This window comes from Ambystoma mexicanum, chromosome 5q, assembly GCF_040938575.1.
Source record: "Ambystoma mexicanum isolate Mex_15411 chromosome 5q, UKY_AmexF1_1, whole genome shotgun sequence".
NCBI classification, from domain to species: domain Eukaryota; kingdom Metazoa; phylum Chordata; class Amphibia; order Caudata; family Ambystomatidae; genus Ambystoma; species Ambystoma mexicanum.
Window position 1 is genome coordinate 1,320,134,667 of NC_090933.1, and position 72,089 is coordinate 1,320,206,755.

A 72,089-nucleotide genomic window follows, 5' to 3' on the forward strand; every position below is an offset into this window, starting at 1 on the left:
CTTGGGGGCTGTACTGCTGCAGGCAGGCGCACAAGGGAACATGTGTCCAATTGCATACGCGAGCAAGGCGCTATCTGAGACAGAGAAAAGATACTCTCAAATTGAGAGAGAAGCGCTAGCAATTTTATGGGGCTGCCGACACTTTCGCCTCTAGATCCTTGGGAAGCCTGTGGTCGTGGTCACAGACCACAAACTCCTGATCCCCATCATGGCCGGGGCGCCCTCGAAACCTCCCCCACACATTGAACGCTGGATGCTGTCACTCATAGAATATGGGGTGAAACTTCAGTACAGGCCAGGGACAAACAACCCCGCTGACTACCTGTCCCGCCATCCTAACAGCAGACAGGAGCAAGGCCAGGGAGAGGTCGTGGCATGGCAGGAATTAATTTACAATGTCGTGGAGGTGGCCATGCCAGTTGCACTGTCGAGAGAAAGTGGCAATAGAGCGTCAGACGAAGACGAAATATTCAAGGTCATCCAGTCAGCCATCAGGAGCAGGGAGTGGAAGGAGATCCTGAACAACAATGCAAGGCGAGAGGTGAGAGCGCAACGGGATTTGCAAGCGCTGTGGAAGGTGAGGCACGAACTGTCGATTTCAGAGGAAGGCCTGCTCCTGCGCGGCCGACAGATAGTGATCACATGTGCACTCGTGCCTAAGGTGCTTGAAATTGCGCATACAGGCCACCTGGGGTCCACCAAAACCAAAGCAAGGCTGAGGCCGTAAGTGTGGTTTCCAGACCTAGAAGAGAGAGTGGATGAACATGTGCAGAGAAGCCTGCCATGTCAGGCCGCAAGTTCAGCAGAAAGGGCACCCCCCATAAATTCCATGGACCGGAGCAAACACCCGTGGGGGAAAGTACACACAGATTTTGGCTCAACAGGCAGAGGAATGTACTTCTTGGCTGTCATAGACCAGTGGTCAAGATATCCCGAAGTAAAGCTGGTAGAATCCACTGCGTGTGACAACACAATCTTAGCCCTAGAGAAAATGTTTGCGACCCACAGGTTTCCGACCGTCCTATGCTCAGACAATGGGCCACCATTTATGGGGAGTCAGTTTGCAAAGTATATGGAGGCGAGGGCAATACAACACAGAAAGGTGACACCATTATGGCCCAGGGTGAATGGAGAATTGGAGAGATTCATGAGGACTTTAAACAAGACATTTCGGATCTCTGCAAATGGAGGGGGGAACTAAGGAGAAACTTGAGTTCTTGCGGGAGTACAGAACAACCCCCCATGAGTCCACTGGGGTTTCCCCAGCGGAGGCCCTGTTCAGGCGATGCCCAAGAGGTCTCCTCCCTGAACTTGAGGGGAGAGCACCAGGAGTGATCGATGACACAAGGGTCAGACAAGAAAGAATGGCCAGGAATGAGGAGAGCGAGAGGAGACACCTACAGGAGAAGGAAGTGTTGGTGGGCGATACCGTGCTGGTGAAGAACTGCCATCCTGAGGAGACACTGTCGTTCACAAACGAGCCGCAACCCTGGAGAGTGACACACGTGAGAGGTTCAATGGTAACTGCTGCCAATGGGAGAGGGACGGTAACCAGGAACAAGTCGTTCTTCAAACAGGTGGACTCTCGTCAGGAGGAAAGGCCGCCGGAAGAGGCACCTGAGCCGGGAGCAAGGGAAGAGTCGCCAGAGGCAGAGAGAGCAGAGGAACCTGGACCCAGTGAGGACCACCGCCGCTGCCGACCTTGGGGAGTAGCAGTCGGTAGCCGGCCAGACATGGTCGACAACCTCCAGCTCCATTCAAAGACTACATCATGGACTCAGGGGACTGAGCCGGCCCCAGCTAGAGTTAGGCGACTCACGTTGCGTCTGTATTGTTTGGTTTCTGTTTAAAGAAAAGGAGGGATGTTACGGAGTAATGAGCATGTGCGCATGCGCGAGCCTCGTTTGGGCTCACGCATGCGCATTTATAATAAATGCGTCCGGAACGACAGTTGCTGCCGGGACCTTGCAAACCCCAGACGTGTCTCTGAGTCTCCTTATCGGTAGGCGTGTGTGTGATTGCGAGACAGCCCAAGGTGCTCCTACTGGTTAACAAGCATGTGCCATGTTGCTGATCATTAAGTATGAGCAGTTTGTTGCCTTTCCTGCCTATACTTTAGGGATTCTCTCTCAGTCCCAGCATGTGCCATGGAAGATCATTGAGCATGCGCAGTGTGTTCCTTTTCATGCGCATACTTTGGTGCTTCTCTCTCAGCGCTCAGCACGTGGTTTTGCTGTCTCAGAGCCCGGCATGTTGACACCTCTGCGTAAGACTTTGATTCTTGAGAATGCGCAGTTTGATCCACGAGTCACGTGTGCCCAGCTCATCGTGCTTTTACTGCGTTTGCTTTGGGGATTGTATTTCAGCACTGCGCATGCTCCGGGAATCAGTATCTGAGCAGTGCGCATGTTTGTTCTTCGGCTTTGCCGATGCAGATCTTTATCTCGGCCAATCAGCAGTCGCTATCCGAGGTGGTCCCGAGCGGGGGATGGGCTTCATTTCGTCTTCATGGGACATCAAATACTACGTTTTCAATGTGAAATACATCCAGCAGTGGAAGTGGGCTGGAACCAAAGAGTACGACGTTCCTTTTTTTTTTTAAAAGAGTAATTTCTTTTCAAATTCATCCCTACTGGCGACTCGAACTTGGGCCTTCCCGATATCAAGCCAGTGTAGCCTTGCACTGCTTTATAATCTCTCACGTGTTTGAAAGGGATAATTTATTTCAATAGACTGCGATGTAAAGCCCGGTTTGACAGGGATCTGGGTCTGCCTATGAATGCTTGTAGGATCCTGTTTGCAGGCAATGGGGGAGTGAGGGGTGTGCATGCATGTGGCTAGGCATGTTGTTTAAGAGGTGTGACCAGTGAAGGGGAGGCTGCATGAAGGTGCATGCTGAATGGGATAATGACACACTAATGGTGGTCATTTAAATCCATTTTCTTCAGTTTTACTAGAACTGTTGTAAAACAGAATGTTGCAGGATGCAGTGGAGGACAGGAAGGACCCATGAGTATTGGAGTATAGGTGGTTCCACTTCATAATGAGATGCAATGTACCGCAGTGCTGGCAGGGGGTTCCAGTTCATAATGAGATGCAATGTACCGCAGTGCGGGCAGGGGGTTCCAGATCATAATGATGAGATGAAATGTACCCCAGTGCGGGCAGGGGGTTCCAGTTCATAATGATGAGATGAAATGTACCCCAGTGCGGGCAGGGGTTCCAGTAATGTACCCCAATGCGGGCAGGGGGTTCCAGTTCATAATGATGAAATGTACCGCAGTGCGAGCAGGTGGTTCCAGTTCATAATGATGAGATGAAATGTACCCCAGTGTGGGCAGGGGGTTCCAGTTCATAATGATTAAATGAAATGTACCGCAGTGCGGGCAAGGGGTTCCAGTAATGTACCCCAGTGCGGGCGGGGGGTTCCAGTTCATAATGAGATGTAATGTACCGCAGTGTGGGCAGGTGGTTCCAGTTCATAATGATGAGATCAAATGTACCGCAGTGCGGGGTAGGGGTGGGAGTATGGTTTGAGTCGGGGGCGGTGCAGGCGACGTGTGTACGATTCTATCCACTATGGATCACGTGTGGTTTCAGTGGGTTTCAATTGTAATTTACTTTCATGGCGTTGACGGTTACAGTTAAAAATGGTTAGAAAAATAAATAAATAAAAAAACGCGGGGGATGGGCTGCAACTATGGTTTATGTACATATCGTTGGGGTCTTTCAATCATGGTCTTATAAAATAAGCCATAGCAAAGTGTGATGTGCACTCTGGATCTCGGAGTGCTTCAGATCGCACGGGCACGTGCGGTAGAAAGTAGTTTAAAGAGTTTGAAGTTTATAACGATGCTGGCATTAGACCAAAAAGGAAGCACCATTGTTATAGAGGGAACTTACAAATGGACAAAATATTAGTAGAGTATCATTCTGAACAATTCATCAATTTCACAACGTTCACAGGAGTCACCTACTAAAAGCCATAACTACCTAGAGGACCACCGAGGGGACAGAGCCAATTCACCATGGGCCTTGCACGTTCAAACCTCAGCGCTGCTTACAATGATACCAATGCGTACTGCCCATTTTGTAGCCAACTCCCTGTTAAACCCTTTCCCTCAGTTCTTGTGCATATCCTGGACCTCGAGCGGTTTGTAGCCCCCCTATGCCACCCCCCGCGCTACGATGGACTATAGCCAGGTGCCCTCATTGCATGCCTGTAATGGCCTTTAGCATTGTTTGCGCAACCAGGACGCCATTTGCACAGATAACACCGTATTAAATTTACTGAGTTGCAGGTGCAAGCCTAGAGGGCAGGTTTCTGGTGCTTTAGTTGGGAAGTGTGGGAGAGGACGTGAATATGTCGCCTGAAGAGGCAGCAATTGGCAGCATTTTAACATTGGTGCCAGATGGGAGGTTAACACACTCACATAACAAACAAGCAAATAAATAAATAAAAAAAACTGCTAGACCATTACAGATGCAGGGGGTGCAACGTTGTAATGGGACGACGGTATGTTTTACATTTTGTATAGGTTGAGCCCTGGGGCAGCGCGTGGGGTGGGGGGCACAAGGCTGGAATTAGAATATTGGTGCTTTGAACAGGGGCAACGGCGGGCGGTGCGTTGAGGGGGCTCCAGTTTCAACTAAAACACAGCATGTTTACATTCAGGAAAGGAAAAGTACTGCGGGCCGCGTGTTGGGTGGAATGATGGCTCGTGGTTTGGACCCGCCGGGCAGTGCAGGCAATAGGTTTAATGCATTGCCTGGTTAGAATGGTAGCAAACACGGTGGGGGAGGTGGCAGGTGGGCTCACGGGAGGCGCGCGCCACTTTATTATCACATCTCATAAAAGTGCATCAACTATACTCTGGTCAAATGTCACACAGATCAAGGAATAAAATTAACCAACAATAGATAGAGGCGGAGAGCATTTGGTTAGAACAACTGGCAGAATATGGTACGCCTACAGATGCCCATGAGAGCGTACAAGAGTCAAATGCCATCAGTTAGGTTCTTGCATGCTTAGCTTTGGCTAAACAGAACATTTCGGGTTTGGGCGCAAGGGCAAACACCCCCGCTCTGGAAGGGGAACGATACGGAGCGTCACAGGTGCTATCTCCGGCCCAGGCTTTAGAAGCGGTATGGGCAATAGCGCGGAGCAAGCTATGGGGAAGGTAGAGTGCGCAGGCCGGATCTCCCTCTCCCTGTTGCGGGGGGAGGGGTGCTCTGGCGGGCATGTAAAGGAGGGGCAAAGGGGGGGACGCTAGGAGGGGCAGATTCCGCGCAAGGAAAGGAGTGGGTTTAAGGTAAGAGCGTACACGGGAGGGGGAGGATGGAAGAATTTGACAGGATCCCCAGCAAGAAGAAAGGATAAGATAAAGGTAAAATATGAAATTAAAATAATAGTCAGTAAGCCATTGCTTAAATAAATTAAAGAAATAATATAAATGCTTACAATTGAGGGCTCTCGTGGAGGGATCACAACGGCCAAGAAAGGCCCAACACGCCCCCCACCACCCCTGGCGGACGGGGGGGCCTCCTACAAAATAACCACACGGTCAAGGGAAGACCTTTTTTCCAATACGCCGCTGTCAGGACAGTTGGCCCTCCTGCAATGGAGTACAAACGAATGGATCGGTAACCGGCAAGGAACGCCGTCACGCAAGGGTGACGGTCAGGGGCGGCGATCCCCAGCACAAATCATCACGCCACCGGTGGAATCCGGAGGGCATGCTTGCTAGTTGGAAATGGAACGAATGAGGGTAGAAGAACATTGTGCTGGGTCTATAGCGGGGGTCTTGGGCAGCACAGGCGCACAAGTGCCTGAGGGGGAATTCACTGCTGCCGGTTGCCCGCAGTGAGTCATGGCAGAGCCACCAGTCGCGTCAATAGGTGTCTGTTGGACACGCCCAGCGGATGTTACATGGTCTTCCCGTTAGAAAGTACTGGCGGATACCACAAGGGGAACTGCACATCCATCAGCTTAGAATGAACGGCACCCAGGAGTATTAGACTCAGGGGAGGCCCCTATAAAAGGGGAGGGATAGGGGGCTTGGAAGACTTTCCAACTCCAAACACCGATCGGAAAAGAAAAAGGAGAGTAACAACAAATGCAAGGGGAGGGGAAGGAATGAAAGAATTTTAGTTCAAACAGGGTCGGAAGGAGGATGAAAAAGTTGGGAGGGGGACTGGGAACGATGGGTCAGCTGGGGGGGGTAGGAGAACTGGGGCAGTTACAAGGGACCGTTTAGGGAGAACTCTGGGTAATGCCTGGGGGGGGGGGGACTTGGCAGCTTGGGGGTACTGGCCTAAGAGGAGCAGGAGGGGAGAGCAGGCGAGGACATTTCAAGCGTGGATATGGGGAATAGGATGGGGAAGGAATGACTCTGGGCTCTGGGGGGTATGTAGCAATGCTAGGGGGGGTCTTGGGAACAGGAGGGCATTTAGGGGAAGGAGGGGCCTGCGGGGGGGGCAAAAGCGGTCAGAAAGAGAGCCCTCCAAGGAAATGGGGAAGAGAGGGAAGCTTGGAAAAGGGAAGCATGAGGAGGAGAAAGGGGAAGTATTGGAAGGATCCTAAGAAAGAAGAACATGAAACAAGGGAAAAGGAAAATGCACTTAAATAGAAAAATGGGAAAGAAATGAAAAATAAAAATAAAAGAAAAATGGCCAAAGGGTAGCGAGGGATGGATAAGGAGAGACGGGGCCCGTAAGGACCGGAAGGGGCAGGGGGGGTTAGGCTGCTATTCCTCAGCGCAGAATTCTGAGGGTAGCAGCGAAACGGAACACCTGGCAGTTAACTCCTAACTTCATGTATGTTAATAAAGTTTGCTGCAGCAATTTTACTTCCCCTCAGACAACTGGTCATGCCTCTCATTTGGGGGCTGCAAGGGGGGGGTTCACAGGGAGGAGGGTAGCGGGTAGGTAATGGGGGACATAAAAGGGGGGTGTGTGTGAACTGCTGGTGTAGCCGTGCCCCCACTGAGGGTGTCAGCGCTAAGAAAAACCAAAGCCGTACGCCCTAAGCACAGGCAGCAGTGTCAATTGCACAGAAAAGGTGTACAGATTATGCATAAGCAACGCACATTTCCAACTCAAAAACAGAGAAAAACAAATGCGCAGCATGTTCAAACAAATACAGGAAGCGCAGGATTTCATGTAGAAGTGTTAGAACTAGGCTCGGCTTTGTGTGTAATGAGAATGATGAATCAGTGAACAGCGCGACTAAAAGAGAAAACCAGAAACTTTACCTTTCCGTTTTCAGGGTTCCATGTGATATTTTCGCGGCAAAAATATTGCGATGCAAAAATATCGCCGCATTTTTGCCGCAAAAATAACACATGGTCCCTGCGGGGGACACCCCCGCAGGCGATATTTTCGCCACCAAAAATATCGCCTATGGCCGTTCCCGACGACCATATGTACGGCGATATTTTTGGTGGCGAAAATATTACCTGATACCGTTTTCAGTAGGAACGTCACAAAAAAAGGGCTGAGTTTAAGTCCTCGAGCGTGATTGCCCAGACGAACTAGCACTCAAAAAAGAAAAACCTACAGTGTTTATCAGGGCATGGACAAAAAAGGAAATGATCACAAAGCCTGTGCACCCCGTACACCCAAACAGCACAACAGCACACTTAGGTGCACTGTGGCTGTGCGTGCAGAGAGTTGAAGTAGGGTTTCTGTGAGTGGGTGGGCAGAGCAGCAGACAGCACGGAAATTAAAGAAGCAGTGAAGTTAGGGGTTGGAAAAACAACAAAGTTCACGTAAGAGTGAACAAAGTAAGAACAAAGATTCACCTCAGAGCAACAAAGTCCATATGCTGCTGTTTATAGTCCACATTACGGCAGCCTGGGAGTCTTCCTTTTAGGCATGCAGCGTGGAGCCAGGTCCAAAGCAGGCAAGAGAGAGCTAATCCAGCAGCATGTCCAGCACAACAGCACACTTAGGGTGCGCATGCAAGGGTGCGCATGCAGAGTTGAAGTAGGGTTTCTGGGAGTGGGTGGGCAGAGCAGCAGGCGGCATTGAGTGCAACAAAGTCCATATGCTGCTGTTTATAGTCCACGTTACGGCAGCCTGGGAGTCTTCCTCTTAGGCATGCAGCGTGGAGCCAGGTCCAAAGCAGGCAAGAGAGAGCTAATCCAGGAGCTTGTCCAGCACAACAGCACACTTAGGTACACAAGCATTTAACAATGGGTGAACATGCCCGGGCTTTGTCTAGCAGAAAAGTCAACAATAGAATAGAGAGCCACATGTTGGAAACCATTTAGTGTGCAGACCATTCCTGCACGGATCTGAAATATGTTGGAGCAGCAGAACTATGTTTTGTGGTCTGTGGATATGTTTGTAGTCTGGGAAAAGTGGTGGGTGAGTTGAATGGGTGATTATGGGAGAGCGGTGTTGTGTGTTTATGGGTATAAGAAGATAAGTGAGGTGTGAGTGTTGAAGGGAAAACATAGATCTGGAGGTAAGCATTGATAGGTTGAGCTGCGGGGTGCAATAGGGTGAGTGTGATGGATGAGCATGTGGTTGAAGGATGAGCTGGTCATTAGCGTGCGTGCACTGCAATGTGAAGATCCTAAATACAAGACATGATGCACAAACAGCTGCATTTTACAATATCTGCGCATTTGGAGCAATAGAAGCGGTACAAGCAATTATCATAAGGAGAAGAGGCTCTGGGATTAACTATCATGAGGCTTCTGGGATTAACTAGCAAGAGGCTTCTGGCATTAAGTAGCAAGAGGCTTCTGGCATTAACTAGCAAGAGGCTTCTGGCATTAAGTAGCAAGAGGCTTCTGGCATTAACTAGCAAGAGGCTTCTGGCATTAAGTAGCGAGAGGCTCTGGCATTAAGTAGCGAGAGGCTTCTGGCATTAAGTAGCGAGAGGATCTGGGATTAACTAGCAAGTAAAGGTAACACAGCAGTAAAGAGCTGGAGGCTGTAACATGACGTGAGAGACCCAGCAGGGGCAACATGGGATGCACAGGAGCAATAGTGCATGATGCATGCACGCCCTGCAACATGAAGGAACTGAGCTGAATAGCTGACACATGAATACCTTGTAAAGTCGGCCTGCAGATGCAGGTATAGGGACTATAATTACATCAAGATGACAAGAGGGAGATAGTGCCCTCCCTCGCCCATGTTATCCGTTTCTCTGCGCATGCGCTAGTGACTAATGTCTCAACGCTCTGCATGTTTAACATCTGTGCGCAGGAAATAGATCATTTAATATGTTCTGAAATGTCCGCATGCGTGTCTCATGATGCTTTTCCTGCGCATACTTTGGTGATTCTCTCTCATCGCTCAGCATGTGTTATTGCTGTCTCAGCGCTCGGCATGTTTACACCTCAGCAGAAGATTCGTACCCTTGAGCATGCGCAGTGTGTTCCATGGTCTACATATGCTCAGGTCATCATGCGTTTACTATGCATGCGTTGGGGATCAGTGTCTCATCAATGCGCATGCTCTGGGGATCAGTATCCCAGCTCTGCGCATGTCTGTTCTTCGGGTTTGCAGATCATTAGTCCGTGCAATTTTCTCCGAGGTCCCGAGCGGTGCACAGGGTCCATTTTGTTTTTCTGGCAACTCAAATACTACGCTTTCAAATGTGAAATACATCCAGCGTTGAAAGTGGGCAGGAACTAAAGAGTACGACGTTCCCTTACATTGTGGGCTAACCCGTCATCCTTCCCTTATGGTAGTGGGTAGTTCCCCTTAGAGAAACGGACCTTAGCAATGGCCCGCCTGCTCTTCTTCACGTGACCCTTACGTCATCGTTGTGCTTTTCCAGGACCAATGAAGGAAGCGCTTCCGGGGCAGAGGTTGGATCCACTTAGGGACGTGGTGCCGAATTCATGTTGCAGGCTGCGGGGGCGGCGCGCGCGTTCGCACGTCATCATACAGGCGCAGGGAGAGGAGCCGCGTGCAGGCAGCAGGGGCGGCGCGCGCGTTTGCACGTCATCAGGTGCGGGGAGGGGAGCCGCGCGGAGCAGGCGGCGGATGCTGACATTGATGCATTGCCGGGGGCGGAACTAGCTACTGAGACTCTCAGTACAGGGAGCGGCTCCTGCGGCGGTGCAGATCTGGAGGAAGGAGGTGGGGGAGCAGGCGCGACGCGTTAGGGGCGGGGGGCTACGGGAGTGGCGGCCGTTCTTGCACAGGCGCCATGTGTTGTTGCTGGCGGGGGCTGTATGTCCGTTGCTGGGGCCGATATGAGTGGGCAGGGGTATACTCCTGAGGGGGTAGGGGTGCAAGGTGGGGTAAGGCCTGCTCCTGGGAGGGCGGAAGCAAGCGGGCCCTGGGGTCTGCAGGGGTTCCTACTGGTGGGGGTGCAAGATGGCCTAAGGCCTGCTCCTGGGAGGGTGATGCAAGGGGACCCTGGGCACTGCAGGGGTTGCTGCGCCTAGGAGGGGTGATACATTGGGAGGCCAGGGTACCCTGGGGTCAGCAGGGGTTCCTGCTGGTGGGGGTGCAAGATGGCCTAAGGTCTGCTCCTGGGAGGGTGATGCAAGGGGACCCTGGGCTCTGCAGGGGTTGCTGTGCCTAGAAGGGGTGATACATTGGGAGGCCAGGGTACCCTGGGGTCTGCAGGGGTTCCTGCTGGTGGGGGTGCAAGATGGCCTAAGGCCAGCACCTGGGAGGGTGATGCATTGGGAGGCCAGGGTACCCTGGGCTCTGCAGGGGTTACTGCTCCTGGGAGGGGGATGCATTGGGAGGCCAGGGTACCCTGGGGTTTGCAGGGGTTCCTGCTGGTGGGGGTGCAAGATGGCCTAAGGCCTGCTCCTGGGAGGGTGATGCAAGGGGACCCTGGGCTCTGCAGGGGTTGCTGCGCCTAGGAGGGGTGATACATTGGGAGGCCATGGTACCCTGGGGTCTGCAGGGGTTCCTGCTGGTGGGGGTGCAAGATGGCCTAAGGCCTGCACCTGGGAGGGTGATGCATTGGGAGGCCAGGGTACCCTGGGATCTGCAGGGGTTACTGCTCCTGGGAGGGGGATGCATTGGGAGGCCAGGGTACCCTGGGATTTGCAGGGGTTCCTGCTGGTGGGGGTGCAAGATGGCCTAAGGCCTGCTCCTGGGAGGGTGATGCAAGGGGACCCTGGGCTCTGCAGGGGTTGCTGCGCCTAGGAGAGGTGATACATTGGGAGGCCAGGGTACCCTGGGCTCTGCAGGGGTTCCTGGCGGTGCAAGATGGTGTAAGGCCTGCGCCTGGGAGGGTGATGCATTGGCTAGTAAGGGTACCCTTGGGTCGGCAGGGGTTCCTGGTGGTGGGGGTGCAAGATGGCCTAAGGCCTGCATCTGGGAGGGTGATGCATTGGGAGGCCAGGGTACCCTGGGCTCTGCAGGGGTTGCTACGCCTGGGAGGGGTGATGCATTGGAAGGCCAGGGAACCCTGGACTCTGCAGGGGTTCCTGGGGTGGGGGTGCAAGATGGTCTAAGGCCTTCTCCTGGGAGAGCGGAGGCAAGGGTACCCTGGGCTCTGCAGGGGTTCCTGGGGGTGGGGATGCAAGATGGCCTAAGGCCTGCTCCTGGGAGGGTGATGCAAGGGGACCCTGGGCACTGCAGGGGTTGCTGCGCCTAGGAGGGGTGATACATTGGGAGGCCAGGGTACCCTGGGGTCAGCAGGGGTTCCTGCTGGTGGGGGTGCAAGATGGCCTAAGGTCTGCTTCTGGGAGGGTGATGCAAGGGGACCCTGGGCTCTGCAGGGGTTGCTGTGCCTAGAAGGGGTGATACATTGGGAGGCCAGGGTACCCTGGGGTCTGCAGGGGTTCCTGCTGGTGGGGGTGCAAGATGGCCTAAGGCCAGCACCTGGGAGGGTGATGCATTGGGAGGCCAGGGTACCCTGGGCTCTGCAGGGGTTTCTGCTCCTGGGAGGGGGATGCATTGGGAGGCCAGGGTACCCTGGGGTTTGCAGGGGTTCCTGCTGGTGGGGGTGCAAGATGGCCTAAGGCCTGCTCCTGGGAGGGTGATGCAAGGGGACCCTGGGCTCTGCAGGGGTTGCTGCGCCTAGGAGGGGTGATACATTGGGAGGCCATGGTACCCTGGGGTCTGCAGGGGTTCCTGCTGGTGGGGGTGCAAGATGGCCTAAGGCCTGCACCTGGGAGGGTGATGCATTGGGAGGCCAGGGTACCCTGGGATCTGCAGGGGTTACTGCTCCTGGGAGGGGGATGCATTGGGAGGCCAGGGTACCCTGGGATTTGCAGGGGTTCCTGCTGGTGGGGGTGCAAGATGGCCTAAGGCCTGCTCCTGGGAGGGTGATGCAAGGGGACCCTGGGCTCTGCAGGGGTCGCTGCGCCTAGGAGAGGTGATACATTGGGAGGCCAGGGTACCCTGGGCTCTGCAGGGGTTCCTGGCGGTGCAAGATGGTGTAAGGCCTGCGCCTGGGAGGGTGATGCATTGGGTAGTAAGGGTACCCTTGGGTCGGCAGGGGTTCCTGGTGGTGGGGGTGCAAGATGGCCTAAGGCCTGCATCTGGGAGGGTGATGCATTGGGAGGCCAGGGTACCCTGGGCTCTGCAGGGGTTGCTACGCCTGGGAGGGGTGATGCATTGGAAGGCCAGGGAACCCTGGACTCTGCAGGGGTTCCTGGGGTGGGGGTGCAAGATGGTCTAAGGCCTTCTCCTGGGAGAGCGGAGGCAAGGGTACCCTGGGCTCTGCAGGGGTTCCTGGTGGTGGGGGTGCAAGATGGCGTAAGGCCTGCGTCTGGAAGGGTGATGCATTGGGAGGCCAGGGTACCCTGGGATCTGCATGGGTTGCTACGCCTGGGAGGGGTGATGCATTGGGAGGCCAGGGGTAAGCTGGGGTCTGCAGGGGTTCTTGGGGGTGGGGGTGCAAGATGGCTTAAGGCCTGCACCTGGGAGGATGATGCATTTGGAGGCCAGGGTACCCTGGGCTCTGCAGGGGTTGCTGCGCCTGGTAGGGGTGATGCATTGGAAGGCCAGGGAACCCTGGACTCTGCAGGGGTTCCTGGGGTGGGGGTGCAAGATGGTCTAAGGCCTTCTCCTGGGAGAGCGGAGGCAAGGGTACCCTGGGCTCTGCAGGGGTTCCTGGGGGTGCAAGATGGCGTAAGGCCTGCTCCTGGGAGGGTGATGCATTGGGAGGCAAGGGGACCCTGGGGGCGGGGGTGCAAGATGGGGTAAGGCCTGTTCCTGGGAGGGTAATGCAGTGGGAGGCAAGGGTACCCGCGGGTCTGCAGGGGTAATGCAGTGGGAGGCAAGGGTACCCGCGGGTCTGCAGGGGTGATGCATTGGGAGACAAGGGTACCCTGGGGTCTGCAGGGGTGATGCATTGTGAGGCAAGGGTACACTGGGGTCTGCAGGAGCTGCTGTGCCTGGGAGGGTGATGCATTGGGAGGCAAGGGTGCCCAGGGGGCTGCTGTGCCTGGGAGGGGTGACACATTGGGTAGTAAGGGTACCCTGGGGTCTGCAGAGGTGATGCATTGTGAGGCAAGGTTACACTGGGGTCTGCAGGAGCTGCTGTGCCTGGGAGGGTGATGCATTGGGAGGCAAGGGTACCCTGGGGGCTGCTGTGCCTGGGAGGGGTGACACATTGGGTAGTAAGTGTGCCCTTGAGTTTTCAGGGGTTGGTGGTGGTGTATCTGACAAGGGGTCCCTTAGGACTGGAGGGGGGAGCCCAAGTGGGAAGAAACGTGGCAAGGGTGATGGTGGGAAAGGAAAATTTGCTGCAGGTGGTGGTTGCCAGTCTCTAGTGAGGGTTTGGTGGGAGCTGGTGTTGATGGTGGGAGGAGAAAGGGGGGGTTGCATGAGGATGTCAGGGGGGTGCTGCTTTGTAGTAGACCCCCATCCACCCCTGTGGATCGGAGGGTGGAGGGCAGTGTGTGGGTGGGTGTGAGGCTGCAGTTGAATCCATGGGGACAGAGTTGGCCCTTTTGTGATGTCAAAGTGGGTCTGGAAAGGGATTGGTGCTGTGCAGTCTGTCCAGGTCATCAGTGGGGGGCGTTTGTTGGTTAAGGGTGTGGGTGAGCTGACCAGGAACAAGGCATTGGATTTGGGAAGTCTTGGGAGACATCCTGTTTCTGTGTTGGAACAGGGTGGTACAGTGTGTAAGGGAGTGATTTATGGTGTACCTCCTTTGTGTGCATGACAGGGACATGGAGTTTGTTGCAGGAGTTGGGGGTTTTGGAGGTGTGACGGTTGGGCAGGAAAGGTCCTGATGGGGGTATCATTTCTACGACTGTGGCTATTCGGTTTAGGGGGAGTGAGGTGCCGGAGCATGTGTTTTTGGGGTTTCAGCGGTTTCGGGTGAAGCCTTCTGTCCCCGCCCCACCTTAGGTGCTATAAGTGTCAGGAGTATGGTCCCGTGGTGCGATCTTGTTGGACGGAGAGAAGGTGTGGTAAGTGTGGTGGTCCCCATGATATTAAGGATTGTGTCTCTGTATGTACACCAAAGTGTTGCAATTGTGGTAGGGATCATGTTGCTTATTATAGGGGGTGTGTTGCACAGGTGGAGGCCTGTAAGGTTGTGAGCACTAAGGTGAGTCATAACATCAGCTGTAGCAGTTCAGAAGATGTGGGCGGAGCAGGTGGTTGTGGTGTGTAGTGGTGAAGCGACTGGGGGTGGGGGAGGTTCAGTCTTTGGCGGTTGAGGGGGTGTCACTATCAGAATGGCGGATTTGTTGTGTTTTATTATTGTAACAATTAATGATGGCTGAGTGTCAGTCGATCGGACGGGTTATAAGCGGTGGTGAAGGCAGCGAAGATACGTTTAAGGATGTACATAGGATGATGAGTGGTGGTGTTTTTGTTCTCCCTTGTCGCGCTCTGGAACACTTGTGTATGAGCGCGATACAAATAAAATATCAATATAAAAGTGGACCATAGTTGCAAAATGCAAGTAATTCCTTTTGCGGCAGGCTGTTTGAATAGTACGCAATTGGGTGGGGGGGAGGGGTTGTTGATCAAATGTAATGCAAATTGTGTGCAATTTAAGGAATATTTATTCAGCAACAATGTTAAAAACTACCAGTTGCACAGTGAAGCAACTCATCAAAGTGGCGTGCTTGGACTGAAAAAACTCCCACACTAGCATTTTGCGTTTTTGCAAAGTTCTTGACTCGCTATGTTATAAAACCGGTTTCATTTGTATAGCAGTGATATTGGGTAGGAGTTACTTATCTGTGGGGTGTAGTTTGGGAGTGGCGCGCAGGGGGCGCATAGTAGTGTTTCGCCCTGGGCACCAACTGGACTAGTAAATGTCCTGGGTGGATGGGCTCCTTTTAATCTCCCTGGGACCTCAAATGCTATGTTTTTAAATGTGAAATGTCTTATGGAATCTTTGAGGAATCATTTGCTGTGGGTGAGAGACCAGCGACTATTCACTCCTCTTTTAGTGAGAAAGTGATCATCTGTTTTGGCCAAGTGTTATTTACGTTGTCTCTGCTTGTTCTTCATAAACCTCCAGTTAATCCTGTCTTCTGTGTTTGTGATGGACGGTGCATTCCTGGGCGGGGAGAGAACAGAAACTCCTCATTGGATGTTTCGATTATATATCGTTATAGGATGTCTTGCGTTTGTAGTCTTTAATAACGTAATAATGTCTTCCATTTCTAGATCTAAACACAATATTGCGTTATCCTACTCTGCAAAACGTAAGACGCACAGGCACCAAAAGGTAAATAGCTGCTGTAGTTTTTATCTGCACAGGTTGTCCTATGCTTCTGAGATAGCCGGTCTCCCACCCTGCGTTCCTGTACCCTTCATGTCTCCTTCTCTCCTGTCTTGTCTCCATTCCTGCCTCTTCCTGAAACTGGTGTCCAGATCCAAGTTTAGCATCCAGGTCTGTGGCTCAGTGGACTAGTGCATTCTCTGGTAGGATCTATGGTTGTGTGATCTCATAGTCACTAGTTTGAATTCTGCAGGTCCACCCAGCCCTTCATCCATCCAAGATTGACAGAATGAGCCTCTGAGTTTTGTAACAATTAAAATCTGTTACCTTCTGTCTAGGACACCAAAATACATTAGTGTGTGTGGGGGAGCTGGGTACACTCTACAAATACACATAGTATGTTATGTTAATCCTTTCCTCTGTGCCGTCCTATTAAACTCAATTGGTAATTCGCTATTGGACCTGTATGGTGGATCTCAGCACCTTTCTATAGGGGGTGGAGGAGTGGAATTATAAAAGTGAGTTAAATAAGCACATTGGTAGCTACACCTAGTGTTGGTTGTCCTCTTTGTTGATCACCTGGGGAGCAAAGGGTTGATGGTAAAGCCTTAATCGGGAGGGGCTGAATGAAGCAGACCACCAGATCGGCACTTTGGTGGGTGTTTTTTTTTGTTTCTAGGAATGAATGAGTGAGCGTTCTGGAGGGGAATTGAGGGCATGCGGTAGAGTCAATGGAAAGGATGGTATGGAGTGCAGAAGTATCACAGACACACACACTCCCCATGCCTGCCCACCCACTAGAGCAGTCACAACATGAGGTGATTGAAACGGTCGCCCTCGTGATTGTTGAGGAAGGTGAGTCAAGGACAGTGACATGCCCACTTGCACACGTTCGTGAACGGTTAGCAAGTCGGGTGACCCGAGTATTGCAGGCTCCTCAAATCATCTGCATCCCTTATTTATTCACTTATTGTCGCCAGTTGTGGGATAAAATGACCAACTGGCATTGTTAGGTGTTGGGATCCCCTATTGGCTAGCAGCCCGTGTGCATTCCTGATGACCCACTTTGAAGTACTCTCCCACAAATTAATCTGGGAGGGAAGCTCCAAGATGTGGCTCCATCAACTGGACCTAGGACTTCATCAAGTCCTCGCAGCTCACACCCTGCAGATACTGTTCCAAACCGTAGCACAATTCAGTCATGACACGTGCATAGCTCTGCAGGACGTGCTATGTGAGGGATCTAACATCCTGATATTGCACCATCATAGCAGGAGGGGTGCGGGATGGACCTCATCCGTTAAGGCCTCAATCACTGATGTGACAAAGCCTTTATGTGAAATATAGCATTAAGAGTCGTGGTTTTAGGCCAGAGTAACCTGACGTATGTGTTATATGGTACCACCTGCGGGGGTTTTCAGAAATAATCTCTCTTGCTCATACCCACACTCGCCTCACTGTAAAATCTTGATGTAGTAAATTACATGAAAGTGGGCAGCGTAAACTGTAATAATGAAAAAAAATCAGGGTGGGAGATCAAAACAGCAAGATTTTGTATTAATTTATTTAATCTCAAAAGAATAGCATACTGATAAGTATTTACTTTTTTTCACAAAAAGACAGCGAACAGACAGGTTTTGCACTTTATCCATGGGGGTACTTCTGAGTACCAACCTCTTCAATATTGAGGTTATTTTCCTCATATTAGTGCACATTCTCTAGCGAACAAATGGACATTTCAATACAAACATGAGTAGGTGCTGCCCAGGACTACTAGTGGTCCATGGGGTTTGAAAACATAACACACAACAATATGTACAAACAGAAAAATGAGACAAGGCGTGTCACAGATCGACACTGTAGTGTTTCGGCCAACTGTATCGGTTGATTCAGGATAGGGGTGAAGGGTGACTCTGTCCGTATGGTATCTGTCAGAGTATAATAAAGATGTGAAAAGGCTGTTATGATCTCTGTGATGGGTAATTTATACTTTTTAATACTTGTTAGTGGCTGGTTGGTGCCGAACAAATACACTAGATCGTGTATTCATGTAGAGCTCACCGTCAAGCAAAGGTGCAGCGGTAGAGCTTCTACAAATGGTCCCTCAGTGTTTCATGGTGGAGACTGGTGTAGCGGTGTACTGAATACACTGCTTTAGAGAAACGAGAGTGTAAGAATCACTCTGGAAATCCTGGGCACAATAAGTTGGCCAGGATGTGGCAGCGCCTGTGAGTGGCAAGCAGAATCCCCAGGTCTGAGAGAGAAAGGATTGAAAAATAACATGTACTCCGTCAATTTAAAATAAATGAAACATGTCAAAACAAGGGTGATGCTGAGTGTTGGAGCATGCGTGATGACAGGGAAATACAATGTGCCGGGAGGCATGCCTCAAGTAATAAACTGTGTGTAGTTATCACATAGGAGTGGGTGACCCATCAGGCGGTGGGATTGGGGCACAGTACCGGGTTATTTGTGCGCAGCGGATATGGGCAGTGCATGCGTTCATGTCTGTGCCCGTGATGTAGTGGGGACGTGGACGTTAAAAACAACTTTTCAAGCGTCTGAAACTCACTAGGTGATACCTACGAGATTGAACGTGCATGGCATTTGGAGGACATGCTCAATGGGGTGTATGCAGCAGATGGATCGTGCATAAACCCGTGTCCATACCCGTGGGGTAATAAGGGCGTGAAGAGACCTCTGTGATTAAACTTACTTGTAAGATCCGTGAGCGTCTGACTCTCACTGCATATGCGGCAGTGTGTACTGAGAGTTGCCCTGGAGATAAGTCCCGATGCTGTATGGTATGCCCCGCCCCCAGGCCGACGCCGCCAATAGTGGTGGGCCAATGGGGACAGGGGTGTGCGCGTGACGTGGCGCACAGCTCAAGAGAAAGGGAAAGTGAGTCTGATTGGCTAAAGGTACATGCAGCTTGGCCAATAATCAATGGACTCAAGATGGGGATTGTCCCGACTTAATTATGTTGGAAAAATGTGGTCGCATGGATACGAGCAAGGTGCACAAAAAACGGCGCCTAATGCCTGAAGCATGATGGGAATTGTAGTCTTGCACGAGCGAGCAAGCGTCCATGTCAGGATTTGTGCAAAAAGTCTGTTATTAGAGCCGCTGGGAGGCAGCAGATGAATGCCCACACGTGAGCTCTGTTTCTATGTGAGTCTATGTGTATAACTCTCGGTACTGGAAAAGGTGGCATGATTTGCAAGATACAATAAATGACTGGTAAGAACAGTTCGATGATGTACTGAATGCAACTGCGGAAAATATATCTATTATGTTGCACAACTGAGTTAAAAATGTAACCGCAATGATCATATCCATGTGCATAACATCCAACGGAATTAGACCCAAGCAACATTTGATCCATGAGAAGTAATGACGTAGTCTAAGTCGAATGTGTAAGGCACCAGATGCATTTTACAGAGAGAACTTTTTCAGACATTGTGTTGGATGCTATTGTTTGTGGAATACAATATAGTACTGTTTCATAATTTCATGCAGGTGCAATGGGTGGCTGGTTTTGACAATTCGATTAGGTACTAGATACAAGTTTCATCAAAGAGGTGTGTCTGTACACAACTAAATTAATTGTGTGGTATCAATGATAAAATCCATGTGCAATAAATCCAACAAAATAAGACCCACGCAGCATTTGTTCTGTGAAACGTAATTACGTGGTCTGTCACAGATCTCGAGCACCAGATGCATTTTTACAAACAAACAACAATACGGTCGCATAATTTCATACAGGTATATACATGGCATGGTACTGATTTGTGTACATCAAAGAAAGATGTGTTCCAGGTTTTCAGTAGAATAGACTATGGGTTACAAAGGCGAGATATGTTTGGGCAAGGTCATGCATGACCTATGACTGAAGCTACAAAAGTCTATGCTGCTGTGTACTTGCTAATATAAAATGATGGTGGGGCGTTGGTAAAGGTGAGAAATGCCCGTGTGGTATGGTATCTGGCAAACAATCTCATGTGCCAGGTGTGGTGGGTTAATTCCAAAAGTGCTTCCATTCGACTGTGATATTCAGTCCATTTTTCGCACTGTCTAATCTATGTACCCATTTTTGTTCCAATTTTGTTAGGGATAGATTGATATCTCCACCTCGTTTTTGTGGGGTCAGTTGCTGTACAATTGCCCATGTAAATTGCTCATTGGTGTGTCCTTTCTTGGTGAAGGGTTTCACAAGTGGTTTATCAGCCACTGTATTTTTGATGCATGATCTGTGTTCATTAATCTGTTGTTTGATGGGCCTGATTGTTTTGCCGATGTAGATTAGGTCACATGGACAACTGATGACCTAGATGACGAATTTGCTTTCGCAGTTGGTGTGATTTGTTTAGAGTCCAGTGAAAATCCTTATAGGTGAATGTTTTGCTGGATTTTGTGTATCTACAGGCCACACATCGACCGCAGCTCAAGTGTCCAACCACAGGTGGTTAATCCCATAATGGTTGCATTTCTTTTTCCGGTTTGAAGGTGTGTATCAGTGTGCCTCGTAGGGTTTTGTTCTTTTTGAACGCAAAAAGTTTTTTTTTTTTTTTGCCAGGGTCCCCTCATTTTTGATGAGATACCAATGTTTATTGATGGAGGCTTTGGTGAGATTACTGATGGGATTGAAGGTGGTGACACAGACTGTCCTGTCGATGGGATTCTTATCATTGGGGGTAACACAGATGGTGCGGTCTGTGTTTGCTGTTGTCATTTTAGCCATTCTTATCGATTTTTCTTGGGTACCCTCTCTCTGTGAGACGTATTTGTAGCTGTTTGGCATGGTACTCAAATCTCTCTTTTTTGGTGCAGTTTCTGCGTATGCAAAGGAATTGGCCGTACGAACTTAAGTCCTTCTGGGTGGTAGCTTGTAAAATGCAGGAGGCTGTTCCTGTCTGTAGTTTTCCTGAAAAGTTCGGTCTTGAGGTTGTTTCCAGGACGATATGTGTGTAGGTCCAAGAAATTGATTGTCTGAAAGTCCCATTCCAGGGTACATTTTTATATGTTGGTTCCGTAGATTGAGCCATTGATGGAAGGCTACAAGTTGTTCCTCGCTGCCTTGCCAGATGAAGAGGGCATCATCTATACCATACAGCATCAGGGCTTATCTCCAGGGCAACTCTCAGTACACACTGCCGCATACGCAAAATATATGCTGAAGTAGTATTGAGCCGCCTGGATTAGTGATGATCTTATTGGTCACCATCAGTCAGGTTTCTGCAGTGCCCTAAGCACTGTGGATCAAAGCTTGAGGTTACACTTAATATGTGACAAGTATGCTGTATTAAGGAACATCAATCTGTATTCCATCTTTGTAGTCCTTCGTACAGCTTTTCATACTGTGCCAAGGAGCAGCCTGGGGAAGTTTTACGTAGTTTAGACAGCCCATCGCATTTGCTTGCGGCCTTTCAGATACTTTATTCAGGTAACGTGGCTATGGTGTGCTGGGGCACTGATGGGAGCACACCGCAACCCTCTTGCATTGAGAAGGGAGTCCACCAGGGCTGTGTGCTGGGTCACAAGCTCTTGTGCATTTTCATCAATGGGATTATTGCTTATTTGGTGTCTGCATGTAATGATGCCCCAAAACTGACTGCTGATGACAGTCCTTCTCGCTCTTAAACAGATAGGCGCCAAGAAACCATGTGAGCTATTCAGGGATTTCCGTGGGGGAAATGGCCTAGCCATCAATGCCGCACAAACTAGGAGCATGGTCTTCAGTGTTGGGGGGAAAAGAAGAAACCGAGACCCCTAAGGTTAGTACTGGGAGAGGGTTGCATAGATCGGGTTGACCACTATGATTATCTTGGCTTGAAGGTGGCGTTGTCCTGCTGTTGGGATCTGCACATGGCCACGGCGAGGGGCTCATTGCCTACATACAGTGGGGTCCTCTAGAGCTTCTCGAGCAACTTTGGCAATGTTGCTGTCCTACAAAGCCAAAGCAAGGCAGGCACGATCTATGGAGCGGAGCAGTGGTGGCAGACAAACTGTTCACTACTAACTACAATTGAAAATAAATATCTGACGAACATGCTGGGTTTCCATTTGGCTACCCCGAATATACCGGTTTGGTTTGAAACAGGGATCCAAAGTCTACATGCCGACAGCGGCCAATTTATTACTGAGTTTGCTTGTGGTCAAATGAACTGTTAGTTAAGTATAGGGAGGCCGTGAAAGATGTTTTGATGCAGGCTGGGGTTGCGGCTCTGCCGTGGGTTGTACATATTAAGGTAGAAATGAGAGTACCGGGCTTGAGTGAGCTTTGGTGCATTCCCTCAGCTATCACTGGTGCAGTCCAGAGAGGTGAAATCAGCGATGTGGAGGAATTTTGAATGCAACTTAGTTGCTGAAGCCGAAGGTTCAACTGCTTTGCTGCGCTACTGTAATATGAAGCAGAATATGGGTTATGCGGGCCTTGCTGTGCTACTGTAATATGAAGCAGAATATGGGTTATGCAGGCCTTGCTGCGCTACTGTAATATGAAGCAGAATATGGGTTATGCAGGCCTTGCTGCGCTACTGTAATATGAAGCAGAATATGGGTTATGTGGGCCTTGCTGCGCTACTGTAATATGAAGCAGAATATGGGTTATGCAGGCCTTGCTGCGCTACTGTAATATGGAGCAGAATATGGGTTATGCGGGCCTTTCTGTGCTACTGTAATATGAAGCACAATATGGGTTATGCAGGCCTTTCTGCGCTACTGTAATATGAAGCACAATATGGGTTATGCAGGCCTTTCTGCGCTACTGTAATATGGAGCAGAATATGGGTTATGCAGGCCTTGCTGCGCTACTGTAATATGGAGCAGAATATGGGTTATGCGGTCTTGCTCCGCTACTGTAATATGAAGCACAACATGGGTTATGAAGTGTATTTGGGTTTTGTAAACGCCAAAAATGAAAGATCATTGTATGCTACATTTCTAATGGGGCCTCAACCAATCACTAGCCTCTAATAAGTGGGACCATTCTGTTTTTTCGACTTTGCCCCCCCCCCTTTGTGTGTTTGCATTTGTGATTTCTGCTCTGATTCTAGCGATGTGCCTGTAGTTTTCTCAACATGTAAATATCTTGTGTGGGCGTTGAGACTGAGAAGGAAAAGACCATGTTGATTATATCTGGGGACAATTTACTGTACTAATGATCACCATTGCCAGAGGTGTTTTCCTCTGTGTGTTTTTGATCTGCACTATTGGCGGTTTCATGCCTTGGTATGAATGGGTATGCATACATCTAAAGAGTACTTCTTGAATTTTTGACATGATTCACTACATTTTATATTCACTATATGTCCGCCATCAAACACTCCACTGACATTTGCCTCCTTCTTGAAGACATTGACCTCGACATTCTTGTACTTACTGAAACATGGTTCAATGCCAGCTTGGTCACTGCTTTTGACTCTTCTCCCTGATGGCTACGAGATCATTTCCAAGCCATGACGTACCCGTGCTGGCGGTGGGGTTGCCCCTTATCCCTGAGTGGGTTCCTTCCTCCCTCCTACCCACTCAGCTCTACTCTTCCTTTGAAAGCTTGGTTTGCAAGTCATCTTTCCCCCCTCCTCTCTGACCATTTCCACGGTCTACGGGCCTCCTGGTGCTACCACCCTGTGCCTCCTCTGAATGGGCTGATTTCTGCTCCTCTCTCCTCTAAGCTCCATTCTTCAGCAACTTCAACATCCACTTGTACTCTGCTTTCACAGTGTCCACTCTCTTCCTTGACCTCTTCACCTCGCTCTCCCTCTTTATTTTCCCTTCGGGTCCAAACCACACAGCAGGACACTCATCCACTCTGATCTTTCCCGCACCACTGATCGCACCTCTTTCCTTGTCAGACCACTCTCTCCTCCCTTCTTACCTGGGTCCCCTCGGCCCTTTAACCGCACCTCCTCCAGCCCTGCCAATATCATTCACAAACATCTGTCCGTTTAAACAAGTGTCAGGTGCTGTCTTCACATCCAACTTCATCCCCCTCTGCCCCACCCAGACTCTACCTCTGCTCTCAGCATCCTCCATCTGGCCATTACTAACACTCTGGACATTCTTGCCCCAGTCATGAGGATCCGCCTGAAACCTGCTTCCCAAGCGCAATACCTGGTATGACTCCGAACTTGCAGCCCTGAAACGTAAGTGCAGAGCTGCGGAACTGAAGTGGCACACTTCGGGTTCACCCTCTGACAAACTGTCTTGTCGCCTGCTCCAAAGACTATAAAGACTACCTGTGCCAAGAAAAGGACCCACATCCAGGCATGGGTATCTGGTGCATCCAAAAACACGGCTGAACTCTTTAAAATCTGCAGGGAACTAGCCAAGCCTTCTGCAGTCTCCTCCTTCTCTCTTTCGTCCTAAGGACCTCTGCAATGCACTGGTCACACACTTCACCACTAAAACTCTGGACATCCTGAGCACCCTTGCTACCCTCTCCTCCAGCCTCTCTCACTCTTGCTACTGGTAATTTCCCCTCCTCCCTTGTGCACCCCCTCCTGAAAACAAACTTCAGCAGATCCCTACCTGTCCAGCCAACTACCACCCATTTCTGTCACCCCTTGCTTGGGAAACTCCTTGAGAAGCTGGCCTTCCCCTAACTTACCTCACATACTCAACTTGTTGGTGGTCTCCACAACCATCAATCTGGATTCCGAGCATCCAGAAACTGCTCTTCTTAACACCTGTGAAGAGCTGCTCCCATCTCTGGACACTCTCTCCTCTGCCTTTGACACAGTCGACCACTCCATCCTCATAAAACTGCTCCATGAAACCCTTCATATCTTGGATCAGGCACTGGACTGGCTGACCTCCTTCCTAACTGATTGTTCGTCCAAGTTAATCTGGGCACCTTCTCTTCACCTATCTCCACCTGTGGTGTCCCCCAGGGCTCCAGTCTCTCCCCCCCTGGCTTTTTTTAGCATTTAACTTTCTCAGCTGGCACTCCGCATTGCCTACTTCTCCCCCAGATTCCAGTATTACACCGATGGCGCACAATTCTTTTTCCAACTTCCTGCTGACCCTCTTGCAGACTGCCTATCTGCCACCCAGTCCTGGTGCACTTCCAACAATCTCTGCCTCAATGACAGCAAGACTGGCCATCCTTAATGGGCTCTCCCCCTTCTTCATCTGAAGCCGCAAACCTTGGAGTTCTCTTTAACTCCTCTTTCCTTCCTCCCGCACATTCAGGACATTGCGAAGAAGTTCAACTTTCAACTCGTCCTTCTCAAAGGAATTCTCCCATTTCTCACTTTCCCACAAAAGCTCAATGTTACCAAAGCTCTGGTTCTCTCTAGGCTAGACTACTGCAACAGCCTTTTCTTGAATCTACCCTCATCATCTCAATGACCCCTGCAGCTAATCCAGAATAGGGCAGCAAGGTTTATCCTTGGCCTCAAGCCCAGGGGCCGCATCGCTCCTTCCCTAAAAACTTCACTGGCTAGGAGTTGCTGCAAAGATCAAGTCCAAATCCCTCTGTATCATCCAATACGGATGTCTGGGGCCACGCTATCTACAACTTGCTCTTACTAAATACTCACCCTCTAGACCTCTACATTCCTCTGGTACTAACTATCTGCGTGTCACGCGTTTCGCTAAACGGAGGGCCGGAGGCAAATCTCTTTCCTCAGTTGGCTCCCTCTTATTTAATAGCCCCCCCTTCTTCTTGAGCCGGATCTCCTCAAATTCCGGAAGCTCCTCAAGACTTTCCTTTTCACCTCGTCCATCCCTTCTTCCCTCCTCTGCTAATCTCAGTCGCTGTGATTGGTGTTCGGGGCCCTGGCCTTCCACACCCAATCGCCTCCGCCACTGCCTGCGCGCTGCACATGCCTTGACACTTAAACAGCCTTCGCCACTGTAGGCTTGAACTTTTACACCTGCTGCTCATTCACAAGAACTTCAGCATTTACCCCCCCCCCCCCCTCACTCTACCCCTCTCCTCTCTGCACTTGCACGCTCTGAATGCTCACAAGGCCTAGTAGGTTTGCCTTTATCTTCCAGTGTATTGTTTTCTATCCCATGTTACCTCCCTGGTGCCGTGTGGGCGGTTAGAAACACAATTTACTTGTTGTACAAGCACCTAACAAATGCACAATGAATACAAAATAAACCAATGCTGTGCAATAGGGTTTAATATTTATGAATGTTGAAATGCATTGTATTTTTATTATATTCTTTTTACAAAATTGTATGTGCTTTTATGACATTGTATGTCAAAATAAAGCTTTTATGGTGATGATTGATTAAATCTCCTATATTTGCTTTTATTCAACCCGATCACCTTGATCTCTGTGTACTTTATAGGAGTATTGCGCTTAATGCCCCGATTGGCCTTTCCCATCTCCCTCTTTGCGTCTCTGACTTCCTTATGAAAGTAGTACTGAGTAGTGACTTTGGATGATATTATAAAGCTATCCTTTTGTATTGCTACCACTGTTTCTCTTAACCGATCTTCCGTCACGTCCACCGATAGGCTGCCAAACTGATCCCCAGTCAGTGGTGCTAAGATTACTGACAAGATTATGTACTTTCTGCAAGTTTCTGTGCGACCAGCTAATCCTATTTCCACCACAATGTATGTCAAGGCCACTGTTAGGAGTGATTTTCTATACTCTGGCCTGGTGGGCGGATGTATAGAATGCCAACCTATATTGTGACAGACAACTCTGGGGATCTGTAGCCAAACCAGTTCAGGTAGCACATGCTAAGTTATTCCAAGGTGGTGAGCTTGTAAACGGTCCACAAGGAGTTCACACAATGGGAATCACAAATACACTTAGGCAGGATGTATAAAAATACAATTATTTATTGGCCAAAACACACTATAGAAAAATGACTACTAGCAAAATAGATGCATATATACATTGACTTATCAGAGGGCATAATATGCATAACCCCTGCAAAGGAAAGGTAAGGTTATATTTATGCACTCAAGGTCCACAGAGAATGTTCCTTAACTAAAAATGTCCAGCCCTAAATTGTCTGGGGTCTTTTGCCCAATAGTTCAGGTCAAGTTCCACAGCATCTTTGAGGCAGGAGAAAATGCAGATAGGGTCTCTGGGGTCCAGTGAAGGTTTCTAATTGTCAGAGTACAAGTTAAACTAGCTAACAGAAGTAGCCCCAACTTTCAGAAGTCTTGCGCAAGCAATGGCAACGCCAATAGTGTTAGAAAAAAGGTTTATTATTAGTTCATAGTCTTATAAAGGGAGTATAGGGGTAGGTAAGAAGCTCTGTAACTTACCCTCGTACTCCCGATTCTTCCCCAGACTTGGCAGGACAAAGGAAGAGGGCCTGAGGTTGCTTTTCCCACCGAAGTCGCAGTCCTCGATTCGCAGGGGTTGCAGGTTCTAGCTGATCTCTGGTTGGTGTCTTTCACTGTTGCAAGGACTATTGAATGAAGAATGTATTTAAACACAATGTGGGACCCCTCTCAGGACTGTACTCGAGTCAGGTAAGTGATTTTGGACGGTGGTCAGCACAGCGACACAAAGGGACTCCCCTTGATGCTAGGACGCCAAGATTACGCAAAGGCGGTTCTTGTAGGGCCAGCTGATGATCCCCAAAGTTCCAAGTCGAAACACAGAACAGTGACAGCGGGAGCACAGTAGCCCAAACTGTGAGCTGGTCAGCTACATGATGGTTCAGGGGCACCTCCGGAGACTTTTCTTTGCAGGGCACTGAGCAGACATCATGAATGGATGTTCCCTCCATTCCCAGGATCGCAGCTCCTTCACAGGACTGCTGAAGATCTTCAGCATGACAGCGCTCCTCCGGGACAGCAGCATAAGTTGGTAGACAGGCCTCCTTCCGACGGGTCTCTGGTTTCTTCGCAGGTCTCAGTTGGATAGAAGTCTTGCCTTCTTCAGGTTTCTCCGGGATCTCTGTAGAGTTGATGCAGGAGTTTCATTCTTATCCTAAAAGCCAGGTAAGAGCAGCTGCCCTCACTAGCCAAAGACGGAAGTAGCCCACACACCCTTCCAGTGGTCCAATCAGGACCACTGGCTGCAACACTCATGCATATGACTCGGACACAGTGAAACCAGTTTGTGGATTGGGGCCATACAGTCATACAGTCCCAGCCCACGTCCTGCCAGCAAACCAGTAGCCCGCCAAAAGCTTCTGCTTCCCGGGCACTGGGAGTGCTTAGGATTTCCCTGGCCTCACAGACCAGGAAGAAGGCTAAAGAACTAGATGGCCGAAGGACAAGCGAAAAACCATGTGGCACGGCCATGTTTGTACACTAGCCACAGTTAGTAGCCAAACGTGGTAAGGCTAAAACGAAAAGTCCAACAAAGTGGGGAAAAAGTCACTGCTGCCCCCATTCCTTTTAGCACACCTAGAGTAACCAAAAATCCTCTGAGTGTTAGTTTAGGGCAAAACCAAAAAGTGTACCCCATTGCACTGCAGTGTAATCTGAATTGTACAAAAGTTAACCACAAGTGATAAAGTAACCAAAAGTAGTAACACTGTAACACGACTATGGGAAACAATGGGCCTCATTACGAGGAAGGAGGTAACCACGCCGCTTTTTGCGGCATCGTCTACCTCCATTCCGGGTACCGGGTCCAGGTTCCCTGAATGGGGAAGTACTGGGCCATTCCACCCTTGGAGGGCCTGGTATTTCCCCAGTCAGGGAACTCGGACCTGGTACATCCCCCCCCCCCCCCATTCCCATTTGAGCCCCCAAAGGGCTCAATGGGAATGGGGATCATGCTAACAACGGGGCCGTTAATGACAGGCCCATTGTTAGCATGCTGGGCGGCGTCCTTAGCGGGTTCCGTGAGCAGTCCTCGTAATAGGGCGGTAAGGGGTTAACGGCTCCGGCACCTACACCGGCGCCGCTAACCCCTTACCGCCCTCCTCCAAATGAGGCACAACGTTTTCCAGTACCAACAGCCTGAAGGACATGCCTGTTTCCCAATGACATATGAGCGAAAGCCAGTGCAGTAAAGCTTAAGGCTTCACTGCACTGCAAAAAGAGTAAGTGAGCATAAAAATAAAGCAAAAGGTTTGGGGGTTCCATAAAGATGTAAGGAAAGGTACAGTACAGAGAAATATTTCCCAACAGTCTCCAACCATCTCCTGTCTGCTAACCTCTCCCCAATCCCTCAATAATTAGATTAAGGATACAGTGATCACTATGCTCGCTCTTGGTGATTGTTAAACCTTATACAAGAGGCAATACATTGTGGCTAACAAAGACCTAGTGGAGTGTCACAGTTTTTCCGGGCAGACTCTGTGGGCTCAGCCATTCATGGTAAACCCTCCAATCATACACATAAGCCCTCTAGCGTGGAGCCTTTCCCTGTTAAGGTACGTAGACCAGTGGCCTTTAAACCCTCTAGCACGGAGCCTTTGCCTGTTAAGGTACGTAGACCAGTGGCCTTTAAACCCTCTAGCACGGAGCCTTTGCCTGTTAAGGTACGTAGACCAGTGGCCTTTAATTTGAAGAATATGTTTTGTAGTGAGTCAAGAGTCTTTAAAGCCAACAGATGAGTATATTGTTCCAGTGAAGCGTGGGAGATTAAGCGTCCTTTCCCAATCTGATCACACTAGTGCAGTGGTCTTCAAACTTTTTCATACTTACCCCCTTCCCACCCCCACTTTCAGTAAACCTATTGTTTCTGGCACCCCACCTACAAGTCCCCCCCCCCCCTCCTTTGGTGGGGCCTAAAGGATGTCCAGGGGGGGCCATGCTCTTTACAATGTAAGCAGATGTTTTACTGCTTATATTTTCCATTAAAAGCAATCACCTTAATCCTTTAAAAAAAAAGCATCTGGGGCCTTGGCTAGAACTACACCAATCATGATAGGGCAAGGAAGAGGTAGGGTGACTTCCTTTCGCCCCTGAATCCCTGTTATGGGTGTGTGCGCAGTATAATTAATATGCAAGCTTGTCCCCCTTATTCCAATTAAGCTAAGAACCACCACTAGGGTTTCTAAATTCACTGGGATCCCTTAATTCGGTTGCAGAGGGTCCAGGTGTCGTGGATGCAGTGGTCACTTTCAGTCCCTGGATTGTGTCCCGCTAAGTGGCGGTTCCTAGGACTGATTAACAACACGAATGGGAGGGGATTGTCGGACAAGGGGATGGTACACGTCCGCTTTCTCTCTGCCTCACCTTTGCTGATGTCCCAACTGCTGCGCATACTGGCTACCTGGCCACCCACTGATATTACGGCTTCAGGCTCCTGCATGATCAGTGGCTCCTGCATGATCAGTTGCCTGTGCACTACCTCCGGGCTACCCAGCCACATAAGGGACTGTATCTGCAACCCTACAGTCTCTTGACCACCTGCACACATGGGCCACTTTCTGGCAGCACTTACTAGTTACTTGCACTCTTCTTCCCTCGTCCCCCGCCCCCCTTCGCACTTCTCCTGCTCCCTTCCCCCTGCATTTGCACGTTCTGAATGACACTAGGCCTAGTAAGATTGTTGTTTTGTCCTCTCTGCCTTGGCTTTTCGTGCCTAGAAACACTTGTGTACAGGTGCGTTATAAATGACTTAGCATATTAGAAAAGGCTGCTCTGCTAATCAATTATTTAAAACTAATTTATACTTTGCGGTTAGGAAAGAGGGTTATTATCAGATGAGAGAATCTTGTCCCAGTCCTGAGGACAAAATAGTAAAAAGAAGCCAGTAAACAAGAGAAGTGAAAAGAATATATAAAAGGGCATTGCCCAAACCAGTTGGGGGAACACACAGAGAATGGAAGCGAGTCCCCCTAGGAGGAACAGGATGAAAGAGGAGGGAGTTTTAGACCGTCAATTCATAATTAGGAAAGCCTGATAAGGGGTCAAGATACCCCTCTTAGGCAGAAACCTGTGCAGTTCCCTTGGGGACCACTGCAAAAGATTTAAGACTACAGGTGGTTGGCAGTAAACCCAATTGGTAGCAGTCTGTACTACCCAGATTTACCTGGTAGCTGTGGCTGAGCAGCCAGACTTCTCTCAAGATGAGTTATGCAGTATACACAGCATACACAATAGGGCGAATGAACACAATAGTACAAGCAAACACTGACCAGAGCTTGGTGTAAAAGAGAGATAATTATTTATTTAAGTCACTTCAGGTAAAACACACTGGCACTAATATCAAGCAGTTCAAAAACAAAGTCACTAAAGAATATACACTCCCTTAAACGGGTATTAGACAAGTCTTAAGAAAAGCACCACTTATTTTCAGACAGCGGTGAGCGCTTAACGCAGATGGCACCCTAATACTTCAGTTTTAAAAGGGAGAGAAAGGCAAAGCATAGAATGAAACAAGTCCCAACACTTTCAGGCGAACACAGTACGAGGAAAAGGCAGGATTAAACCGTGAAGTTAAAGTTCAAAAGCAGGACCCACTTTAGGAGGGTCAGTGCGAAATGTGTCCAAGATCATACGGTTAATAAGTGCACAAAAGTCTCGAGAAAGGTTCAGAAAGGAGTTGGACCAAAGAAAGGGGACCAGTTAGATGGTCAAGCGGCCAGCACAGTCCAGAAGGTTAAGGATTTACTGACACATTGTAGCAATCTATAGAAAGGGCGGCCTGGCGGACACGGTACCTTTAAAATGGTGAGAACGCTCCAGCGGTGGCAGTTGTTCCTGGCAGTGGATGCAAGTCGGGGCTTCGTCCGGGGGGAGAGAGGATCTCGACGTGGAGGAGAGCCGGAGTCTGTTGCACTGCCAGTGAAGAAACCAGCCGCGGAGTTCCCAAGCAAAAAGGACCGGTCCTGCAATTCGCGGGTCAGAGGTAAGTGGCTATCCAGTTGCCGGGGTGCAGAGCACAGGCAATTCGACCACTCGACGTCCTGTGTTGCGAAAAAGGAGTGGAAACTGGTTGTGCCCACCAGTCAAGGGAAGAAGACTCTCCAGCAGGGAGATCTCCTCTGTCGTTGGGAAGTGGTGAATCTGTTCAGCAGGGCTCCACCGGTGGTGTTGTCGTTGCAGGTCGGCTCAGCTTCTCCCTCTTCGGATTTTCAGGTCCCGTGGCGGCTTCTGAAGTTCCAGTCCCCAAAGCCCTGGTTTTATGCAGCATACCCCCATTCACGCAGCCTAGCTGTCAATCAAACATGCTAAGTGGTGAGCGGGGCGGGGCGGCTCACCACTTGGGCCAATCACACAAGAGTGCGACTTGAGTTGCCGAGGCTACTCAGTCCAGGGTGCCTAAACCCCTTCCCACACCCCCTGTGGTACCCAGATAGAGTGGCACCACTTTGGAGGGCTTCTGTGGAGAAGCCCGCCAAAAGTGGAACACAGAGCTCAACCTTGGTTTCAGGATTACAGCGGCGAACACTATCGCCATTTTAGAATAGAGTTCTGGCAAAAAATACCAACCGGTGAATTAATATTAATTAAATAAACCAGCGGTATGTTCGAGGCTGTATTAATTATATATTAAAAAGTGGTAGCCTCGAACAATGGGAAAATCCCATAGGAATATATTTGCGGTCGAATATAAAAAGTAGTATCCACTGCCACCAGCCAAAACTCTCTCAGGGGGACGGGACAGTACCCCCTCGAACAACAGATGCAGGGGCAATCAAATTGCCCCTACCAGTACGTCCACTATAAGATGGTTTGTACTGGTTATGTTAATAATTTGGGTCTAGTAAAGCCAATGGTGACTTTACATGCCCTGGGAGACAGTAGTCAGTCCCAGGGTATGGAGTCTGTTTGGGGGTCGCTACGACACCCCTGTGTTACTGCACGGAAGGTGCTGTGTAACACATATCACAAAAACACATGAGACCCTATGGAGTAAAAGACCCCATAGCCCATAAAACACATACAAAGTCAAAGGAATACCTCAAATCATGTCCAAGAGTGGGACGAAAAGAGTCTCACTCTTGGCAGGAGAAAAAAAAAAAAACTCCAGAAATCCAGCAAAGCTGCTGGGGGACTTACTAGGTTAGGAAATTCAGCCTAAACAGAGAATTCTCCCTAACAACCTCAACTCGCGAAAGCCTGATATTAGAGACTGGGAAGTGTCTACAAGGGACGACAAGAATGTGAGGAACCACTGCCAGAGAAAACATTCTAAATATAGGACCACAGAAAGCACAAAAACTAAGAACTGATCTCAGAGATGATTCAAGGAGACTATGTCAAGAAATATCTGTACCACAGAGAAAAGGTATAAATAAAGAGACCATCTGAAGAGAAGACCAGGCAAATATAAGAAACTCTCCTGGCCTATTTAAATTCATTGGATATAGTGGTAGGGGCAGATAGTTTGGAAGGAGGACACGTTTACATTGGACTTCCTAACAACTGACTAGCACATTCCTTTAGATGAGTAGAGTGTTCCCTCTTGCAATAGGGAAAGATGGGCCTTTTATTTATAATTTCATTAAAGATATTGAATAATGTCCTCAGTGAGTCCGACTCCTTCCGACCCACCACACAACTCGGTAGTTCTGGTTATGCTGGGTACCATATTTCACTATGTAGTGCCAAGTAACCTTAAGTATAGCGCTGTAACATAACGAGTGTATTTATAAATCGCACGTTCACCCCCGAAGGGCCATCTTGGCGCTAATAGCAGTTGTTTATTCTTACCCAACTTAATGGTACTCCTATCGACCTCGGAAGGAAGAAGGGCTGAGGGAACCTGCCAGGATTCGAACCTGTGACCATGAGGTCAAACAAAGGCCCCTGTAGTGGATGCATTAGTCCACTGAGCCACAGGCCTGGCTGTTCTGGTTATGTCGGGGTATCATATTTCCCTGTGTAGTTTCATGTAACTGTAAGTATAGCGGCAGCAAATCAGTAGCTCTGGATATTGTTTATTTGTAATGCGCCTATACACAAGTGTCTCGAGGTGCAACAAGGCTGGGGGGTGGGGTGGAACAGGGGAGACGAAAAGTGATCTTACTAGGCCATGTGACATTGAGATCATGCAAGTGCAGTAACCAGAAGTGCAGGAGGAGGGGCAAAGTGCTGGAACAGGGCAGTTGGGCCCGTGACGAGGACAGGGGAAGAGAAGGGGAACAAAGCTAAGTGCAATGGAGAGGGAAGGAATGGCCATCGAGTCATGTGCAGATGCAGGCGGACGCGGGGGGGACCAGGGAGGGAGGGTGTGGTGGGTCCAGGGAGAACAAGGGCATGGGTGGACTGGACAAGGGGGAGGGGGGTGCTAGTGCCCTGTAAGACTCTGAAGTAACCAGGGCAGAGGGGTAAAATTGGCTGGGGAGAGGAGAAATGGGAAGGACTTGAGTCACTGTGGTAGGGGAGTAGGAGAGGGAGGGAAGAAAAGGAGGGTCTTGAGAAGCTTCCGGAACTTAAGGAGATCCAGCTCATGAGGCCATTCCAGCCTAAGCCACCTGTGGAGGAGAGCTCTTTCCCCTTACTCTCTGCTTGGAGAAACATCTGATCTGCGGATAGTTGGAGCTCAGTGACCGAAGGGCTCTAGCAGGTAGGTATTTCGAGAGAGAGTGTTGGATGTAGTGGGGTCACAGGCCCCAGAAAGCCTCGTGGAACATGCAGGGTTCCATGTGATATTTTCGCGGCAAAAATATCGCAATGCTAAAATATTGCCGCATTTTTGCCGTGAAAATAACACATGGACCCTGCGGGGGGCACCCCCGCAACCCCCGCTGGCGATATTTTCGCCACCAAAAATATCGCCTATGGCCTTTCCCGACGACCATATGTACGGCAATATTTTTGGTGGCGAAAATGTTACCTGATACCACATGCAGAGGGTCTTGAATTTAATCCTTGCAGCAACTGGGAGCCAGTGGAAGTGCTTCGTTTCGCGCAAGAAAAAATGGCTTATTCCTGACCCCTCAAGGCCATCCCTTTTCTCGCATCGTCCCCCGCCTCTCAGCAATGTCGACCATGACTAGTTAAGGGTGAGAGGCGTCCAAACGTGGGAAGGAGTGTCAAGGCTCCAGCAAGGAAAACTCGTGCCAAATTGTGCAATACCTGATAATGATTTGAGTGCCTTCCATTTGAATTGACCGCCTGTTGTCTTTAACTTTCCATTGGATACCAATACCTGTAAAAAGAATTGTACTACCCAAAAGCTGTTGGCTTTTCTGTACTTCTCCCGATGCGGTTGGAACACCAAGAAGGTCACCTTGCCCTTTTATAGCACGCCCTCCGTCGCGTGCAACGATCATCTTTGACTATTCAATAGTTGTACAACTGAAGACAACCTTAAAGGTTTAGCACCTCATTAGCAAACTATGCATACCACTTTAATTATTGACTAGCTCTCTCCTCTAAGAAAAATAACTTCTCTTTCTTTACCTATATTGAACAATCATTTTGTGAAAACCGACCATCTTATTTCCCTTTTATTACTAAAGGAGGGTGACAAGATGATTGCATGTTATCTGTACACCCCTTCTTAGTTTTGGGTATTAGCTGGTGCTAGAAGCCAAATGTTTTGCCTTAGAAGATCGATAAGAGGGAGATCAGATAGGAGTGAAGGACACACAGCTTGTCTGTGTTTGGCATTTTAATGACTCAATTGACTGCCTATTGCCAGGCCAATCTCTATGGCCATTCCCACTCACTACCTACCCTTCCCCACCCAAAACACATCCTTCTGAAACCTATTTGAATTAGCTCTGTCTAGCAGCAACATCAAACGTTATGCTGTGAATGTAGGGCCTGCCATTGTTATTTTGTATCTGAGAATGGTTCAATTGCAGCTGTAAAGGAACCTTTGGTGTAATAAAGATACCATCACTGCGTGTGCCTTCAGCTGCTCGATTTTATTAGCAATATGTCTCCTCACATCTGTTCCTTGCATTGAAGTTTTATTAAAAAAGCACTGGAAAAGCCAACACTTTTGGCTTGTGTATAGGATAGACATTTGGCGCGCACACACTGACATCATATGTCCAGGTACTCGCGCCATTTTCTAGCCATTATCATCTTATTCCCAGCTACTGATAAATGCTGAGCCCTTGTCCATACAAAAGCCCTAACGAATGGTTTTGCCAATGCTTGTTTTTGTCCTGATGAAGGTCCCCTACTACAGTCCATTGATTTGCAGTGAAGTCTATTTGTATTTATAAGGTTTATATAGCGCTTTAATCCAAAGTGCTTTACATTATTACAACAGGATTACAAAAAAGAATGAAATAGAAGCATATTTACAAACGTGAAACAAACCAAGGAAACAATATGTAGAGCAATTTACCTAGGTAGTAGAAAGGTGAAGGGAGGAGTAAGGGAAGAGAAGAGGGAGTCAACATGGGGAATATAGATGAAGTTTGAAGGGGGATAGGAGGAGGCATAAGAGGGAAAGGAGAGGGTGGGAAAGGTGGGTAGGAGGGAGAATAGGGATCCAAGAGAGAAGTGAAGGAGGTCAGGGCGGGGGATGGAGAAGAGATTTCGGGCAGGCACGGATTTAATCGTGCCAAGAGATTTCCAACTGTTTATGCTAAACAGTTGGCACGATGATGCACACATGGGTTCCTGTGGTATTTGAAGGTTATGAAGTGTTGAGATTTTGTTTACATCGTTTTGTTGTAAAATAAAATATGTAATTTTGTAATAGAGGTTTGCTGACATATTGGGCATTATTTGATTAACCTTAAGTTTGTGTGTTTTTGAGAAAGTTAGGATTGATCCAGCTCATCCTAGAATGATGGATTAAAGGAGGCTTTCGGGCCCTCTCTGTTAAAGAAAGATCATTGAATCATTCAGGATAAATGCAGGTGTCTTGACTTTGTGTTTTACAAGTGGTTGGTGGACCTGTGGCGTCGAGGTACGTCGATCTTTGTTCTGAGTTTACCTTTTGTAGTGCGTATCAATTAAAATGGATGATTTTAACAAAAAACGGAGGTAATGTGGGGTTTTAGGTTATAGGAAATGTGTATTATCTTGCGTATTTCTAACATAAACACACAACAGTAATAGATTGTGTAATAACCAGACAATTTGGGCTTAGCTCACAATTAGCCAACGGAGAAAGATTTGCTTATAACAAATTTATGGAGTCTATTTGCATAGAATACATTAATTTGAGACCAACATTAATGTGATTTGCTTTACAGATGTCACCCCAGTTTGTTTTTTAGTTTTTCAAGTAACGTTGGTGCTCGCCACTTATTGTATACTATCATAGCTTTGCATATACACTGTCTTAGACTATATGCTTGCCAAAATGGCATCTCATGTGAGCCTACACAGACTCCTAAACCTTCCAACACTACCCGGCAGGGGAATGCCAGAAAGGCAAGTGGACATGGATCAGCTGGTCTGGAGAGGTGTATGCCTCGTTCCTCATGCATGCAGAGTAGAAGGGCTGTGGAAGGCAACAGCACAATACAACACCTGTGAGGCCAAGGAGAGAACAAATGAGCAATCCATATCTAGGCTTTCCAGAGATCTCCCACCAACCCGTTGCTCAGGCTTCCTGCAGGTTTGCCCCTACCATGGTGGGATGGTCCAATGGGCAGACGTCCTGGGAAAAGGAAGCATTGACGATCAGGCACTAGAGTACAGAGAGATGGGCATCGCTGAAGGCAGCAGCAAGGTGCTGTTTAATAGACCAAGCACTGGCGGGCAAAGTTATCCACGGTATCACAGCAGGCTGGTGCGATATTAATGATGCAGGGAGGCAGAGGACCTTTACTCCTGCTAAAATTACATTGCCAACTTGTGGTAGTGTTCAGCTGTAGGTTCCTGACAGCCCAGCTGAGAGCAGTTCACCAACTTGTGAAACAATGCAAGGATCTGGGAAAACCTGTGCATCACATTTGTTGTAGAGGAAGATGATAAAGATATGTCTCATGAATGGATCAATGGTCTTTGCCATGTTGGGAGGGGACTGGGTCAAGGGCAGGACTCTGGCTTATTCTGCTTCTTAGTAAAGAACCTGAATTATGGAGTTTTTAATTAGTTTTCACTCTGCAAGTTCAGAAGCACGCATGTAGAGACTAGGATGGAGGTTGTTGAGGTACAGCAGGGCATTCTACTTTTTATTGCAATCGCTTATTATAGTACATTGTGGCCAGATAAATGGATCAACATTCGGGGAGCCCAGAAATTGGATTTTAAGGGTATTCAAGATTGATATGCGCCACACAAGGATATGGTTAGGCCAAGATTGTTAAATATTGTCGGCCTTGACAGCCTAAAAAAAGGGTGTTGCTTCTGGAGGGTGGGTAAACTCGCACAGCCTAAGGTGGTGGCTACACAGATGACGCACCTGAGAACAGATTAGGGGGAGCTTGTCGTCTAAGGATTATCCACTCAAAACATGGAGCATTCCCAAAAAATGATTTAATCGTGTCATCTCAAACTGGTGTTTGTCTCCCATACTGGAACGCTCAAAGGTTCTCGCATATACTGTGGTGGTAGTGTTAATGACTCCAATCAAGCAGTCCCACTAAGTCAGTGCCTTGTCTGGGATTGCTCAAGGGAAGCCCTTAATTATATATTTTTATAGCAAGTTATACCCTGGATGATAAACCCTTGTATAACACCCCTCTCTTAGAACCCCCCTGACCCCACTGAGCCAAGAAGTAGGTTTGTTTTGCAGTTTAAAAGATTTATTGGAAAATTAAATATCTATATATCGCACTTTTAGAAATTAATATTTGATAGCACACTTGTGAATATGATGTTGATCAACAATGGGTAATGTTACAATTAGACACTCTTTCCAATCAGTGAGGAGTCAGTATAGGAAGGATAAGATGGCGGAAAAATACTTTTATGGTTCCAAGGAAAACAATGAGGGAAAAATGCAGTACATAAATAAACTGATATGGTTTCCCAAGAGATAATATGTTCACTTTTCCCCTTGTGGCGATTCACTCCCCCCTCCTCCCCCCCCCCCTATGCAAAGTAAGGAGATGGAAGTAACACACACAGTCTTCAGGAATACAATCACAGTACAATACGAATTCAGCTCCCCCCCCCCCCTAGCAAGCTTTATAGCACCAGGGATGATTTTGAAACACAGGCAAAATACTTTCAGGTGATTTGCAAGGAAGTGAAATATGCTAAAAAATGATTTTAATTCCCTGTAGAGGTTCAGGGTGAGTGAGAGATGCTTTGAAGGAGTTCAGGTCCACACTACAATGATTAATGAGGGATTATCAGGTTGGAAACGGATTTCAGGGAAGGAAGCAAAAAGACGGCTGTTTTGACAGGAGCTAATTTTTCAATTCGCAGCAAAATGTCAAATCGCGGCAAATTTAGTTGCGTGCGTCAAGCGTAATTACGGAGAAAGTATAAGGAGTAGAAAGAGGTTCTAGGCTCGTTGGAAAGCTTAGAATCTTAGCTTTACGATGAAAGTTTAATCACGCTCCTACGATGAACGGATCAAAAGTTATAGAGATTTTTGTGGAGGTAGTTTCTCGAAATGAAAGTAAGATTCAAATGACAAATGACACTTTTGCAGGTTTGAGATCACAGAAGGGAACACAAGATTTCTATGCAGTTTGGACAGGTTAAAATAGTTTGAATTAGATTATTTTAACTAAGAGATGGGTTCTACACAGTTCTGGCTGAGTACTCGCACTATAATTTAAAATAGGAATGGGCCTCGTCATGGATCTGGTCAACAGGTTTTTTTCACTCGCCACGGACGGTCTCTGCCTGGTTTTGCTCACAGCTCTCTGGGTCAGCTCTGCTCTGCACTCTGGTCTGGGTCTCTGGTTCTGATCAGGTCTGTGGGTCCGGATACAGCTCTGCTTCCAGGTTCAGATATGATTCTGGCCCAGGGTTCTGGCCAGAATCAAACAGCTCGCCCGGCTGCTTGAATAATTTGCAAAAGATTTTGAGGCCTGCTGAAAATGGATTCAACTGATGGTTGAGGCCTCAATGCTACAAGTTCTGAAGTCTGGATTCTAAGTTCTAGATATGGTCCTTTTGGATATTGTCTGGTCCGGCAGAGCGCTTCATAAGGAAGTTGAGAGTGAGTCCCTTGCCTGTCCAAAGCAGTCTCTTTTTATGTGTTTTGAAAATGGGTGTGTGCGTGGCATAACTAAGCCGGCCCTTTGCAACTTATCATTGGCCAGTTCTCCTCTCTCCCTTGATTGGGGGAACTGAGTTGTGAGTCAGAGTGATGAGGTAGGTTTATGGTCAGAGGATCCTCCCCTTGTCAAATTGCACACAAATCTATTTTTGATCCAAATACACATTTATCTATGTACCATTTTTCTAATATTATATGTCCAGTTAACATATTTTCTGTAGCACCAAACCATCCAATCCCTGTCTTTGTAAGATGTTGTGTCCACTTTTGACAGAATTCTGCCCTTTTCATCCAGATAACGACCTCTAAACTTTTCCAGATTTTACACAAATGTGCACAAGGGATATGGGTTTCAGATGCTAAAGTGTCAGATTTTTAACATTCATACATTTGGAGTAACAACCTTATTTCTGCTACTACTCGCTAGAACATACCACAGGGTCCCAACACCTTTTAAAATGTGCACAGAAAAATCACAAGAATAATGGTATTAATTATATAATTTTGACAAGTCCGTAATATGAATTATCCATCTTTTTAAAATTATGCCCTGGCCCAGAGGGGTGTGGTTTGGTTCTCAAAGCACATGGGGAAGCTTCTGTCTGTCCCCGCCTCCAGCTCAGGTGGCTCCCAGAGGCACTGCCCCTCCCCTTTCCTTCCAGGAGGAAGCCGTTTACGACCCCCCTAATATAACATTTGCCTGAGCCCAGGACAGTGCATTGTTTAGTTTCCTGCAGTCCCCAAGTGCCACTCCCCTAATTCAATCAGAGAGGTGTCATCTCCTTTTGGCAGGGGCAGCAGAATGCAGCCAGGCCTGGGAACACAGCTGCTGATCAAGTTTCAACTCCTGTCGGGGGTAGTTGTCAGGCAGAATTCAATCTCTTTGAACTTTAAGACTCTTTTTAATCAAGGCACAGTTCTGCAAGACAGCTCTCCTGTCGGAGTTTAGACCACTAGCGCTGGCTTGTGGAAATTGTCGGTACTGCAACTATTTTTTTAGGAGTTGTCTTGAATTTGACAGGAGAATTTTGCTATTGTTTTGATGGGCATCCTTACAGTAGAGTGGTGATGTGGAACACCCCACAAGAGGTTGAATCTTGAGAGTGGTCTTGTGCCCATGATTTTAGCAACTTTTTGACATCAATAAAAACGGATTTTTGAACAAAAGTCTCCTGTATTAGCTATCTTGCAATGTTCGAAATGGACATTTTGAGCTTGCACTTCAGAAAAACAGAGGTGATTTCAAGGCGCTTTTGATCTAACAGGCCCTGCTAGTCTTTTGATTTAGTTTTGTTTTGGGATAGAATGATGGGCAGCGACAGCTCATCCCCACATCTATCCAGTCCAATAATTCGACATGGGTCAAAACCCTTGACAATAGCTACCTACACATGACACACACTACCTGCACCAGACACACACTACCTGCAGGTCTGACAAACGGGTGGACAGTTGGGGTGACTATGCATACTATTCACACGTACATACATCTTATTCCAGGGTTGCTGCCACATGGGTTGCAAGAGATGCAGGCTTTGGAATTATCATCCCTTTTAGGTCATGGATCTGTGGGATTATGTTGAGCAGATTCCCCTGGAGTAGGTAGAGTAGAATTTCCACAGTAGATCAACGGGAATAATGTGTGTAATCCCTAAATGGTGGCATCAATTTGTGGATATCAATGGTGATGGGGCAACATCCCCATTAGTTACCAGGGATGTGATGGAAGCAGTTTTTGGTCACAGCACAGAGGGTACAAGGGCATGCTGAGATTGGACCTAAGGTGACAAAAAGGGGTCTGGGTCAGGTTAGGGGAGCCTGGTAAGTAACGGACCGATTTACACCCACTCCTTAACAGTAAAACAGAGTGTGTACGACCTCCTGAAAATGGCACTGTTGTATTTTGAACAGGGAAACGGAAGTGGGATCCCTCTGGCCAATTAAATTTAGTACTTGGCAAGGGGGCATTTATATTAAATAAATTAGGAAGGCAAATGGGGTGATATTGTGGAGTTCAGAGTCTTTTTCATACACTTTTTATTCTTTTGGTCTCGGACACAAACTCCAAATCCATCCCTCATCTCCAGTTTATCTAGGTTTCAAGTCAATGTTTTGAATGTAGTTGCAGCATGGCCTGTGCCATTCTCACCATGGGAAGAGATTGGCGCTTTCCCTTTTAAATCACGATTCTGTCCTTGTTTCCTCGATTGTGCTGTTGGGTTATATTATTCATGTTTGGGCCAATACACAAGTCATCAGTGGTTACGTAATGGACTGGTCAAGCAGACGTCCGATTGGTGGCAAACGCCTGCTTTTTATCATTTGTGTATGGAAAATGGGAGCTTCCATGTATTTAGTCATTTCTGAATAAATATATAAAATATGCATTTAAAATGTTTGTTCACCAAGCCTGTTTTTCCCTAGTGTTTTGGATGCAACACATTTCTAAATAAAAATGAATTTTATTTTCCTGCTGCATGTTACCTCTGTCCCACTAAATGTTCCCATTGGAGCACCACTTCTCTGCCACCTATTAGGGTGCCTTTCCCCAATAGATTGCACTTGAAAGTCCAATAAGTTACTACGTGAGGTGTTCACATGACTACTACTGAGTAGAGTCTTATTAAATATGCTCCCTGCGATTGTGAAAGTATTGAAACTAATAATGTGCTTCTCCTTTTATGTTAATAGGTGACTGCCCCAGAAAAGCAAAAACAGTGATTGTTCGATTCTCTGGACTATCGCGGTGAAAAGCCTCATTCTTGGAATATGCAATTTCCAAGCATCTTTAGAAGTGCGCAAATTTGGGGTCCAGTTGCCTTTTCAGAGTATTTAGGAACTGGGCTGCGAAGCCTGTTGATACATGATGGCTTCCATCCATGCAACCCCTTCGTGGTAACATCCAGTGACCAAGCGTGTTCATTCTGTAAATCCTGGGGAGAGGGATATCTAGCATGAAAATGACTGTGTGATGTGCAGTAAGAAAAGTATTTTTCATTTGAGCTCTGAATTTGGAAAAGGTTAATTGAAAAGGCTTCTCTTAAGGAGAAGGCACCTGACAAAATAAACTGGCAAGACACGTTACACGTGTGGGAACAATTGCCATCTCAAGAGCATACTTTCTGCCCACATGAAGACATAGGTATAAAACCTTATCAGTGCACTGAATTTGATAACTGTATCATGCAAATGGACGTCATTATCAGCCACCAGCAAATGAATAAAGGTGATAAACCTTATGAGTGCATTCAATGTCAGAAAGGGTTTGCTACAAAGGGGGAGCTTGCTATCCACCAGAGAACACATACAGGTGAGAAGCCTTATGAGTGCACTGAATGTGGAAAAGGGTTTGCTAAGAAAGGAAAACTTATTAGGCACCATAGAACACATACAGGTGAGAAACCTTATGAGTGCATTGAATGTGGGAAAGGGTTTGCTACAAAGGGAAATCTTACTATCCACCAGAGAACACATACAGGTGAGAAGCCTTATGAGTGCACTGAATGTGGAAAAGGGTTTGCTACAAAGGGAAATCTTACTATCCACCAGAGAACACATACAGGTGGGAAGCCTTATGAGTGCACTGAATGTGGAAAAGGGTTTGCTGAGAAAGGACAACTTATTAGGCACCATAGAACACATACAGGTGAGAATCCTTATGAGTGCACTGAATGTGGGAAAGGGTTTGCTACAAAGGGATATCTTACTAGACACCAGAGAACACATACAGGTGAGAAGCCTTATGGGTGCACTGAATGTGGGAAAGGGTTTGCTACACAGCAGGACCTTACTGTCCACCAGAGAACGCATACAGGTGAGAAGCCTTATGGGTGCACTGAATGTGGGAAAGGGTTTGCTACAAAGGGAGATCTTATTAGGCACCTGAGAACACATACAGGTGAGAAGCCTTATGGGTGCACTGAATGTGGAAAAGGGTTTGCTCAGAAAGGAAAACTTATTTGCCACCAGAGAACACATACAGGTGAGAAGCCTTATGGGTGCACTGAATGTGGAAAAGGGTTTGCTCAGAAAGGAAAACTTATTTGCCACCAGAGAACACATACAGGTGGGAAGCCTTATGAGTGCATTGAATGTGGGAAAGGGTTTGCTTGGAAGGCACATCTTATTAGCCACCAGAGAACACATGCAGGTAAAAAAAATGCATAACTGCGTTGAGTGTGGGAACTGGTTTAGTCCTAAGGTACGTCTTATTTACCAGCACTGAATCAAAAATTGTCAAATTTGTATACTCTCTTTTTGCAGCGATTTCTTAATGGCCCCTCTTCAACTTTTCTCTTTCATGCAAATGCTTGGTAACTCTGCTGTGTAGTAGAATAGGGCCTCATTACGAGGTTGGCGGTAGCCGTGCCTGTATGGCAGCCGGCACTGCCACCCGCGATTAGGCTATTACCGGCCCATTACGAGTTGAATGGGCCGGTAATTGCCATTCGTGGGTGGCAGTGTTACTGCACTCCCCATTCCCATTCTGCCCCAAAGGGCAGAATGGAGATGGGGGATCATGGATGCACCGGCACCGTTAATAACAGGGCCGGTGCAGCTGCAGGTTTTGCTTGTGGGTACCGCACAGGCCGCCAGGTCAGACCTGGTGGGGTGTCGGGCACCCGCGAGTAAAACTCATACTTTGGTGGTACGGTGTGAACGGTGCCGGTGCCATACCGGCACTGTTCACACTGTACCGCCAAAGTTATAATGAGGCCCATAGTCTTGGGTGTGTCTCTAATTTATAACATTGTTCTTGTGCTTACCAATACATACTAATGACTATGAATGGAGCTGGATATCTGATCTCTGGTGTGCTCACGTTTAATCATGAATGAGGAAAAAGGAACAGAGGTCATGGGGGTGTGGTGTGGCTCCACTACTTACACTGGCCTCAATGTATTTTCTGGTGCAAAATGCATAGAGGCACAGAGCCGTGCCAAGCTCCCTGATGGCAGAAATGTTTCTAGAGAACAGCTGCACTGGGATATGGATATCATAAATGAGTAAACTGTGGCAGGAAGGAATCCATTAGAAATGCCTCTACTGGGAATTACATTTGTACACCCCCATAAAGTAATTTTACTAGCAACATCAACACATAGGGATTAAAATACTGCAAATTTCAATTATTTGGAGCCCTCCTGACTAATAAAAATGGAGAAGGCTATATTCTCACATGGCAATTAGACTAAGCTTGGCACAACACATGTGCGCAAAGACTGTTTTGCAAAGGGAAAACATGGATAATGGCATTCATAAAACTGGACTCTACAATATTACTCAAACCCATTTCCAAGAAATGCGTGCCTCACCAGGAGTGCCATCCTTGCTGAATGCTGCAGTGTTTCCACTGTTTGTAGCATGGTCTACATTTTTCTATTCTCCTCAGGATCCCCTGTACTGTATTACACTATTGCCTATCTCTGTTGGAGTATTTAGGATTAGTAGATGATTCCCTAGCCTGGGATCGACATGTGGGGGTGTGATTGCACATGGGAGGGTGCATGCCCACTATTAAAGCACTAAAAAGAAATTGGTTTGATGAGCAGGGCACAGAGAAGATGTCAAATTATGTGGACATGTATTTTAGAAAAGTGTCATTTTGTGAATAGAGTAGAAAGGGCAAATGTAATAGAAATATGCACTGTGTTGTGAGACAATAAAAGTCATGCAAATTTGGAAATGAAATGGTGCCTTTCTGTCTGAAATGAGTTTTGGGTTTAATGATATCACAGCTGTTCTCTAAATTCCAAGCAGAAATAGTGTTTATAAAATAAAGCTGGTCTTGGAAAAACTGACATGTCTAATGTAAAAGTCTCCCTCCCAGTCTCACGGAGTGAAATGCTGATGAAATGAATATTGAGCTTCAGCCAATATGTCACTGTGTTCATATTAAAAATAAATTGTTAGGAACTCAATTGGTGTTAAATCTTTTTCCCTGACTTTTTGTGTAAACTGCCTTCTGAAACGGAAGTGATTCATTTGTTTTAATTAGTGGGACCACCTCTATTCCAGATTTATGCTGGAATGTATTTATTTTATTTTTGGATTTGTAGAGCGTGCTACATCCCACAGGCATTGAGGCGCTATAAGGACATGTAAGAGCTTGCTTGAGGGTTACAGGAGTGCAGCCCATGGAGAAATGAGTAATACAATTTGCTTGGCTACAGGCTAATACTTTACAGAACAAACCGTAAATGAGCGACAGGAAGAACACAGATAAAAGAATGCATAGCATGATGGGATGGGCCATTCAGACAAATAGCCTGGTTTTGAAGCTGCATGAAAATCAATCATCCTGATTGGGGCTGGGAGGGTGTTCCAAAATGTTGCGGCCATGGTTGGGAAACTGGATCCCCCAGCACATGCTCTACGTGTGGGAGGTGCAGTGATACGATTGGCATAGGCAGAACTAGATGCTCTGGAGGAGGTCTGTTTGGTGATCCTGTGTGCTAAGTACGGGGGCGCCAGGCCATGAAGTCATTTATGTGTGAGGGCCAGTGTTTTGAAGACCATCCTTTCCTTGACAGGTAGCCAGTGTACCTGCCTCCTGACCTCAGAAATGTGATCCCTGCTTGAGATGCCTGTTGCGGCCCTTAAGGCATTGTTCTGAGCTATTTGGAGTTTAGCCAGATTCTTCTGGGATGTCCCAACAAAGAGGGCATTGCAATAGTCCAGCCTTGAACCAATGATGGCCCTTGCGATGGTCATGCAGTTCTGTTGGGAGAGGAAGGGCCTAATTGCATTGATCAGTTTAGAGTGCTAGGCTGCGGAGGATGCAATGGCATTGACCTGCCTATCCATGGGCAGCCTAGGTTCGAGATACATGCCCAGAGTCTTGATTACTTGAGACACTGTGATGGGAATGTTTGTCTTAAACTTTCTTGTCATTACCATGGAGGGAGTGGGTAGTGACAGATGAGGTGGGGTAAGGGGGTGGGAAAGAGGTGATCAAGTAGGGAGCTGCTCGTGACTGAGGGGGTGGGGTAACATGAAGGAGGTGGTAATGGTTTCAGTGGATGGGTGGGAAAGAGGTGAACGTGGTGGGAGGTGGTAGTGATGGAGGATGTGGGGTAGGGAGGAGGTGGTGCTTGTGTTCAAATCTGCAGGGTGTGCCCTTCCACACCTTACCCTTTATCGGCATTAAAGAAAACATGGAGGAAATTAAGATAAGTGTTTACAAATCAATGGATTGATACAAAATTGTGAATTAAACCCACATTCTACATTTGCTGTTTTTGTATAAACATTTGCTAGCATGACCTGCCACTTTTCTTACAACAAATGCGATGGATGAACTTTCTTTTGCATAGAATTGTGATAACTGCGGAGTATACTGCGACACAAGTTAGCATAGCTCTCAACCATTTGTGTTGCAAAGGCGGGTGAACATCACCCGATTTTGTTTTTTGGTGGGTGAGACGCCCATTGGAATTAATGGGCGTACAAGAGGCTTGGCGGGTGAGTCAGCCCTTTTCAAGGCGGGTGACACCTGCCAAAAGTGTGAGAGTTGAGAGCTGAGTTGGACAGGATTTTGGCTGAAGACTTTTTGTGTTGGGGAAAGGCCTCGCTGTCCCTGCACTAGTAGAGTTTCCCTACCTAAACTCAAAAATAAGGATATGTCGGTGTCAGAAGTCCAAAACAAAACCATCCTGTGTGGAAGTACTATTCTGACCCTCGCACTCTAAACAAATGAATTCTAAGGTGAAAAGGATGAATTCTGAGGTGAAAAAGATAATGTGCCTCAATATGACTCTGGCGGTAGCCGGCTGGCGCCGGAGTCATTTTTTTTCTGCCCGGAAAAAAAATATTCCCCATTACCATCGGGTCCCATAGGACTCAATGGGAATGGGGAGGACGGTAGCACCATTAATAACGGAGGGACAGCCAGGGCTGTAATGCCCCAGTGATTCCCCATTGCCAGGCGCCGGAAAAAAAATATAGCATAGGGGAGGCCAACGTGAAGTTTCAAAGTGGTCATACGAGGGTCAAGCTAAATCCCTTGTACAGTCGAAAGTCTTTGACACGTTGTGAAAACTAAGTGAACAGTGATAATTGGCAAACGTGAACCTGACTGAGGGATGCCTGCGAATTGGGGTAAATAGTAATATACCCGAGAACATTGTGATGACAAGTATGATCCCGACTGAGGGATGCCCACAGTGAGTTAATGGTCTGAGCCTGATCGAGGGGGTGGCTAATGTTGATTAAAGGATCAGAGCCCGGCTGAGGGGGATCCAAGGTGAAGAATAGTCGCACGATGTGAAGATTAACAGAAGGAACTTTTGTTTTGTGTCTATAACTATCAGGCCCTCTAAAGCAAGAGACTTTGCATGAACTAGACTTTGGTACAGAAGGCCCTTATATTGTGGAAAGGAATTGTAAGCTTGTGCCGGAGAACCCCTAAAGTGTGCTGTGCTCAAGGGTCCCGCCTTGTCCCATGCTAAAAACGTGGGGAAGGGAGACCCCAGCTTTAGCATCCTGACTTATAATTTTGTGAACACTCTTTTTTTTCTTTTTCTTGTGAACATTATCCAACACTATTTTGTAGCATAGCGGTAAGGATGGGCAATATTTTAATTTAGTATAGGCCCTTTTTATGTGACTAGGCTCCACTAGGACTGTATTGTTAATGTTTGATGGTTGTAGTTTGCTCCCAACTTAGATTTAGGTTTAGTTTAGGGGTTTATTTCACCCATTTTTGCAGTTTAATAAACACCCTTGAACTGTGATCACTTGTGTCTGTCTTACTTTGAACCCATTCCTTCCTTACAGGACACAGGTGTGCGCTTGCTGCCACGAGAGCGCTGCCTGTGCTCCGCATTACTCCGCTCCTCTTCGTCATCCCAGTGTTGTGGGAATAGTGCTGCTTTCCTGAATGCACTGTATGAATGTTTGCAATGGATTTTAAAGGAAACTAGGTTTGGAAGAAGAGTAGGTGGAGTTGGAAAAAGTGTTTTGTAATTTTACAAGGCCATTTAGAGTTTGAGAGTTGGCCTTCTGGGTGTAACAAGATTTGTACTACTCTCCATGGCGCAAAGAGGGAAGGTGTTACAATAGGCTATGGGGAATTGGAGATGTATCTTCAGAAAGGAAATGGGGATGCCATGTCTCACCCGATGACACCATAACCATCTCCTGGAGGCTATCTCCGCCATGTGATCCTCCCTCATATAACCGCCCCCAGGGTCAGGTTCAGGTAGTGACAGCTGTCCCCTGGCCACATGGGAGGAGGTCACAGCCGGTAGAGGAGCTCATTTTCAGGCTACCCTCGGCCTCCTCTTCCCCTTCCCTCATCTCTGTCTTTCTGCTATCCATGAATGGTGTGCCGCCAACGACATCTGCCTTAATGCCAGTAAGATTGAGATTCTACTCATCAGCACACCCACTCACTCCTTCCCTGCAGCTCTCTGGCCGGCCTCTCTTGGCCCTCTTCCTGCTCCTACCTGCAAGGCAAAAAAAACTCGGGGTCATCTTCGACTCCACACTCTCTTTCTCTCCTCACATATCTGACGTCTCTAAGAAGTCACACTAGCAGCTACACCTCCTCAGAGGTATCCCTCCTTTCCTCTCCTTCCCCCAGAAGCTCACTGTCTCTAGAACCCTGGTTCTCTCGAAGCTGGACTACTGTAACAGCCTCTATCTAAATCTGCCTGCCTCTACTCTCCGCCCTCTGCAACTCATCCAGAACAGGACTGCGAGACTTGTCCTTGGCCTCAAGCCCAGGGACCGTATCTCTCCAGGACTGAAATCACTACACTGGCTCCCAGTGGCTGCGAGGATTAAGTTCAAAACCCTCTGCATTGTCCACAAGGCCTTCTGGGCCTTGGGCCAAAATACCTCCAACTCTCTCGTCCTAAATATCTTCCTTCTCGAGCTCTTCGCTCATCCGCCTCCAACTCCCTCAGGGTCAGCCGCTTCTCCAAGCAACGAGTTGGGGGTAGATCTCTCTGCAGCAGGGGCCTCCCTCTGGAACAGCCTTCCTGCCTCCCTGAAACTTGAGGAGAACCATCTCCGGTTCCGGAAGCACCTCAAAACCTTCCTCTTTGCCTCCGCTTTCTCTCCCCTGCTAACATCACTGAATCTGCACCAAATCTGCAACTGGGCCACTCACCGATCTCGGTCCTTGGCCCAGCCACTCTTCCCTGCACTGCCTCCCTGGCAACCCCTGCACTGCGGGACTGTCTCTGTATCCCTTCAGCCCTTCCTCCCGGCACTTACCTTGCACTTCCCATCAGCTGACGCTTATTATTTATCTTGTATTCTACTAACCCTGTACTGCACTTTCCCCTCTCCCTTTCCCCTTGCACTTTTTCCCTTCCCCTCTACCCTTGCACGATCTGAATGACACCTGGCCTAGTAGGATTGTTGTCTGTCTCCCCTTGTTACCCCCACCCCCTGCCTCGTCGCGCCTTGAAACACTTGTGTATAGGCCCGTTACAAATGCCATATCATATCATGATACCATCAGATAATCACAATCCCATGCTTTTTTGCATGGCATTGTGATTCCATTGCTTTTTTTGCACGGGATTGTGATTCCTCTGGTGTTTTTTGCACAGGAGTCTGCATTACCTCCATATAGACACCCACGAGCATGTACACCCCAGCACCTACTCCACTGCCCTCTTCCTTCCTGCACTTGCACGGTCTGAATATTCACAAGGCATCGTAGGTTCGACCGTTCCTTCCCCACTATATTTATATTTTTGTTTATAATATACTTCAATCCCATGTCCCCCGCCCCTCTTGCCGCGTTTAATACACAGACTTAATTTTCTGTATAAGCGCCTAACAAGCAAACAATAAATAAAATGAAATAGCAGTTTGTTGTCCCAGTGCTTTCTCATGATAGGTGCTCCACATGCTGACAGAACTCATACCAAGAAAATGTTTCAACCTCCTGCCTCATTCAGGGCATAAAAACATTGCGCCCAGCCAGAATCCACCTGTTTTCCTATTGGAGTCAGAAAGGTCATTATGGGTTCCTAGTCATGGGGAATGTGAACATGTTATGGTGGAGGGAAAGAGGTGAGAATTTGAGGAAATGTGCTGGTGGTGATGACATGAGTTTTGGAGAAATTGAGTACCGGGTGGTAAATTGTCGCACACTTGGGAATTTTAGACAGATAATCAGTGCTGTGGGAAGAATGCTCTGGTTAAAGGAGGGAAAGAGAAAAGTATTTGGATAAGAGCTGGTAAGGGAGCCCACAGCAGGAGATGTGCTTGCTTAGGAGCTGGATGTAAAGAGGAAATTGTAGAGGTCAAAGAACACACACACTTGAGGAACTCCTCTGATAGAGGGGGTCAAGAGGATGTTGTGGCATGCAAGGAGGAGAAAAACGGGCATTTCAGTAAGTAGGTAGCAATACAGGCTTGGACACTGCCCTGCAAGATGTGGTGCAACAGTCAAAAAGGACGAAGTTGGCAACAGTACAGAAGGCATCAGAAATCCGAGAGAGTGGTGAGGAGGTTTGAAGCATGGGCGAGTGCTGTTTCACTGTGGAATTCAAATGGGATTTGGGTGTTAAGGTGAGGGTGCTGCTGAGTCCATGCATCCCAATTTATGACGATGCAGGTGAGCACCATGTGCTCATGAAATCTTAAATAGTTCAGAAGTGAGACATGACGTGTTAAGCAGGGTTTATGGCATCAACTGTTCTGTATTTACTCTTATACCCTGCCGCCCCCCAACTAAACCCCCCATCAGAAGTAGTGACGGAGTAGAACAGCAGGCAACCTATTGTAGGTTAGGAGATTGCAGTGAACCGGAAGATGTTGAACATGTGAGAGCAGTATGTGCAAGGCAGGGGTGTCAGCACCTTAACTGATCCTGGGTGACAATGGATAGAAAGAAGCATGGGAAGTGTCAGCAGACCAAAGGACGAGTGCTGTTCCTGCTACAGTAGTGGGGGTAAAAAAGAGACAGGCGAAAATTGGGAGGGTGTGTGTAAGTGTGATGGGAAGAGTGTCATGAGGGGATGGGAGTAAAGCACAGCCAATTGGGGTGGCAAGAATGGGCTGGGGGACCTTGATAAGTTACAAGTCTGGGAGCAAAGGGAGTAATGTTACTTCATAATATGTGGCAGTACCTAACCACATACAAGCTGAATTTATCATACCGACTGTACCATGGCTCTTCATAGCTGTGAACAAATTACTCGTGATCTGCATGAGTACAGGGATGAGTACCGGCTAAACTGTCTAACCGGACCGACATTGCTACTAAACCAGCAGTGATCCAAATCCTAAAGGTGAAAGGGGCAGCGCCTTATAGGTATATCACCTTCACCTCTTTTGCTAACGTGGCCTATAGATGGGCTTATCTACAGGAGTGGTGTGAGCTGATAAAGTTGCAACACAAACAATAGTACGATGGTGTCAAAATAAAAGAATGTCAATCAAGGCTCTGAAAATAGGAACTTTAGTAACAATGATCAATGGACACAACAAATTAAACCAGTTAGACCGGGGAGTGCTGCAAGTGTGTTTACTGTTACTGGAGCTCTACACTGACAGTCCAAACCAGAGTCTTTCTACAGTCTCCATCTGTGTGAAGGCGGAGCATCCACGCTAAAACCTGCAGCTACAGTGAAGCGGATTAGTGCAAGTGTGTTTACTGTGTTTCCTGCTGGTTGCTTGATGTTCCCAGCCCTGCTCTATGGAAAAGTTACATCACCCCAGGGGACATTTGAGCCAGTGTTTTCAAAGAGGCAATGGACGGAAGCCTGGGAGGGGAGTGCTTGCTGGTGAGTAAAGTGAGTCACACAGGTATGCTGTGCCTGCTAAACGGTTCTTGTACTCTTAGCATAGCGAGCGCTCCTTGCATTGATATGAAGGTTGTAAACCAGAAGGGGCATCTACTTCTATTTTCTCCCTCTATACAGACTTGCTCAATCCGCCCAGCCTGTCACAAATGAGTATTTACTCCTTAAGGAGTGGTGCAAAGATCTTCCACACCGAAAACCTGGCGGCACACATTGGGATAACCGATCAGGATATGATATGATAGTTTATTTATATAGCGCCTATACACCATGTGTTCCAAAGCGCTTCAAGGCAAGGGAGGGAACAAGGGAAAATACAATGACATTCTTACAGGCATTGAACAGTAAGGATGTGAAATTAACTATCGTACTCGGCCTGACGACATTTCAGATAGTGCAAGAGCTAAGACATAGATAAGGAAGGGAGAGGGAGAGTGGGAAGGAAATGGAAACAGACAGGCGACTACCGTACTAGGCCTGATGACATTTCCGGTAGAGCCGGAGAAAAACAAAAGGTGAGGGAGAGGGGTGCAGAAAGGGAGGGGAGGAACACAACAAGCGACTATCGTACTAGGCCTGACGACATTTCAGATAGTGCTGGGGGGGGGGGGTGGGGAGGAAAAAAACAGTAATGGGAGTGTGGAGGAAACAGACGAGGTTGCTATCATATTAGGTCCAGGGACAATTCTGATAGAGTAAGTGCATAGACGAAAGTAAGGGGAGGAGATAGGAAAAGGGAGAAGGGAAAGGAGGAGAGAACAGAGAGTAAGCAGTCAAAAAGAGTGGAGAAGCAAGAGTGGAGAGCGAATACAATTGCAGAAGTCAGTAGTAACACATAATGTTGCAAGCCAGGATACAAGATGAACAGCATGATTCAGGGCCACCATGAGTACAAGATGCAAAGGAAGTCCAGCATGAAAGTTGAGAAAGAGTGACGCACTGTGAATGAATGAAGGCCATAAAAGTCAAATCCAGCATTGGCCACAAGACGGTGATGGTGAAACCAGAATGTATCAGGACAGACTCCTGCAGAAGTAGGCTGGAGGAGGTTGAGGGGGAGCAGGGTAGAAGAATCAAGCAAAACAGGTAACACCTGTGTGTGAGAAGGGGGGGCACAAGGGAACATCACAGGGGGACCAGAGGGGGCGGGGAAGGCCTGTGGGGACAGAGGGGGTTACACATGTTGGTGCATGCTTACCTTCTGTCTGAGCAGGGGGTCGGGGCCCTGGGTCCTCCTAGTTCGACAGCTGCAAACAGGAATTGCCCTTTTCTTCGTCTGCCCTTCACTGCAGACGCCCGGGCCGAGACAGAAACAAAGCCCCCCCCTGCGTCTCCAGTGCTTCCACCTTGAACAGACACTGCGTTACTACAACTATCTTGTATTATTACAAACAAAACAATTATAGAGATCCCCGCCGAGCCAGTGCAAGAAGTGATCATCCGAATAAAAAATGCTTTGCCACAACAGATTGAGACAATCTTGGAAACACAGTATGTTTCTTTTTCTACACGGCCTCAAATTGTGACAGATGAAAACTTGTCCCAATCCCCACTGTTTGTTTTGCCTAAGAGTCCTTGGACCCTAAGCAAATGCCTTCACCTCTGGACCTTCCACTGCAGGATTCCTCTCAAAATGAAGAGGGATCCATCCACATGCATACTACCATACACAACGTACCCAACAAATCGGGCTCTATCCTTCATGCTCTGATCTTTACCCTTTTCCGGATGGTGAATCCATACGACTCAATCTCTGAGGAATTTTGCAAACAGCACGCCCTCCTAACTACAATGTCCTCCCGATTGGCATTTCTGGAGGGTTTCATCCATGGAAGGGTTCAATGCTAAGATGAATGTTCCGGCAAAGTAGGGGTACCACAGTCAGGAGGGAGGGGGGTCAAGAAGCCAGTACTAGTTCTGCCCTTGAGCCCCTCTCTCCAAAAAAGAAAGTAACCAAGCAGTGAAAACGGAGAACATTAAACACAGTGGGGAAGGAAACAAAATGGGTCAGTTTAAAATCAAAGAAACCCAAAAATCAGACTATTCTCCCAAAACGAGGGTGAAGAGGATCACAGAGTTTCATGAGGAGCCTATGGCGTAGTCAGTCCCCCCCCCCCCTACAATCGAGGAGGTTGCAACTACCAACCACCACCAAATCTAACCCCTGCAAAACACACAAGCAAAAAGCCAGCATGTGCCCCCTAGGAAGGCAAAGAAGTAGTCAAATAAGCAAACAAAGGGCTCCGCGGAAGGGCTAAAGGGCCTAATTGACAAGTTTGTAAAACCCACCGGAAAATCTGTAAAAAGTTCGGATCACAGCGTCCTGGAAATGTATTCGGACATAGAGAGTGTGGGTGAACCAGCTGACCTAAGCTTGGCTCATATGGAAGATTCACGCCAACCTCTGCATTGGTAAACGCATTGACCACGGCGGAGCAGCAGCAATTGGAACACCCAGTGGAAAGCCAGAACAGACTACAGGAGAGGGCTCTGCAACTGGTGCCATTTTCCAAATACAGGCCCTGGGGCCCAAATATCCACTAGAACCAAGCCCTGGTAAGTTGAGACAGCCTACAAACGACTGTCAGTCTCCTAAACCCAAGTGCTCTGATGTGCAAAGAGCGGAATCGCGATGCCCAGGAAATCAATTGAGCACAGCAGCCTACTTGGGAAAGTGAAGTGAGGGATAGACCACGATCGCTAAGCATCCGCTTTGAACGACGACTAACCCATATCTGGGAGAGACAAGACCATATTCCTACCATATGAGGCACATCCTGGGGCAACAACCCCCCCCCCAATCTTTTTTCTTCAATTATTCTTGCTTTGATAAGGACCCCTTTGGGTCGAAACACATGTCAGCTGACCACCATTTAGACCAAGTGTCTACACCATAATAAATAAATAATCTCACTGAGAAATACTACATCCTAGCATGAGAATCAGTGTATGCATAAGATTCACTCAAACCAAAAACTGCAAGGTAACCACGACTGTCTATAATTTCCTTACTAGAGGCGTGGGTTCGCTTCTACCAACCTGGGACCTTGCATAGATATATCCGGAGCATTAGACTAAATGACTAGCTCAGCTCAGGAGTGTTCATATCTCTCAGGAGTGTTCATATCTAGAGCCCCGCCTTCTCTCTACCCTAGCATTGTACTACCTGGGACCTTGCCTAGATATATCCGGAGCATTAGACTAAATGACTAGCTCAGCACAGGAGTGTTCATATCTAGAACCCAGCCTTCTCTCCGGAGCATTAGACTAAATGACTAGCTCAGCACAGGAGTGTTCATATCTAGAGCCAGCCTTCTCTCTACCCTAGCATTGTACTACCCGGGACCTTGCCTAGATATATCCGGAGCATTGGACTAAATGACTAGCTCAGCACAGGAGTGTTCATATCTAGAGCCCAGCCTTCTCTCTACCCTAGCATTGTACTACCTGGGACCTTACCTAGATATATCCGGAGCATTGGACTAAATGACTAGCTCAGCACAGGAGTGTTCATATCTAGAGCCCAGCCTTCTCTCTACCCTAGCATTGTACTACCTGGGACCTTACCTAGATATATCCGGAGCATTGGACTAAATGACTAGCTCAGCACAGGAGTGTTCATATCTAGAGCCCCGCCTTCTCTCTACCCTAGCATTGTACTACCTGGGACCTTGCATAGATATATCCGGAGCATTAGACTAAATGACTAGCTCAGCACAGGAGTGTTCATATCTAGAGCCCAGCCTTCTCTCTACCCTAGCATTGTACTACCTGGGACCTTACCTAGATATATCCGGAGCATTAGACTAAATGACTAGCTCAGCACAGGAGTGTTCATATCTAGAGCGCCGCCTTCTCTCTACCCTAGCATTGTACTACCTGGGACCTTGCATAGATACATCCGGAGCATTAGACTAAATGACTAGCTCAGCACAGGAGTGTTCATATCTAGAGCCCAGCCTTCTCTCTACCCTAGCATTGTACTACCTGGGACCTTGCCTAGATATATCCGGAGCATTAGACTAAATGACCAGCTCAGCACAGGAGTGTTCATATCTAGAGCCCCGCCTTCTCTCTACCCTAGCATTGTACTACCTGGGACCTTGCATAGATATATCCGGAGCATTAGACTAAATGACTAGCTCAGCACAGGAGTGTTCATATCTAGAGCCCAGCCTTCTCTCTACCCTAGCATTGTACTACCTGGGACCTTGCATAGATATATCCGGAGCATTAGACTAAATGACTAGCTCAGCACAGGAGTGTTCATATCTAGAGCCCCGCCTTCTCCCTGCCCTAGCATTTTACTACCTGGGACCTTGCCTAGATATATCCGGAGCATTAGACTAAATGACTAGCTCAGCACAGGAGTGTTCATATCTAGAACCCCGCCTTCTCTCTGCCCTAGCATTTTACTACCTGGGACCTTGCCTAGATATATCCGGAGCATTAGACTAAACGACTAGCTCAGCACAGGAGTGTTCATATCCAGAGCCCCGCCTTCTCTCTACCCTAGCATTGTACTACCTGTGACCTTGCATAGATACATCCGGAGCATTAGACTAAATGACTAGCTCAGCACAGGAGTGTTCATATCTAGAACCCCGCCTTCTCTCTGCCCTAGCATTGTACTACCTGGGACCTTGCCTAGATATATCCAGAGCATTAGACTAAATGACTAGCTCAGCACAGGAGTGTTCATATCTAGAGCCCCGCCTTCTCTCTGCCCTAGCATTGTACTACCTGGGACCTTGCCTAGATACATCCGGAGCATTAGACTAAATGACTAGCTCAGCACAGGAGTGTTCATATCTAGAGCCCCGCCTTCTCTCTGCCCTAGCATTGTACTACCTGGGACCTTGCATAGATATATCCGGAGCATTAGACTAAATGACTAGCTCAGCACAGGAGTGTTCATATCTAGAGCCAGCCTTCTCTCTACCCTAGCATTGTACTACCTGGGACCTTGCATAGATATATCCGGAGCATTAGACTAAATGACTAGCTCAGCACAGGAGTGTTCATATCTAGAGCACCGCCTTCTCTCTACCCTAGCATTGTACTACCTATGACCTTGCCTAGATATATCCGGAGCATTAGACTAAATGACTAGCTCAGCACAGGACTGTTCATATCTAGAGCCCAGCCTTCTCTCTACCCTAGCATTGTACTACCTGGGACCTTGCATAGATATATCCGGAGCATTAGACTAAATGACTAGCTCAGCACAGGACTGTTCATATCTAGAGCCCAGCCTTCTCTCTACCCTAGCATTGTACTACCTGGGACCTTGCATAGATATATCCGGAGCATTAGACTAAATGACTAGCTCAGCACAGGAGTGTTCATATCTAGAGCCCCGCCTTCTCTCTACCCTAGCATTGTACTACCTGGGACCTTGCATAGATATATCCGGAGCATTAGACTAAATGACTAGCTCAGCACAGGAGTGTTCATATCTAGAGCCCAGCCTGCTCTCTACCCTAGCATTGTACTACCTGGGACCTTGCCTAGATATATCGGGAGCATTAGACTAAACGACTAGCTCAGCACAGTAGTGTTCATATCTAGAGCCCCGCCTTCTCTCTGCCCTAGCATTGTACTACCTGGGACCTTGCCTAGATATATCCGGAGCATTAGACTAAATGACTAGCTCAGCACAGGAGTGTTCATATCTAGAGCCCCGCCTTCTCTCTACCCTAGCATTGTACTACCTGGGACCTTGCCTAGATGCATCCGGAGCATTAGACTAAATGATTAGCTCAGCACAGGAGTGTTTATATCTAGAGCCCCGCCTTCTCTCTACCCTAGCATTGTACTACCTGGGACCTTGCCTAGATATATCCGGAGCATTAGACTAAATGACTAGCTCAGCACAGGAGTGTTCATATCTAGAGCCAGCCTTCTCTCTACCCTAGCATTGTACTACCTGGGACCTTGCCTAGATATATCCGGAGCATTAGACTAAATGACTAGCTCAGCACAGGAGTGTTCATATCTAGAGCCCAGCCTTCTCTCTACCCTAGCATTGTACTACCTGGAACCTTGCATAGATATATCCGGAGCATTAGACTAAATGACTAGCTCAGCACAGGAGTGTTCATATCTAGAGCCCCGCCTTCTCTCTACCCTAGCATTGTACTACCTGGGACCTTGCCTAGATATATCCGGAGCATTAGACTAAATGACTAGCTCAGCACAGGAGTGTTCATATCTAGAGCCCCGCCTTCTCTCTACCCTAGCATTGTACTACCTGGGACCTTGCCTAGATACATCCGGAGCATTAGACTAAATGACTAGCTCAGCACAGGAGTGTTCATATCTAGAGCCCCGCCTTCTCTCTACCCTAGCATTGTACTACCTGGGACCTTGCATAGATATATCCGGAGCATTAGACTAAATGACTAGCTCAGCACAGGAGTGTTCATATCTAGAGCCCCGCCTTCTCTCTACCCTAGCATTGTACTACCTGGGCCCTTGCCTAGATATAACCGGAGCATTAGACTAAATGACTAGCTCAGCACAGGAGTGTTCATATCTAGAGCCCCGCCTTCTCTCTATCCTAGCATTGTACTACCTGTGACCTTGCATAGATATATCCGGAGCATTAGACTAAATGACTAGCTCAGCACAGGAGTGTTCATATCTAGAGCCCAGCCTTCTCTCTACCCTAGCATTGTACTACCTGGGACCTTGCATAGATACATCCGGAGCATTAGACTAAATGACTAGCTCAGCACAGGAGTGTTCATATCTAGAGCCAGCCTTCTCTCTACCCTAGCATTGTACTACCTGGGACCTTGCATAGATATATCCGGAGCATTAGACTAAATGACTAGCTCAGCACAGGAGTGTTCATATCTATAGCCCCGCCTTCTCTCTACCCTAGCATTGTACTACCTGTGACCTTGCCTAGATATATCCGGAGCATTAGACTAAATGACTAGCTCAGCACAGGAGTGTTCATATCTAGAGCCAGCCTTCTCTCTACCCTAGCATTGTACTACCTGGGACCTTGCATAGATATATCCGGAGCATTAGACTAAATGACTAGCTCAGCACAGGAGTGTTCATATCTAGAGCCCAGCCTTCTCTCTACCCTAGCATTGTACTACCTGGGACCTTGCATAGATATATCCGGAGCATTAGACTAAATGACCAGCTCAGCACAGGAGTGTTCATATCTAGAGCCCCGCCTTCTCTCTACCCTAGCATTGTACTACCTGGGACCTTGCATAGATATATCCGGAGCATTAGACTAAATGACTAGCTCAGCACAGGAGTGTTCATATCTAGAGCCCAGCCTTCTCTCTACCCTAGCATTGCACTACCTGGGACCTTGCATAGATATATCAGGAGCATTAGACTAAATGACTAGCCTAGCACAGGAGTGTTCATATCTAGAGCCCAGCCTTCTCTCTATCCTAGCATTGCACTAACTGGGACCCTGCCTAGATATATCCGGAGCATTAGACTAAATGACTAGCTCAGCACAGGAGTGTTCATATCTAGAGCCCAGCCTTCTCTCTACCCTAGCATTGTACTACCTGGGACCTTGCCTAGATATATCCGGAGCATTAGACTAAATGACTAGCTCAGCACAGGAGTGTTCATATCTAGAGCCCAACCTTCTCTCTACTCTAGCATTGTACTACCTGGGACCTTGCCTAGATATATCCAGAGCATTAGACTAAATGACAAGCTCAGCACAGGAGTGTTCATATCTAGAGCCCGGCCTTCTCTCTGCCCTAGCATTGTACTACCTGGGACATTGCCTAGATATATCCGGAGCATTAGACTAAATGACTAGCCCAGCACAGGAGTGTTCATATCTCGAACCCCGCCTTCTCTCTGCCCTAGCATTGTACTACCTGGGACCTTGCCTAGATATATCCGGAGCATTAGACTAAATGACTGGCTCAGCACAGGAGTCTTCATATCTAGAGCCCCGCCTTCTCTCTACCCTAGCATTGTACTACCTGGGACTTTGCCTAGATATATCCGGAGCATTAGACTAAATGACTAGCTCAGCACAGGAGTCTTCATATCTAGAGCCCCGCCTTCTCTCGACCCTAGCATTGTACTACCTGGGACCTTGCATAGATATATCCGGAGCATTAGACTAAATGACTAGCTCAGCACAGGAGTGTTCATATCTAGAGCCCCGCCTTCTCTCTACCCTAGCATTGTACTACCTGGGCCCTTGCCTAGATATAACCGGAGCATTAGACTAAATGACTAGCTCAGCACAGGAGTGTTCATATCTAGAGCCCCGCCTTCTCTCTGCCCTAGCATTGTACTACCTGTGACCTTGCCTAGATATATCCGGAGCATTAGCCTAAATGACTAGCTCAGCACAGGAGTGTTCATATCTAGAGCCCCGCCTTCTCTCTGCCCTAGCATTGTACTACCTGTGACCTTGCCTAGATATATCCGGAGCATTAGCCTAAATGACTAGCTCAGCACAGGAGTGTTCATATCTAGAGCCCCGCCTTCTCTCTACCCTAGCATTGTACTACCTGGGACCTTGCCTAGATATATCCGGAGCATTAGACTAAATGACTAGCTCAGCACAGGAGTCTTCATATCTAGAGCCCCGCCTTCTCTCTACCCTAGCATTGTACTACCTGGGACCTTGCCTAGATATATCCGGAGCATTAGACTAAATGGGCCTCATTCCGAGTATGGCGTTAAGGGATAGCGGCCACCGCTAACGAGAGCGGTGGCGGTAATCCCTTACCGCCATACTCCGAGTTCCCTTAGCGCCATGGTGCTTTTAACACCTGCTTTTAGCAGGCGTTAAATACCATGGCGCTAAGGGACCTTGATGTTAATTACGCCACCGTAATTTACGGTGGCGTAATTGACGCCTTCCCCACTCCCATTATGCCCTATGGGGCAAGAATGGGAATGGGGAAGGGTAAATGGGGATTGGGGAATTACCGCCCCGCCAACCTTGGAATGGGGCGGTAATTCCGCCAACCACCAAGGCGCTGCCGGTCCGGGTACGGCGTCAACCAAGGCGTTAATAGCGCCATTGGTTAGCGCCGTACTCGGAATGAGGCCCAATGACTAGCTCAGCACAGGAGTGTTCATATCTAGAGCCCCACCTTCTCTCTACCCTAGCATTGTACTACCTGGGACCTTGCCTAGATATATCCGGAGCATTAGACTAAATGACTAGCTCAGCACAGGCATGTTCATATCTAGAGCCCCGCCTTCTCTCTACCCTAGCATTGTACTACCTGGGACCTTGCCTAGATATATCCGGAGCATTAGACTAAATGACTAGCTCAGCACAGGAGTGTTCATATCTAGAGCCCCGCCTTCTCTCTACCCTAGCATTGTACTACCTGGGACCTTGCCTAGATATATCCGGAGCATTAGACTAAATGACTAGCTCAGCACAGGAGTCTTCATATCTAGAGCCCCGCCTTCTCTCTACCCTAGCATTGTACTACCTGGGACCTTGCCTAGATATATCCGGAGCATTAGACTAAATGACTAGCTCAGCACAGGAGTCTTCATATCTAGAGCCCCGCCTTCTCTCTACCCTAGCATTGTACTACCTGGGACCTTGCATAGATATATCCGGAGCATTAGACTAAATGACTAGCTCAGCACAGGAGTCCTCATATCTAGAGCCCCGCCTTCTCTCTACCCTAGCATTGTACTACCTGGGACCTTGCCTAGATATATCCGGAGCATTAGACTAAATGACTAGCTCAGCACAGGCATGTTCATATCTAGAACCCCGCCTTCTCTCTGCCCTAGCATTGTACTACCTGGGACCTTGCCTAGATATATCCGGAGCATTAGCCTAAATGACTAGCTCAGCACAGGAGTGTTCATATCTAGAGCCCCGCCTTCTCTCTACCCTAGCATTGTACTACCTGGGACCTTGCCTAGATATATCCGGAGCATTAGACTAAATGACTAGCTCAGCACAGGAGTCTTCATATCTAGAGCCCCGCCTTCTCTCTACCCTAGCATTGTACTACCTGGGACCTTGCCTAGATATATCCGGAGCATTAGACTAAATGACTAGCTCAGCACAGGAGTCTTCATATCTAGAGCCCCGCCTTCTCTCTACCCTAGCATTGTACTACCTGGGACCTTGCCTAGATATATCCGGAGCATTAGACTAAATGACTAGCTCAGCACAGGAGTCTTCATATCTAGAGCCCCGCCTTCTCTCTACCCTAGCATTGTACTACCTGGGACCTTGCATAGATATATCCGGAGCATTAGACTAAATGACTAGCTCAGCACAGGAGTCCTCATATCTAGAGCCCCGCCTTCTCTCTACCCTAGCATTGTACTACCTGGGACCTTGCCTAGATATATCCGGAGCATTAGACTAAATGACTAGCTCAGCACAGGAGTGTTCATATCTAGAGCCCCGCCTTCTCTCTACCCTAGCATTGTACTACCTGGGACCTTGCCTAGATATATCCGGAGCATTAGACTAAATGACTAGCTCAGCACAGGAGTGTTCATATCTAGAGCCCCGCCTTCTCTCTACCCTAGCATTGTACTACCTGGGACCTTGCCTAGATATATCCGGAGCATTAGACTAAATGACTAGTTCAGCACAGAAGTGTTCATATCTAGAGCCCCACCTTCTCTCTACCCTAGCATTGTACTACCTGGGACCTTGCCTAGATATATCCGGAGCATTAGACTAAATGACTAGCTCAGCACAGGCATGTTCATATCTAGAGCCCCGCCTTCTCTCTACCCTAGCATTGTACTACCTGGGACCTTGCCTAGATATATCCGGAGCATTAGACTAAATGACTAGCTCAGCACAGGAGTGTTCATATCTAGAGCCCCGCCTTCTCTCTACCCTAGCATTGTACTACCTGGGACCTTGCCTAGATATATCCGGAGCATTAGACTAAATGACTAGCTCAGCACAGGAGTGTTCATAACTAGAGCCCCGCCTTCTCTCTACCCCAGCATTGTACTACCTGGGACCTTGCCTAGATATATCCGGAGCATTAGACTAAATGACTAGCTCAGCACAGGAGTATTCCTATCTAGAGCCCCGCCTTCTCTCTACCCCAGCATTGTACTACCTGGGACCTTGCCTAGATATATCCGGAGCATTAGACTAAATGACTAGCTCAGCACAGGAGTGTTCATATCTAGAGCCCCGCCTTCTCTCTACCCCAGCATTGTACTACCTGGGACCTTGCCTAGATATATCCGGAGCATTAGACTAAATGACTAGCTCAGCACAGGAGTGTTCATATCTAGAGCCCCGCCTTCTCTCTACCCTAGCATTGTACTACCTGGGACCTTGCCTAGATATATCCGGAGCATTAGACTAAATGACTAGCTCAGCACAGGAGTGTTCATATCTAGAGCCCCACCTTCTCTCTACCCTAGCATTGTACTACCTGGGACCTTGCCTAGATATATCCGGAGCATTAGACTAAATGACTAGCTCAGCACAGGCATGTTCATATCTAGAGCCCCGCCTTCTCTCTACCCTAGCATTGTACTACCTGGGACCTTGCCTAGATATATCCGGAGCATTAGACTAAATGACTAGCTCAGCACAGGAGTGTTCATATCTAGAGCCCCGCCTTCTCTCTACCCTAGCATTGTACTACCTGGGACCTTGCCTAGATATATCCGGAGCATTAGACTAAATGACTAGCTCAGCACAGGAGTCTTCATATCTAGAGCCCCGCCTTCTCTCTACCCTAGCATTGTACTACCTGGGACCTTGCCTAGATATATCCGGAGCATTAGACTAAATGACTAGCTCAGCACAGGAGTCTTCATATCTAGAGCCCCGCCTTCTCTCTACCCTAGCATTGTACTACCTGGGACCTTGCATAGATATATCCGGAGCATTAGACTAAATGACTAGCTCAGCACAGGAGTCCTCATATCTAGAGCCCCGCCTTCTCTCTACCCTAGCATTGTACTACCTGGGACCTTGCCTAGATATATCCGGAGCATTAGACTAAATGACTAGCTCAGCACAGGCATGTTCATATCTAGAACCCCGCCTTCTCTCTGCCCTAGCATTGTACTACCTGGGACCTTGCCTAGATATATCCGGAGCATTAGCCTAAATGACTAGCTCAGCACAGGAGTGTTCATATCTAGAGCCCCGCCTTCTCTCTACCCTAGCATTGTACTACCTGGGACCTTGCCTAGATATATCCGGAGCATTAGACTAAATGACTAGCTCAGCACAGGAGTCTTCATATCTAGAGCCCCGCCTTCTCTCTACCCTAGCATTGTACTACCTGGGACCTTGCCTAGATATATCCGGAGCATTAGACTAAATGACTAGCTCAGCACAGGAGTCTTCATATCTAGAGCCCCGCCTTCTCTCTACCCTAGCATTGTACTACCTGGGACCTTGCCTAGATATATCCGGAGCATTAGACTAAATGACTAGCTCAGCACAGGAGTCTTCATATCTAGAGCCCCGCCTTCTCTCTACCCTAGCATTGTACTACCTGGGACCTTGCCTAGATATATCCGGAGCATTAGACTAAATGACTAGCTCAGCACAGGAGTCTTCATATCTAGAGCCCCGCCTTCTCTCTACCCTAGCATTGTACTACCTGGGACCTTGCCTAGATATATCCGGAGCATTAGACTAAATGACTAGCTCAGCACAGGAGTGTTCATATCTAGAGCCCCGCCTTCTCTCTACCCTAGCATTGTACTACCTGGGACCTTGCCTAGATATATCCGGAGCATTAGACTAAATGACTAGCTCAGCACAGGAGTGTTCATAACTAGAGCCCCGCCTTCTCTCTACCCCAGCATTGTACTACCTGGGACCTTGCCTAGATATATCCGGAGCATTAGACTAAATGACTAGCTCAGCACAGGAGTGTTCATATCTAGAGCCCCGCCTTCTCTCTACCCTAGCATTGTACTACCTGGGACCTTGCCTAGATATATCCGGAGCATTAGACTAAATGACTAGCTCAGCACAGGAGTGTTCATATCTAGAGCCCCGCCTTCTCTCTACCCTAGCATTGTACTACCTGGGACCTTGCCTAGATATATCCGGAGCATTAGACTAAATGACTAGCTCAGCACAGGAGTGTTCATATCTAGATCCCCGCCTTCTCTCTACCCTAGAATTGTACTACCTGGGACCTTGCATAGATATATCCGGAGCATTAGACTAAATGACTAGCTCAGCACAGGAGTGTTCATATCTAGAGCCCAGCCTTCTCTCTACCCTAGCATTGTACTACCTGGGACCTTGCCTAGATATATCTGGAGCATTAGACTAAATGACTAGCTCAGCACAGGAGTGTTCATATCTAGAGCCCCGCCTTCTCTCTACCCTAGCATTGTACTACCTGGGACCTTGCCTAGATATATCCGGAGCATCAGACTAAATGACTAGCTCAGCACAGGAGTGTTCATATCTAGAGCCCCGCCTTCTCTCTACCCTAGAATTGTACTACCTGGGACCTTGCATAGATATATCCGGAGCATTAGACTAAATGACTAGCTCAGCACAGGAGTGTTCATATCTAGAGCCCCGCCTTCTCTCGACCCTAGAATTGTACTACCTGGGACCTTGCATAGATATATCCGGAGCATTAGACTAAATGACTAGCTCAGCACAGGAGTGTTCATATCTAGAGCCCCGCCTTCTCTCGACCCTAGAATTGTACTACCTGGGACCTTGCATAGATATATCCGGAGCATTAGACTAAATGACTAGCTCAGCACAGGAGTGTTCATATCTAGAGCCCCGCCTTCTCTCTACCCTAGCATTGTACTACCTGGGCCCTTGCCTAGATATAACCGGAGCATTAGACTAAATGACTAGCTCAGCACAGGAGTGTTCATATCTAGAGCCCCGCCTTCTCTCTACCCTAGCATTGTACTACCTGGGCCCTTGCCTAGATATAACCGGAGCATTAGACTAAATGACTAGCTCAGCACAGGAGTGTTCATATCTAGAGCCCCGCCTTCTCTCTGCCCTAGCATTGTACTACCTGGGACCTTGCCTAGATATATCCGGAGCATTAGCCTAAATGACTAGCTCAGCACAGCAGTGTTCATATCTAGAACCCCGCCTTCTCTCTGCCCTAGCATTGTACTACCTGGGACCTTGCCTAGATATATCCGGAGCATTAGCCTAAATGACTAGCTCAGCACAGGAGTGTTCATATCTAGAGCCCCGCCTTCTCTCTACCCTAGCATTGTACTACCTGGGACCTTGCATAGATATATCCGGAGCATTAGACTAAATGACTAGCTCAGCACAGGAGTGTTCATATCTAGAACTCCGCCTTCTCTCTACCCTAGCATTGTACTACCTGGGACCTTGTCTAGATATATCCGGAGCATTAGACTAAATGACTAGCTCAGCACAGGAGTGTTCATATCTAGAACCCAGCCTTCTCTCTACCCTAGCATTGTACTACCTGGGACCTTGCCTAGATATATCCGGAGCATTAGACTAAATTACTAGCTCAGCACAGGAGTGTTCATATCTAGAGCCCCGCCTTCTCTCTACCCTAGCATTGTACTACCTGGGACCTTGCCTAGATATATCCGGAGCATTAGACTAAATGACTAGCTCAGCACAGGAGTCTTCATATCTAGAGCCCCGCCTTCTCTCTACCCTAGCATTGTACTACCTGGGACCTTGCCTAGATATATCCGGAGCATTAGACTAAATGACTAGCTCAGCACAGGAGTCCTCATATCTAGAGCCCCGCCTTCTCTCTACCCTAGCATTGTACTACCTGGGACCTTGCATAGATATATCCGGAGCATTAGACTAAATGACTAGCTCAGCACAGGAGTCCTCATATCTAGAGCCCCGCCTTCTCTGTACCCTAGCATTGTACTACCTGGGACCTTGCCTAGATATATCCGGAGCATTAGACTAAATGACTAGCTCAGCACAGGAGTGTTCATATCTAGAGCCCCGCCTTCTCTCTACCCTAGCATTGTACTACCTGGGACCTTGCCTAGATATATCCGGAGCATTAGACTAAATGACTAGCTCAGCACAGGAGTGTTCATATCTAGAGCCCCGCCTTCTCTCTACCCTAGCATTGTACTACCTGGGACCTTGCCTAGATATATCCGGAGCATTAGACTAAATGACTAGCTCAGCACAGGAGTGTTCATATCTAGAGCCCCGCCTTCTCTCTACCCTAGCATTGTACTACCTGGGACCTTGCCTAGATATATCCGGAGCATTAGACTAAATGACTAGCTCAGCACAGGAGTGTTCATATCTAGAGCCCCGCCTTCTCTCTACCCTAGCATTGTACTACCTGGGACCTTGCCTAGATATATCCGGAGCATTAGACTAAATGACTAGCTCAGCACAGGCGTGTTCATATCTAGAGCCCCGCCTTCTCTCTACCCTAGCATTGTGCTACCTGGGACCTTGCCTAGATATATCCGGAGCATTAGACTAAATGACTAGCTCAGCACAGGAGTGTTCATATCTAGAGCCCCGCCTTCTCTCTACCCTAGCATTGTACTACCTGGGACCTTGCCTAGATATATCAGGAGCATTAGACTAAATGACTAGCTCAGCACAGGAGTGTTCATAACTAGAGCCCCGCCTTCTCTCTACCCCAGCATTGTACTACCTGGGACCTTGCCTAGATATATCCGGAGCGTTAGACTAAATGACTAGCTCAGCACAGGAGTGTTCATATCTAGAGCCCCGCCTTCTCTCTACCCCAGCATTGTACTACCTGGGACCTTGCCTAAATATATCCGGAGCATTAGACTAAATGACTAGCTCAGCACAGGAGTGTTCATATCTAGAGCCCCGCCTTCTCTCTACCCTAGCATTGTACTACCTGGGACCTTGCCTAGATATATCCGGAGCATTAGACTAAATGACTAGCTCAGCACAGGAGTGTTCATATCCAGAGCCCAGCCTTCTCTCTACCCTAGCATTGTACTACCTGGGACCTTGCCTAGATATATCCGGAGCATTAGACTAAATGACTAGCTCAGCACAGGAGTGTTCATATCCAGAGCCCCGCCTTCTCTCTACCCTAGAATTGTACTACCTGGGACCTTGCATAGATATATCCGGAGCATTAGACTAAATGACTAGCTCAGCACAGGAGTGTTCATATCTAGAGCCCAGCCTTCTCTCTACCCTAGCATTGTACTACCTGGGACCTTGCCTAGATATATCCGGAGCATTAGACTAAATGACTAGCTCTGCACAGGAGTGTTCATATCTAGAGCCCAGCCTTCTCTCTACCCTAGCATTGTACTACCTGGGACCTTGCATAGATGTATCCGGAGCATTAGACTAAATGACTAGCTCAGAACAGGAGTGTTCATATCCAGAGCCCAGCCTTCTCTCTACCCTAGCATTGTACTACCTGGGACCTTGCATAGATATATCCGGAGCATTAGACTAAATGACTAGCTCAGCACAGGAGTGTTCATATCTAGAGCCCAGCCTTCTCTCTACCCTAGCATTGTACTACCTGGGACCTTGCCTAGATATATCCGGAGCATTAGACTAAATGACCAGCTCAGCACAGGAGTGTTCATATCTAGAGCCCAGCCTTCTCTCTACCCTAGCATTGTACTACCTGGGACCTTGCCTAGATATATCCGGAGCATTAGACTAAATGACCAGCTCAGCACAGGAGTGTTCATATCTAGAGCCCCGCCTTCTCTCTACCCTAGCATTGTACTACCTGGGACCTTGCCTAGATATATCCGGAGCATTAGACTAAATGACTAGCTCAGCGCAGGAGTGTTCATATCTAGAGCCAGCCTTCTCTGTACCCTAGCATTTTACTACCTGGGACCTTGCATAGATATATCCGGAGCATTAGACTAAATGACTAGCTCAGCGCAGGAGTGTTCATATCTAGAGCCCCTCCTTCTCTGTACCCTAGCATTGTACTACCTGGGACCTTGCCTAGATATATCCGGAGCATTAGACTAAATGACTAGCTCAGCGCAGGAGTGTTCATATCTAGAGCCCCGCCTTCTCTCTGCCCTAGCATTGTACTACCTGGGACCTTGCATAGATATATCCGGAGCATTAGACTAAATGACTAGCTCAGCGCAGGAGTGTTCATATCTAGAGCCCCGCCTTCTCTCTGCCCTAGCATTGTACTACCTGGGACCTTGCCTAGATATATCCGGAGCATTAGATTAAATGACCAGCTCAGCACAGGAGTGTTCATATCTAGAGCCCCGCCTTCTCTCTGCCCTAGCATTGTACTACCTGGGACCTTGCCTAGATATATCCGGAGCATTAGACTAAATGACCAGCTCAGTACAGGAGTGTTCATATCTAGAGCCCCGCCTTCTCTCTACCCTAGCATTGTACTACCTGGGACCTTGCATAGATATATCCGGAGCATTAGACTAAATGACTAGCTCAGCACAGGACTGTTCATATCTAGAGCCAGCCTTCTCTCTACCCTAGCATTGTACTACCTGGGACCTTGCATAGATATATCCTGAGCATTAGACTAAATGACTAGCTCAGCACAGGAGTGTTCATATCTAGAGCCCCGCCTTCTCTCTACTCTAGCATTGTACTACCTGGGACCTTGCCTAGATATAACCGGAGCATTAGACTAAATGACTAGCTCAGCACAGGAGTGTTCATGTCTAGAGCCCCGCCTTCTCTCTACCCTAGCATTGTACTAACTGTGACCTTGCATAGATATATCCGGAGCATTACACTAAATGACTAGCTCAGCACAGGACTGTTCATGTCTAGAGCCCAGCCGTCTCTCTGCCCTAGCATTGTACTACCTGGGACCTTGCATAGATATATCCGGAGCATTAGACTAAATGATTAGCTCAGCACAGGAGTGTTCATATCTAGAACCCAGCCTTCTCTCTGCCCTAGCATTGTACTACCTGGGACCTTGCATAGATATATCCGGAGCATTAGACTGACAGGCCGATTCATGGAATAATTAGCGCGGCGCAAGTGGGCAAAAAGTGTGAATCGCAGTGGAATAGCGAAAATCGCAGTGCAAGTGCGAAAATCACACGAAAAGCAGCACACATCGATTCATGGAAGGCCGTGCACGAGAAAACCAGCGGATGTGCGATAAAAAAGTGCGCGGCGCACATTGGCGCACAGGCCATCTAACAGCGTGCGCCAGGTCACAGCGAAAATCGCACAAGCCACAGCGAAAATCGCACATAGCGCGGCGCACGCAACAAAAGTAGGCGGAACACGGGCGTAACACTCGGAATGGGGAACAACTTGCCAAAACGTGGGCGTCACAGGGGAAGTACAGGGCACAAGTGCGCGGAACGCCCACACGCTCGCCTACAACACGTATTCATGGAATAGAATAGGGCAAAAAAGCGCACCGTCAAACCAGCGAACAGGCACAAACACGACCGCCACAAGAAAGCAGGCGGTAGCGTCTCTGCGGCTGTAAGAAATGTGCGCCAAAAGGTGCGCCAACAAATAGCACCTATATACTGCCATGATGAATGTCCTATACTGTGGCCCTCCAGGACAAATGACGTGCAAAGGGGTACCCACAAACACGGACACCCGCTGACAAAAAATAAGTGTGCGTGTATACCGGGGTGCGCGGGAAGTCTCACACGCGATTTGGCCGGGTACGTGTATTTCAGGGGTGCGCGGGAAGTTCCACACGCGATTTCATCAGGGTACGTGTTTTTCAGGGGTGCGCGGGAAGTTCCACACGCAATTTCATCAGGGTATGTGTATTTCAGGGGTGTGCGGGAAGTTCCACACGCGATTGGCCCAGTGCGAGCAGGGTACGTGTATTTCAGGGGTGTACGGGAATTTCCACACGCGATTTCAGCAAGGTATGTGTATTTCAGGGGTGCGCGGGAAGTTCCACACACGATTACAGCAGGGTATGTGTATTTCAGGGGTTCTAGGGAGTACCACACGTGAATTGGCCATGTGGGCCCTCCCAGGTGTACGCTCCACAACCTCCACGGACCCTGCAGGCAGCCCACACCACGGGGGACTATCCTGCACCCATGCTCATGTCCCGCAGGCAGCCCATCCACCATGGGCATGCCCCCCAACCAACCCACATGTCACCTTGCACTACTGATCAACAATGCATGTCTCCCACCCCCCCCACCCCCCAGCCACCAGGGGCAGCCCCCACCAGGCCCCCACCCATGTCTCCCACCACCCCACCCCCCTGCCACCATGGGCAGCCTCCACCAGGCCCCCACTCATGTCTCCCACCACCCCCACCCCCCTGCCACCAGGGGCAGCCCCCACCAGGCCCGCACCCATGTCTCCCACCACCCCCACCCCCCTGCCACCATGGGCAGCCTCCACCAGGCCCCCACTCATGTCTCCCACCACCCCCACCCCCCAGCCACCAGGGGCAGCCTCCACCAGGCCCCCACTCATGTCTCCCACCACCCCCACCCCCCTGCCACCATGGGCAGCCCCCACCAGGCCCCCACCCATGTCTCCCACCACCCCCACCCCCCTGCCACCATGGGCAGCCTCCACCAGGCCCCCACTCATGTCTCCCACCACCCCCACCCCCCAGCCACCAGGGGCAGCCTCCACCAGGCCCCACTCATGTCTCCCACCACCCCCACCCCCCTGCCACCATGGGCAGCCTCCACCAGGCCCCCACTCATGTCTCCCACCACCCCCACCCCCCTGCCACCATGGGCAGCCCCCACCAGGCCCCCACCCATGTCTCCCACCACCCCCACCCCCCTGCCACCATGGGCAGCCTCCACCAGGCCCCCACTCATGTCTCC

At 48.3% G+C, this 72,089-nt stretch overlaps 1 protein-coding gene across 11 annotated transcripts; it reads left to right on the plus strand.

Annotated features, from left to right (window-relative positions):
• The first annotated feature begins 9,884 nt into the window (after nt 1-9,884).
• LOC138498505 (zinc finger protein 432-like) lies at nt 9,885-45,488 on the plus strand. 11 transcript variants are annotated; one of them, XM_069622275.1, is made up of 4 exons: nt 9,885-10,116; nt 15,574-15,634; nt 21,276-21,405; nt 42,259-45,488. In XM_069622275.1, the coding sequence occupies exon 4, from the start codon at nt 42,751-42,753 to the stop codon at nt 43,732-43,734; it is 984 nt and encodes a 327-aa protein (XP_069478376.1). In that variant the 5' UTR covers nt 9,885-10,116; nt 15,574-15,634; nt 21,276-21,405; nt 42,259-42,750; the 3' UTR covers nt 43,735-45,488. The 11 variants fall into 11 exon arrangements, with proteins under 11 accessions (XP_069478376.1, XP_069478383.1, XP_069478375.1 ...); XM_069622273.1 differs by having other exon boundaries at nt 9,888-10,104; XM_069622280.1 differs by having other exon boundaries at nt 9,919-9,973.
• Nucleotides 45,489-72,089: the final 26,601 nt, after the last annotated feature.

Excerpts from the sequence above, each read along its gene's own strand:
- LOC138498505 (XM_069622275.1), top strand. The coding sequence starts at position 42,751 with ATGCAAATGGACGTCATTATCAGCCACCAGCAAATGAATAAAGGTGAT.